Source organism: Doryrhamphus excisus, chromosome 15 (genome assembly GCF_030265055.1).
Source record: "Doryrhamphus excisus isolate RoL2022-K1 chromosome 15, RoL_Dexc_1.0, whole genome shotgun sequence".
Taxonomy (NCBI): domain Eukaryota; kingdom Metazoa; phylum Chordata; class Actinopteri; order Syngnathiformes; family Syngnathidae; genus Doryrhamphus; species Doryrhamphus excisus.
In genome coordinates this window covers 5,023,755-5,095,843 of record NC_080480.1, presented here as the reverse complement: position 1 = coordinate 5,095,843, position 72,089 = coordinate 5,023,755, and the positions used below count along the sequence as shown (strand labels likewise).

General features: G+C 38.5%; 2 protein-coding genes and 1 long non-coding RNA gene across 3 annotated transcripts in view; 1 reads left to right on the top strand and 2 right to left on the bottom strand.

The window, feature by feature from the left end:
* The window catches only part of LOC131103021 (uncharacterized), a 21,119-nt gene extending 20,969 nt beyond the window's left edge, over positions 1 to 150 (top strand). The window contains exon 6 of the long non-coding RNA XR_009119533.1: positions 1 to 150. This exon is cut by the window's left edge and continues 379 nt beyond it. This is a non-coding gene — a long non-coding RNA (uncharacterized LOC131103021).
* Positions 151 to 1,362: 1,212 nt separating this feature from the next.
* LOC131103020 (transcription factor Sox-9-A-like) lies at positions 1,363 to 5,029 on the bottom strand. The gene is made up of 3 exons (XM_058048845.1): positions 4,351 to 5,029; positions 3,965 to 4,212; positions 1,363 to 2,873 (listed from the first exon to the last, which is right to left on the bottom strand). Exons 1-3 carry the CDS (start codon positions 4,779 to 4,781, stop codon positions 2,155 to 2,157), a joined length of 1,398 nt encoding a protein of 465 aa, XP_057904828.1. The 5' UTR covers positions 4,782 to 5,029; the 3' UTR covers positions 1,363 to 2,154.
* A 28,276-nt stretch (positions 5,030 to 33,305) lies between these two features.
* LOC131103019 (uncharacterized) lies at positions 33,306 to 44,990 on the bottom strand. Its single transcript, XM_058048844.1, has 20 exons — positions 44,966 to 44,990; positions 44,205 to 44,343; positions 43,961 to 44,123; positions 43,658 to 43,850; positions 43,370 to 43,441; positions 42,876 to 42,950; positions 42,502 to 42,576; positions 42,033 to 42,107; positions 40,282 to 40,356; positions 39,816 to 39,890; positions 38,497 to 38,602; positions 38,190 to 38,260; positions 36,073 to 38,116; positions 35,829 to 35,915; positions 35,125 to 35,175; positions 34,986 to 35,024; positions 34,826 to 34,876; positions 34,682 to 34,711; positions 34,377 to 34,430; positions 33,306 to 34,228 (listed from the first exon to the last, which is right to left on the bottom strand). Exons 2-20 carry the CDS (start codon positions 44,311 to 44,313, stop codon positions 33,984 to 33,986), a joined length of 3,690 nt encoding a protein of 1,229 aa, XP_057904827.1. The 5' UTR covers positions 44,314 to 44,343; positions 44,966 to 44,990; the 3' UTR covers positions 33,306 to 33,983.
* Positions 44,991 to 72,089: the final 27,099 nt, after the last annotated feature.

Here is a 72,089-nt window from a genome sequence, read left to right as displayed (position 1 = left end):
CTCATTAAAGAAGCAACATGACGACATGGTCATGATAATGCGCTTAGCTCTTGTGTTCTTGTTGTGAGGCGACCTTTTGCTCATCACCGCTAGTTCACATTAAACTATACTAAACTATACTAAATTATAGATTCCAGTGAGCCATATTGATTGAGGTATTTCAAATAATATATATATATATATATATATATATATATATATATATATATATATATATATATATATATATATATGTTTTATTGTAGCTATCTTGCTATTGATAGCTTGTTAGTTAGCAACGTAGCTGCCTTGAGACAAATTGTGCTTCATCTATCTAGCTATATAGTATCTATTGATAACATTTTAGCTAGCTAGTAATGTAGCTGCCTTGCTAAAGCTACCTGAGACAAAGCATTTCTCTGTCTGTCTATAGCTTCTTCGCTAGTTAGTGAAGTAGCTGCTTTGCTAAAGCAAATTGATACAAATCCTTTATGTCTGTCTATAGCTTGTTAGCGAAGTAGCTGCCTTGCTCAAGCTACCTGATACAAATAATTTATGTCTGTCTATAGCTTGTTAGCTACTTAGCAAAGTAGCTGCTTTGCTAAAGCTACCTGATACAAATCTTTTATGTCTGTCTATAGCTTGTTAGCTAGTTAGCAAAGTAGCTGCTTTGCTAAAGCTACCTGATACAAATCTTTAATGTCTGTCTATAGCTTGTTAGCGAAGTAGCTGCTTTGCTAAAGCTCCCTGATTCAAATCATTTATGTTTGACTATAGCTTGTTTGCTAGTTAGCGAAGTAGCTGCTTTGCTAAAACTACCTGATACAAATCATTTATGCCTGTCTATAGCTTGTTAGCGAAGTAGCTGCTTTGCTAAATCTACCTGATACAAATAATTTATGTTTGACTATAGCTTGTTTGCTAGTTAGCGAAGTAGCTGCTTTGCTAAATCTACCTGATACAAATCATTTATGTCTGTCTATAGCTTGTTAGCTTCTCAGCAATGTAGCTGTCTTGCTATACAGGTTTTTCTATTCTAATTTTTAAAAAGGAATTCTACTTTGCAAAAATGTGTTTATTACGAGCAGGCCTCGAACAAATTAACCATAATAAACGAGGGATTTCCCTATAAACAAAACTTTTATAAATGTTGTTGCTATTATGTTTAATCCACACTGAAATATGAAAATAAAAGGCACAAAGCGATGCCAGTTTACAATGTTTTGTTTTTATTGCAAACAATATAATACAAAAGATAAGCTTTTAAGACAATGACGCCATGTTTACCTACAGGAGACTGCAGTATGAGATGACAAAAAAAAAATCTCAACTAATGATAGAGAATATAAAAAAAAGAGACATTTTTCACAAATCCCCCCCCTCCCTCCCCCATAAAAGGCAAACCAGTGCTACACTACGCAGCTTCCGTTTGTAAGAGAGAAAAAAAAGAAAAACTGGAATCATCTGTACACAACTAAATGATAACATTTACAAAACGATAAATAAATCTGTACTGCAGCAATCTATTCCACTGATAAGCGTCATTGCTGAATTGATCTTTGCAAATAGTTAATTTCCAATAAAGTTAATGCTAAAGAATAAATTAAGAGAGGTTAGGGAGGACAGACGCGTGCCAGGGCTCAGACCTGCTGGCTGCTGAGGAGGTCAGGAGGTGACTTCCTGAAGCAGGAAGTGGGACTGCGAGTGGGCGGAGCCTCCTGCTTTGCGGCTCCGCAGGCACCAGTGGCATCGAGGCGGACGGAAGCTAGCGTCGCAAAACACAGTCAAGCACAGTGAGGTGGATTCTAGGGAATCTAGCCTGCGCGGCGCTCTCAGTCCTAACAATTTACAGTAGAAAAAAAACTCTCAGTCACTTCCTGTACAAAAATGGCGACACATAAGGCCACGGAGGGTGCTTTGTTTTTTTTTTTTGTTTGTTTGTTTTTTTTAACTCGGCGTTCCCACTCCTTTACCAACAGATGACACAGCTGAAGAGCAGAACACATACACAGTACATACTAAAATATTTATAACCACTATGTCCTCACAGAGGATTTATGTTGTTTTTCCAAAGTATTATATCTAAAAAAATATAATCACAAAAAGGCACTGTCGGGAGCCAATCCAGAGAGATAACATCTAGGGAAGAGTCAATGTGGCATTGGAGAAGATTCCTCATGGCCGGGAGAGTTGGGTGTAAATCGGCTGCTGCTCCCAGTGCTGAGGACTTTGGGTCTGAGGCACGGATGGGACCCCTGCGGTGTCGGCGATGGGGGTGTACATGGGCCTCTGGCTGGAGCTCATGTAGCTAAAGGTGGAGTAGAGGCCGGAACCCTGTCCGGAAGTGTAGTACGAAGCGCCGCCCTGCTGGTCGGGATAGTCATACTGCGCTCGGGAGATGGGGGGGTAGGAGGAGGCGCTGTAGTGCTGCAAGCTGAAGGAGCCGTAGGCAACGTGCTGGGGGGAGCCTTGCTGCTCGCTGTAGTGACTCGGACTCAGCTGCTCTGTTTTGATCTGAGCGGACCCTCGTTGTTGACTCTCTTGTTGACCCAAGTTGCTCAGCGAGTGCTGCTGTTTGGACAACCAGGCCCCCATGTTGCCACCCTGGCCGACGGAGCCGTAGCCGCCCTGACCGGCTGCGGCGTAGCCCCCTTGGGTGGCGGCGGCGTGACTGTGCGGTGGCAGGTATTGGTCGAATTCGTCCACGTCAAAGCTACCCATGTTGGAAATGACCTCACTGCTCAGCTCGCCGATGTCCACGGCGCCAAAGTCAATGTTGAGTTGGCGGCTGGGGCCCTCCTGAGCGGGGCGGCCCTCGCGCTTCAGGTCGGACTTAGCGGTGGGTAGGTCCGTCTTGGGGGTGGTCGGGGGTGTCGGCGGGCCCTGGGACTGACCTGAAGGGAGGACAAGGATAGTTTGGTCACATGATGCTGTGTTTTCAGTATGGAAAATGTTTACTTGTCAACAGTAATATTCATCATTATTGATTTTTGCTGTCCCTGCCAGCTCTCCCTATCCTTTATCTTGTGTGTGGGGCAGGTGATTTTCAATTGACTTTTTTTTTTTTTATCACAAACCCAAACTTTTCTCCACTTAAGAGACAATTAGTGCACCCTGGATCCATGCTAATAGGATAGAGAACTTATGAACACATAAGTTAATGATAAATGGACATAAATAATCCTGGTAGTGATGTGTTTGGGTGATTCCGCTTCCGTTTCTGACAATCCTGTCTATCCTTTGTCTTCCGAGTTGGGCAGCAAATTTTGACAAACAAAAACCACGAATTTTTATGAAGTTTTTGTTTCCAAACTTCCTAAAACATGCTACAACATTGATATGTACCATACATAAGATTCAATTCCAGCAGTAACACATACTAGAGCTGCAATGATTAATCAATGATTAATTGATTATCTAATTAATCGACAAGTATTAACTATTTTGGTCATAAAGTACTAGTTTTTTGGCTCTAAAAGTGTAAATAACCAATCAAAAAATTGTAATTTAGGGCCGCAACTCATGATTTTCTTGTTGATTAATCTCAAGCTTGTTTCAATCGATTAATCGCTCTGGCCCTAGAGTGACTAAACCAGTATGTGCCAAACACAAACCGTTAATGTGTGACTATCTTGTTTTGCACTAAGATAATAGGTCTGCTTTGATAGTGGACTAAGGAAATGTAAAAAATATTCACATTTGAGAGGATATTTTTCATTAAAAAGTCGAGTTAGGACCCTGATTACTCACCTGGGACTGTCATAATTTTGACATATAATGTACATAAACTAGTATATATGAACTTATTACAATCAACTTGATGGCCAATAAAACTTTTTACACCCATTTTGGGTCACTTTCCTTAGGAAATGTATCAAAATATAATTTTGATTATTAAAAACAAAAGTAGTTCTGCAGGATTACTGTGATTTGGAGAGCTCACGTGCACACTTGAATACATAATTTAATAAAGTTAGTCCTGTACCTGAATGCTCTCCCGGCGAGTGCATCTCGCCCATGCTGGAGGCAGGAGAGTCTGCCTGCTGCAGCGCCTTGAAGATGGCATTAGGAGAGATGTGAGTCTGCTCCCCGTCTTCAGGCTCAATCTGCCCGTTCTTGACGGACTTTCTCCGCCTGGGCTGGTACTTGTAGTCCGGGTGATCTTTCTTGTGCTGCACCCTTAGGCGCTCGGCTTCCTCCACGAAGGGACGCTTCTCGGACTCGTTGAGCAGCCTGGGAACACAAGGAGACACGTTCACATGTGCAATGACGTCAATTTTGGCAGGAAAAATGCAATTCAAGCATATGCATATTCGTTTGATTCCATGCGTAAAACGTGCGTAAAACCAAAAATGACCGCGTTTGACGTACCTCCAAAGTTTCCCCAAAGTTTTGCTGAGCTCGGCGTTGTGCAGGTGCGGGTACTGATCCGCCAGCTTCCGACGTGCAGCCTGAGCCCACACCATGAATGCGTTCATGGGTCTCTTGACGTGCGGTTTGCTCTTGCTAGAACCGTTGACGCGCACCGGCATAGGCACCAGAGTCCAATCGTAGCCTTTGAGCACCTGGGACACGGCGTCGCGGATGCACACCGGGAACTTCTCCTCCTCGTCCCCTTCTTTCTTATAGTCTGCGCCGTGCAGGAGGTGGTTGTCGGAGGGTCTGGTGTTCTCCGTGTCCGAACCGGAGCCGGACGGGCACGGCGAGCCGGCGGAGTCTTCGGACATACTGGGACTGGGCGCGTCGGAGAGACACTTGTCCTGTTCTTCTGTCATCTTCAGGTACGGATCGAGGAGATTCATGCGAAATAAGTTGCAGGACAGCTTGAAAGAAGAAAAAAAAAAGCGGAAAGTCCGAATCCAAGCGCACTGAGCCCAAAGACTGCAGTGACAGCAAAGCCTGCTGTGCGCACTTTGACGTGAAAAATCCTTTTTTTTTTAATGACAAAAAAGTCCAAAAAAAGGCGTAAAGTGTCGATCCTTGGAGGCAAAATGTGATTGTTGCTCCTCAACTTTGCGCAACTGTTTCCCAACTTGACTCACGGAGCGACTCTTGGAGGCTGTGAGACGCTTTTTGGAGACGCTGAATTTATTCTAAGGGCCAGGAAGTGTTTGGGGTGGAGGTGGGAAGGGGGGTTGCTGGTAGGCGGGGACGTAACACGACTCTGCTCCAAAGAACATGAGCAGCTCTGGAAAAGTCTGTTTTTTTCTGATTTTAAATGCAACATCAAATAGCAAAATGGAACGAAAACATAAAAAAAGGCGCAAACAAAAATGACGAGCATAGCGACACTTTTGCACAAATGCATTTGTTTCTTAATTACATTTATTCCTGAATACTTTTCTTATCCATTATCCCAATATTCCCTTGGTTGCTTTAAAAAAAAGTCCAACTCATGCAACAGTTGAAAAGTAAAATGCAAAAGTTCAGAATGTTCGCCATAAAAAGTTAAGAGGAGCCAACGGGCTGCAGTCTCACGTCCACCAATAGGGGGCGACAACAGTCCAGAAACACGGACCCACCCTGCATTGAGAATCACTCAAGTGGGCGTCAACCAACATACAAAAATATCATGCATTTTTTAATATTTGCTTAAAAAGCATTTTTTACCACCATACTATTGAAGTGAGTTCAAATATATTTGTATAATAATGCAACAGAGTGTACTATATATGTGTCTGTGTATACATAGATATACTACAGTACTGTATATACACAATCTCAAACCACACATTCAAATGGACTTATACTATATTATTGTATTAGCCATACTCAATCAGAAGTAAAGTAAACTTAAGTTAGCACTCTTTAAATATAACTTACAAATTGTATATTTTGTACAGTTATTATACTACAGTATTTCAAAACATGGTAAAAACTATATGAATAATGGCAGGATGTCCAATAATTACACAAGATTTCTTGTTGAGAAAAAAATGTCTCATGGGGAGTAGGTCTTGGATAACTAAATTAATTAATTAATCACTCAATTAACCTCAATATATTGCAGTGTGCATACGTGTCTGTTTTGCTCGTCTCTCGCTGTGTTTGTCCCATAGAATAGTGGCATGAACGGAGTGAGCCTTTTTGTCAGTCGTACAGTCTCTTTGTCTCCGTGGGTAGAGACGGGGCCGCTAGTGTACACACAAAATGTAGAAAAGTGCAACGTAGTAGAAATGAAATGAGTAGGATTGTATACCGGCAATCTTGTGTTGTGTGTCGTAGTGTATGTATGTAGTATTTTACACTGGTCACACAGTGTCAGTAATGAGACAATAGCCACCGCAGGAAGTACTGTACATAACAAGAACTTTTAAAAAAAAGAGTGACAAGGAACTTTCTCAATGCTAACATGTTTGAAGCTATATTTTCTTTAAAGGTGACTATAGGAGTATTATTTCATGTCGAGAGGGATTAATAATTTTGGTTATGGTAATGGTTTTATTTAATTTGAACATGCATCAGATTACAATTGAATGCATCACATAATCAGTTCAGTTCCACATGTCCAAAAGGAGTAGGAAGAAGCAAAGCTTATTAAATCCTACCCCTCCATCTGGTACTTTTACAATCAGTAACTGTTACATTTGTTCACTTCCTGCTTTCCATAATACAGTTTAAGGTTTTTTGGGTTGTTTTTTTTAAATAATGTATCTCATACCGAAGTACGAGGTGATATGACCATCCAATGACATAATGTGTACCATAGTAAGTGTCAATATAGTGATATATATAGCACATCATGACTGGTTCAAGACTCTTCATCCTTGTATTTAGCAAACATCAACTGCTTGTATTGTTTCTTGAATTGGCTCATCGTTGTGCATTGTTTGAGTTCCTTACTCAATCCATTCCATAGTTTGATTCCACATACTGAAATGCTATGGCTTTTTAACGTAGTCCTAGCATATAAGTGTTTCAAATGTAGTTCTTCCCTGAGATCATATTTCTCCTCTCTTGTAGAGAAGTATTGGATGACATTTTTAGCTAATTGGTTATTTTTAGCCTTATGCCTTATGTTAATAATAATGTTTTTTTTAAGGTCACAAGAAGGTTTTCTGCTTTTTAACTATGAAAATACCCGTCCTGCTAATGAAGTGGTCGACAATATCAGATATCAAATTCTTTTTCTGTAGTTTTTAGGGTTTTTTTGTGTTGCTATATAAGGTGAAAGATAATATTAATTGTCCAGAATAGCTTTTGAGGAATGCGGAGAAGTGATGCTGCTGTTGTGTCAACACGCAGAAGAGGAAAAGCCACCAGCAGCTCACACGAGCACATCAGAAGGGACGCTGAACTTTTTTGAGCCTTCCCCAAAGATGTGAAGACTTACGTAGAGGGGGGGGGGGGTGGATACTCGGAAAGTTCGTCGTTGGTCTCGCCGCTTACGTGGAAGACGCCCACCGGCCCCGCGGGCCGAGCGGGTCTTGGGAAACTTCTCAGCTTGACTTGGAGCCGTGGTGTGAAAATTTTGAGGCAAACATTGAGGGTAAACTGCCAAATCATGTCTTCCACCTCTCCCAGCGCTCTGAGATTCCATTCAAGACTTTCAATAGCACCGCCCATTCTGTTTTGGAAAACTGGTGTGGAGATGTGCTAATGGGAATGTCGCTTTTACTACGCGACCATTTTAGCATCAGCGAATGAAACGTAGCAATGTTGCAATAGCCAATAAAACAAATTAGGCACTCCGCAAGGCCCTAAAATTCAGCAAATGTATGTCAATTGGGGTGCATGATAATTATGGGGCGGATATCAGGGAATTATGACATCATACCGATAAATCCGATAGCTCAGATAACCGATCAGAGACAGCGCTGCTGTGTTCGAAAAATGCCAAAAAAAGACCTCCATGGCGTCACACCACCTGCTCGGAACGTGTGTCCGAATATAGTGCACTTTGCTGGGCCACAGCCGGTGGCTTCCTCTGCTCTATATTCCGGTTGGTAGTAGTTTGGGGCATAATATTTAATTAGGACAAATCAACAGGTACCATTGGTCAAATCCTAATTTGATCAATTTGAAAAAAAAAGATGGCTCTGATTTTGGATAGTCCATCTCAGGATCTTCCAGCAGATGGACAAAGAAGCAGAACATCTGAGTGGGAGGCGGCGTTGGCAGGCATAGACCACCACGTTCACAACCGACATCACACCTGTCTGACATTTTCCGCCATTTATGCCAAAGCGGTCCAGACATGGCGGAGGACCAAACGAAGATCTGTACCAATCTTCTCCCCCGATGCCACCATCGTCATTTATTCTGCGGAATGGAAAGACAAGAGAAGGGTGCTTGAACAAGTCAGCATGGGTCGTCCGCAAGTGTTTGCCGAACCGGATCAGAGGAGCCTCAGCCACGGGTAGTTGTTGACACATGGCATTTTGCAAAGGGTAAAGTTTAAACGGGGACTTATCAAGGGCTTGACACTTCTGGGAGTTGAAGGCGGAGTGGGGGAGCCGGGGGGGTGTTTAAGAAAGTCTCTCACACTTCCCCGAGATTCCGCAAAACCGTTCTGAACCGCTTTGCAAGTAAGGACCGGGGAGAAAAAATACACACATGGAAGTGGCAGAGAACACTTCTCCACCAGGAACCTTTCCAGAACAAACCCCTATGAAGTAACCACCATATTGACCTGAATAGTTTCACTTTTACAGTCAATCCCTGTTTATCGCGGTTAATCGGATCCAAACTAAACTAGGATTTCTTATTTATTAATGGAATATTTTCATAGTTAGCATAGAAAACCTGTTTACCACCAACATTATTAGAGCCATCTAGACACAGAATAATCCATAATACAGACACATATAAGTTCACATTGGGAGATTTATTTGTTGTTCATTTTCTAACTTCCTGTTCTGTACAGTACTTCCTGCAGTGGCTACTGTCTCATCAATGTAACATTACTGACACCAAGTGACCAGCATAGAATACTACATATCATTCATAATGTCTTTGCATGCATCTCCTGAATGCCTTACAGTATATTTATGCTTTATTTAATTTAGGGTTAGGGTAGGGTTAGTTTTATGAGACTAACCCTAACACAATCAACTCTAGCTTCACTCAACCAACCTTTTTCAAAATATATTAATTATGGGTATGGATTAGGATTAATCCCCGAAATCTAACTTAACTCTAACCAATTTTAATGCTTGAAAATGCTACATTTAGGCCACAAAACAGTAGACAAGGGTAGGGTTAGATTTAGGGGACTAACCTTAAGTGCATATTTAAGCTAGTTGTCCATATTGTTGCCCTGAATGAAGCATGCTCAACCATAAAACTGGTTTAGGGTAGGGTTAGATTTCAAGGGCTAAACCTAGGGTACGGTTAGGTTTAGGGCAGTAACCCTAAGTGCATATTTAAGCAAGTTGTACATATTGTTGCCTTGAATGAAGCATGGTCAACCATAAAACTGGGTTAGGGTAGGGTTAGGTTTAGGGGTCTAACCTTAAGTGCATATTTAAGCTAGTTGTACATATTGTTGCCCTGAATGAAGCATGATCAACCATAAAACTGGGTTAGGGTAGGGCTAAACCTAGGGTAGGGTTAGGTTTAAGGGGACTAACCTTAATCCTAATCTGTTTTTGTGATGGAAAATTATTATTTTGGGACAATTTTCTTAAATATTCTTAGTATTTTGCCGCAAAAGCAATGCGTTATTAATGAACACATCAAATGGTGATAGAGTGAAGCTGAGGTTGGCCGGACGGATGTGTTGGATACGCCACTATTTATCTACTGTGTCTATGTGTTAATAATATGATTGGATTATCATTGTTTTGTCAAACCCTTTTCCGTGCAGTGGGATACATTTTGGTCCTCTGTGTCTCGTTATAATTTAAGCTGCACATGCAGAAGCAACAATATTGTTATTTAGAGCATTTTTATCAACAGGTCAAATGTGATAAGACCAGGAAAGAAATGGAGTCCAGCTGCAGCCAGACAGATGCATTGTGGCCTTCACCATGTGTAGTAATAATTGCTTTCTGTCGCATACTTTTTTTTCTTTTCTTCTTCTTCTCTCCGGTCTCCTCTGGAGATAACGCACTGTAATCTCAAGCTTATCTGTGCCAGGTTTCTAGTAAACTGAAACTCCTTGGCCACTCATTGATAGTGTATCTGCGGGGGCAGGAAATGCACACCCGGCAGTGTGATGATATTCAGCAAAACATGCAGCTTCAGGGAGGACATGGAAACAGAAGCTGCTTACACGGCTTCCAAATTGAACATTGCTGAGTGACTCCTGACTCTTGGCTTCCTTGCCTTCAGGTGCGGTGACCCCCCCGAGCTGCTTTACATGACAATGGGAAGGCAATAAAAGCCCAATGCGGGGATCTCTGCAGGTCACTCGCCTGCGCTCCCCATCGTGGAGCCTGACCTGTAATTATGTTCGAATGACAATGAGTTCAATTGAACAGCACTGACAACATGCTCCCGCGTTACCTGGCTCGAGAAGGTGAATGCGGCCTCCACACAGGTGGCGCTTTTAAAAAAGAATGCAGGTGCTTCACCGGAACAGAACGCTGCAAGACTACAAGGATGTTTGCCTTGCAAAGCCAGTATTCCTATACATGTGCAGCTTTAGATAAACACCTGATAGGACAAAGTCTACAAATAACCATGTATGGCATGAAGGAGTACCGGCTTAGTTTAGGGAAGTCACTTTTCCACTTCAACGTAGCACCACCATCTGGAAATCGAACTCTACTTCAAAATAAGTAAACATTTTGTTTGTACACTGAGGCAGTGATTTTCAACCGATGTGCCGCGGCACACTAGTGTACCTTGAGAAACCGTCAGGTGTGCCGTGAGGAATTATTCAATATCACTTTTTATAATTAACATTTATTAATCGTCTAATTCTAAGAGCTAGACTCTAAATTAGTAACCACGAGGTTAGTGTCCAAAGTGTCCAAATCCCCATTCCCCTCCATGATTTAGGACGTTTTCAGCAAATATGCAGCCTTCCTCCGTCAACGAGTCTTGAAACATTTGAGTGTGAAACGCAGCGCTGACTCAAGCGGCCCGCAGAGCGCTCACAACAACAACACATCAAACAGTACCGTCCGTCCGCCCGGACGGGATGATGTCAGTGTCGCACCTCGGCGCACACAGAAAGACAGCTTTCACACTCGGTTGTATGGAATGGAAAATTCAGCCCCGCCTTCCCTCCCACCTGTCTCAGGTGGAAGGTAGACGGTCGCGGTGTGAAAAGTTAAAAATAAACTGCCATGGGTTTTCCCTCGCTGGTTTCTGCCAGCTGCTTTTGTTTGATCCCCTATTATCAATCGTCAACTCATTTTGGGGCATTTTGCTAAATCAGAACCCGCTGAATCAATGATGATGCAATCTCCATACTTTGAAAATGTGAAATTAAAAAGAGGGAAATTTGAGTCGATATGAATATGAATTGGGTGGCTGACGGTAGGTCTTAAATATGGAAAATACTAATTAAAGTAGGATTTTTTTCTTTATATTATGTAATATTTAATAATTTAACATCACTTAATTATTATTATATTATTGTTACTTATTACCTGTATTATTAAAAATAATACTAAAATTTACTAAATACTAAATTTAGTAAATTTACCAATACTAAAAATTATTAAATTAAATTTATAAATTCAAATTCCTAAAATTAACTTTATTTTATATATATATTATATGATTTACTATAATAATTAAGCGTAATATATCTTAATTTTATTATAAAATTATAATTTTGACATCTAATATTGCGTTGCTTTACAAAAAATATTACAAAGTATATTCTAGTAAAGTAAAGTAATTTCTATTACATACTGTAAATTGTATAACATCATAATATAACATAATGAAGAATTTTAAATATTCATGCGTTCAGGTTTCATTTTGCTTTACTGTTACTGTTATGCTTTACTAATATATATTTGTATTTTTATGCTTTATTTTACTAATATATATTTATATTTTTGGGTCATCAAAAGTAAAATAATTTCAGTGGGAATTGATAAATTTGAGAATTATTATTATTATTATTGCCCTGTGATTTGGTGACCAGTCCAGGGTGTACCTCGCCTCTTGCCCAAAAACAGCTGGGATAGGCTCCAGCATCCCCGCGACCCTCGTGAGGATAAGCGGTAGAAAATGAATGAATGAATGAATGAATGAATATTTATATTTCTGGGTCATCAAAAGTAAAGTAATTTCAGTGGGAATTGATAAATTTGAGAATTATTATTATTATTATTATTATTATTATTATTATTGCCCTGTGATTGGCTGGCGACCAGTCCAGGGTGTACTCCGCCTCTCGCCCGAAGACAGCTGGGATAGGCTCCAGCACCCCCTCCGACCCTTGTGAGGACAAGCAGTAGAAAATGAATGAATGATTATTATTATTATTATTATTACAATTTCACACCACTGGAAGAATAACTACAGCTTTTTTTTTAATCAGTCGATATGATGCCTGTTGAAAACGGTATGCCAAGAGAAACAGAAGCTCCTTGGTGAAGGTAATTAGAAACAAGTGCGTTGTGATAAATGTCTTCTTTTGTTTCACTCTGCTGCCACCTTAGCCTTGCTCCTTTCAGCGAGGCTCGTTTGTTTTCAACGTCCAATGAAAAGAAGCATTCTTTCCACATGGCCGCCACGATGCTACCGCCGCTGACTAAATGAGAGAGTGATGATAAGGCGTAATCACCTCCCAGAGGATTGGCCCCGCGTCACACTTTTTGCCAAATACCCTGAAAATATACTTCCTGTTGCAGCGTTGATAGCTCCTGTTCCAGGGGTAAGAAGCTCATAGCTTGTGTGGCCGAGCAGATCCAGTTCTCTTAACGTGTTTCCACAGGGGGGGGATTTCAGCATGAGACTGCGGCGGTGAGATTAATATGCTCAGAAAGAGCCGGCTTGTGCGGAACAATGGCATAGTTGAAGGGCTTTAAAGCAGTGTCTTGTTACTGCCTCCATTTTGGTGCATTGCAATACACAAAGGCACTGAGCTTTTATATCAAACTAAACACGTTATTAGACTGACAGGAATGGCCGGTGGTTAATTGTTGCTAGGTAGATTTCATAGGGCTCCATTAAAACTGCCCCATAGGCCAACATGTTACCTTGAAAAGAGCAACTCTTATTTATTTTTAATTTTTTACATTTTATTTGGGCAAATATATGAAACATTACAGTGCATTTCTTACATCAATCAAAATATAACTTTCCATTATTTACATTTGTATTCAACTATCTGATCACAAGCCGAAAAGGAGTAGGCTGAAGCAAAAGCTTATAAATGCCTACCCCTTTTTGCAAGATATAAGATATGTTCATGCCACAGTCTTGTTTTCCCCTGTTATTATTATAATTGTAATATTAATATTGTTATCATTATTGTTATAATCTTTATCATTATTACCATTATTATTGTTATTATTATCACCATTATTATTCATTCATTCATTCATTCATTTTCTACCGCTTATCCTCACGAGGGTCGCGGGGGTGCTGGAGCCTATCCCAGCTGTCTATGGGCGAGAGGCGGGGTACACCCTGGACTGGTGGCCAGCCAATCACAGGGCACATATAGACAAACAACCATTCACACTCACATTCATACCTATGGACAATTTGGAGTCGCCAATTAACCTAGCATTCATGTTGTTGGAATAATTTTACTTTATTTTAGTTTTATTGTGTGTGAGATTCATTGTTGTACGCCCCCCCCCCCCCCCCAAGTGCACATTCATTCATTTTCTACCGCTTATCCTCACAAGAATCATGGGTATGCTGGAGCTTATCCCAGCTATCTTCGGGTGAGAGGCGGGGTACACCCTGGACTGGTGGCCAGCCAATCACAGGGCACATATAGACAAACAACCATTCACACTCACATTCATACCTATGGACAATTTGGAGTCGCTAATTAACCTAGCATGTTTTTGGAATGTGGGAGGAAACCGGAGAACCCGGCGAAAACCCATGCATGCACGGGGAGAACATGCAAACACAGAGATGGCCGAGGGTGAAATTGAACCCTGGTCTCCTAGCTGTGAGGTCTGCGCGCTAACCACTAGACCACCCGTTATTATTATCATTGTAATATTATTATTGTTATCATTATCATTATTGTTATAATGTTTATCATTATTACCATTATTATTGTTATTATTATCACCATTATTATAATCATCAATAATATTACCATTTTCATCATTATAGTTGTAACAATTCTTGGATTAATTTACAGTAAACCTTGGATATATCGGACTCGGATATATCGGAAATTCGCTCACAACGGACAGATAAAAAAGAAGCGATTTTTCTGTAATGCATTTCCAATAAAAATTCATTGCATATATCGGATTTTTTATAACGGATTTCGCCTATTTCGGACAAAATCTCCAGTCCCGTTCCAATGCATTTCCATTAAATTTCCCTCGCATATATCGGATGGCCGCATCGTGGCGCTCCGATTTGCCGAATCGTGACAGGCCGCTATACGACGTCATTTGCAGCGTTTGCAGCGTTGTCTGCGCGTCCAGGTACATTGGAAACATAGTCAAGGAAGTGCCTTTTTATAACGGATGAAATCCGATTTACGCATATACCGGATATAAATCCGATACATGCGTAAAACAGACATTTTTCGGTATACGCATATAACGAATTTCGCTTATATCGGACAAAACCAGTGGGAACAATTGAATCCGATATATCCGAGGTTTACTGTATTATTATTATTTTTTTACTTATTTAATTTTACAGACTTCATTGCTTCGTGTAGAGTGCTGTATCATTCCATCTGTTTTTTTCTGAAATCCGCAGTATTTGTGCTTTTATTGTCAATTTATTAGCCCCCGAAGTGTAACATTTACATATCATTTTCTGGATTGCATGTGTCTAATCTTGTGCATTAAAAAAAACAAGAACTTTTCAAAATATGAAAAGCGTGTGAGCTAGCAGTCATGGCTGGCCGCTACTCAACCTTCTATATAAATATATTTTGTCATTTTGCGGTCTGTCCGCCACTCCGCTGTATGATCAGAGGCACCAGACGGCGGAGAGACGTCGGGCCAAGTGGATGCCAAGCATAATAGAGCTCTCGGGGTCGTGTGCGTATCCCCTCGCTGCTTCCTCCACTTCCTCCGCTTGCTCCCGTGCTCAGACTGGCCCGAACCCAGCGGGGAAGCTCCGTCTAAATTGGAGCGACCCAGTAGTGGTGGCCCCCTGAAAACCTCCGGGAGCCCGGCTTTTGCATTCTAACGTTACGCTTGAAGGAAATTGTCCTCCATCATTTCCTGAGATCCAATATTTGAGCTGTTTGCTTTCCATTCTTTGTGTGACTTGGAAGGCTTTTATGTATTAGATTCTGTCTGCTGTGATTTGTTGCGTCCTGGCAAGATGGCGGGCGAAGGCTACATTAGCGAGATGGTGTGCCACTGGATCATTGGCTGCCAGATCAAGATGAAGATAAGGACCTAATACTCTCAGATAATACACTTCTAATATTAGCATACTGGAGAGTTGCAGTACAGCCAGAGAAACCATTTTAATTTAACTCTATTGGGCAACAGGAGTGCAAAGGTGACTATAGGGGTGCTATTTCATGTCTGGCGGGCTCTAAACATGTTAAAAACCATATTTACAAGGTTTTCTGTTATATTTTCTATTATATTTATATTATTATATGTATGATTATTTATATTATTTATTTTGTATTTAAGGACTCGTACTTTTTTCCTGACTTACACACTTGTATTTATAACTGTTTCAACTTTATTTCTTGTACACTTTCCTCTTGTAATTTTCTTTTTTCCATAATATTTTGACTTTAATCTCATTTTAACCACAACCAAAATTTTCTAACAAATTGGCCACTTTATTTGTTCCTCATAATATTATGACTTTTAAAAAGTATTTTTATTCATCTAGTATATGTGACTAAAATTAGTTAATTTTTGTCATAATATTACATACGTTATCCTCCTAAAATTCCGACCTTTTCTTGTTAGATTACAGATTTTTCTCATAATATTTTGACTTTATTTTTTTCGTTTTTGCTGCTGTTTTTTTTTTAAGTTTATATGTTTAGAATTTTTAAAAACAGAGGGCCGGGAATGGCCATGCGGGCCGCACTTTGGACACCCCAGATTTAGACAATAGCATAAAGAACATACCTGGGGGGCAGAATAGGCATAATTAATATAGCCATCCAGCAACTTCACCAAGCTCCCGATCTCTTTCCACATCACTGAGAGCGCCCTCTTTCAGCTACCAATGTTCTTCCTTTTTTCATGGCAGTCAGTATCAATTAACATTTTTTTAAATTATAATTATCATAAATTAATAATTAAAAATAATTAAAAAATAATTAAATTGTATTAAAAAAATAATTAAATTATGAATTAATTTATTAAATTATAAATTAATAATTTAATATTTGTTGATATTTTCATCGCAGGAGCAGCCTAACTATGTAAAAAGTATGACTTATAGTGTGGAATGTTAATATTTTACACTTCTTATATCACAGTGAGTGTATCGTACATATTGTTGTGTCATTTTTTTTCTCAGAAAATGTTGTTTGAATTCCGAATCATGACTTGTGACACAGGAAGATCTTGGTAACAATCAGCCATTGACTTCGCCAGCAGGTTATCAAGGAGCAGTGACCCTCTTATTGCAGCGCTGTGCGCACACTGTAATTACAAATCTAGAGTTACCCTCGCCACCTACACCTCACCCGTGACCTGCAACTGTGACTTCCATGCACCTTGCTATGGTTGAAGTCGACCGCTGATGCCTGTCGTTAATGACGGGGTTCAGATGGTGGACTCCGAGAATGACAAAAAAAATAGGAGAGCAGAATTCTACCTGTGCTGCTTTTCACTTTCAGTGTTAATGAGTTCCACCATGTCTCCTTAGTGTTAAATATTGCAAAAAGTACACAATTTCGTCTCAGCGGTGAAGCAGTTGTGAGCACATTCACTCATGTCTCCAAGCCAAAATTTAAGTGAGCATGAAGGTGGAAATCCGTGTTTTAGGTGCGAGTGGTTGTCCTTGGCAGTGACAGGACAAACACAGGGACCTCCTCAGCGGGCGCCGGCTGATTTTTATCACTTATGGAAAACTGACTCCCGGTTTTCTGAAAAAGGCACCCTGCATAAATATCCGATTCCCATCAACTTTGGCAGCTGATAGAACATGTCTACTCGCAGAAGAAACCAACTTTTAAATACATTTTAATCCATTTTTGATTCACTATATATCCATATAAGGATATATATAAGGCTAAAAACAACAAATGTCATCCAATACTTCTTTATAAGAGAGGAGAAATATGATCTCAGGGAAGAACTAAATTTTAAACACTTGCTAGGACTACGTTAAAAAGCCATAGCATTTCAGTATGTGGAATCAAACTATGGAATGGATTGAGTAAGGAACTCAAACAATGCACAACGATGAGCCAATTCAAGAAACAATACAAGCAGTTGATGTTTGCTAAATACAAGGATGAAGAGTCTTGAACCAGTCATGATGTGCTATATATATCACTATATTGACACTTACTATGGTACACATTATGTCATTGGATGGTCATATCAACTCGTACTTCAGTACGTGACAAAAAATTAAAAAAATAAATACATAAAATTAATAAAATTAAGTTAATATTTTTTTAATTAAATAAAATTAAAATAAATTAAAATTATATTAGTAAAGCAAATGAGAAATTGAGAATGAAAAATGAGAAAATAAAAATAAAAATAAATTAGGAAAGCAGGAAGTGAACAAATGTAACATTTACTGATTGTAAAAATACCAGATGGAGGGGTAGGACTTATTAAGCTTTGCTTCTTCCTACTCCTTTTTAAAAAATTAATAAAATTAAGTTAACATTTTTTAAAATTAAATAAAATTAAAATAAATTAAAATTATATTAGGAAAGCAAATGAGAATAAAAATAAAAATAAATTAGGAAAGCAGGAAGTGAACAAATGTAACAGTTACTGATTGTAAAAATACCAGATGGAGGGGTAGGATTTAATAAGCTTTGCTTCTTCCTACTCCTTTGCATTCAATTGTAATCCGATACATGTTCAAATGAAATAAAACCATTACCATATACTTCCATATAAACGCTTCCAGTATGTGGAATAATATTTTGATGCAAATATCATACATGAAACGGCTGTATCAGGAATGAATCGGAGTAATGAATCTACTTTTAACAAACGAATATATATTCCCGACTATGCTTGCTGAGTGACTTGGATGCATGCAGACTGACCTCCAGTTCACCCGAAACAAGCCCCTCCCCCATCCTTAAAAGTTGACAGTGGAAGTAAAAAAGCCTTCCTCTGGAACCTCACCTCCATTCAGTCGTCTGTGTAACTACAGGATTGAGAGCAATATATGAGCTTTCTTCACCGTTTTACTGCTTTTCCTTTGCTTTTCCGCGGAATACTATAACAGCAAACGTATGCAGCATTTCCAACATGCACTTTTTGGGACGATTATCCACAATGCAATTTCCACCAAAAGAAATAACTGTCTGTACAAGCTGTACACTGACTACTCTAAAAAAATATTCATGTTTTATTACTATTGCAACTTGTTTTTTTACATCACATCCGCTCAGCAGGCATCGTCTTGCGGCGAACCCCAAGCCGTAACGCGTGCTTTCTGGCTTTGCATCCAGATGTAGCTCGACTCCATCGTGCCAAACTCGTGAAATACAAAAAAAAGCTGCAATTACTCATCATTGTGGAGTGGTTGCTGCACATACATGAACGTTCATGGACGTACGCTGCCAGTGATGGCGACATTTGCCAAGAAGTAATTGTTTCCATGTATAGCTCTACGCGACACGACTGCTTTTTATTAGGGTAAATGTTTGCACATCTATTCAAATACACCATAAATCCAAATAACGTTGAATATGTCAAGGAAATAGTCGTTGAGCTGGATTCAACTTGCATTTGGAGCATTTGTGTCAAGTCGGGAGTCCTTGTATTAGGCTCAGGTGGTAGAGTACTCGTTTACCAATCTGACAATTGCTGGTATGGAAGTATTCGGGAGACATGTTGTACTTTGCAATAAGTTACAATATGGGCTTTGTAGTCTTTAAGATACAAAAACAGCAAAAATGGCGGCAATACAGGAAACAGATGAAGGGAGTACTGGACCTACTGGTGATGTTTTGGCTTCTGGACGGGTGTCCAAAGTGTGGCCCACTTGCGACCCTTGCTGTTTTTTTTTCCATTCTAAACATACAATGGGTTTTCTGGCTTCCTGACACATTCTAAAACCATGCATGTTAGCATGTTAGCGGCTCTAAATCATCCATAGGTATGACTGTAAGTGTGAATGGTTGTTGAAAATGGTCGAAAATGAATGAATGAATGAATGAATGAATGAATGAAAATGAGTGAATGAATGAATGAATGAAAATGAATGAATGAATGAATGTGCACTTGGGGGAGGGGGCGTACAACAATGACTCTCGCACACAATAAAACTAAAATAAAGTAAAATTATTCCAACAACAGTGAGTGTGAGTGTGAATGGTTGTTTGTCTATATGTGCCCTGCGATTGGCGGGCGACCAGTCCAGGGTGTACCCCGTCTCTTGCCCAAAGTCAACTGGGATAGGCTCCAGCATACTCCGATAACACTCATGAGGATAAGCGGCAAAGGAAATATACAAGGTCAGGGAAAATGATCTGACACATTTTGTAGGTTAAATAAAAGGCAAATAAAGTAAAGAAACAAAAAAGTGTTTTTATTTTTGAAAAGTACATATAATGCCATTCTGTTTCATTATGTTTTAAAAATTAAATTATATTGAATTATATGAAAAAATTGCATTATATGTACTTTTCATAAATAAAAACACTTTTTTGTTTCTTTACTTTATTTTTCTTTTATTTAACCGACAAATGTGTCACATCATTTTCCCTGACCCTGTAGAAAGAAATGGAAAAAATAGCTACAAATAAACAAATAAAATATTATGAGAGAAGTTGTAGTCTAACAAGAAAACTAATATATTAATATGAGAAAAAAACATTATTTTGAAATATTTAAAAAATCACAAAATTTTAAAATAAGAAACAAAGTTGTAATTTTTAGAAAATTAGGTTGGCTAGGTAGTTGTAATATTTTGGAAATCAATCAAATTATGCATATTTTGATGGAGTGATTGCTCCTGAACAGACTTCTTGGCTACCTGTGCTATTTTGCAGCTGCTGTTGGAGGGGTAGGGGAGGGTGGGAGAGTCGGGGTCGGAGGAGAGTTGGAACCTGATCCGCCCAGATAGAAGGCTGACTCACGCTCGTGATGCTTACCTCCTGCTCTACGGGACCCAACCAGACTGGGGCGGTGGATGTTGCCTCTTTGTGAAATCCTAAATAAACCTGAGTGGGGAAATACAAACAGCTGTCACCCGGGTGTCAAACACTCGCAAGCAATTAGACACTCATGAAAGTGAAGCCATGGAAATGTACGCGTGTTTAATACATTTGAGTGGTGATCGGCTGATTTGGGACAAACAAACATTTGACATGTCCAAGAGGTTCTTTTGAAAAGACGTGACACTCTCACTTAAGTGCTGGACGTGTTAAAGGTGTTTGTTTGCTCTGAGTACACACACAAAGCAGTCAGGGAGCGTGGCCAAATACCTCCGTTTGATATGCTGCATCATATTATGGAGGATTCTACAGTGTTGTCATTATGAGTATTATAAGTAGTGGACGTTTTCTTGTCTTTGTCGCAGCTGTGAACTACTTGTGTTTTGTGAAGGGTCAAAGGTTAATATGATGCTGGAGCCCACACAAAGCACTGTCCTAAATTAGACTTTAATATCAAGTCAGGACTTACCTCAGGGTCTCTAGGGAAGACTTTTAAGAGATGATTTGTCTCCGTTTGCAACATTTAAAAGTTATTACTTTTTTTTATTGTATATTCTTAATGAATTATTTTTCTGTAACTTTCTTTTTTTTTACAAAATTATTTTTTATATTTAATTTAGTTACAATATTAATGTCCTGGAATTTTAATGCATTACAGCGTGTCTGAAAATTACTTGAAATATATTTAAATACTGCTAATTACTGTAATTTTAAAAGTAATTATATTTAGATTTTCAAAATCTTGTATGTTTATAATTATTTGATATGTTTTTTTTTTTTTTATTTAGTTGAAATACAATGTCTCTCAGGCTACATGGCGGACGAGTGGTTAGCACGCAGGCCTCACAGCTAGGATACCCAAGTTCAATTCCACCCTAGGCAATCTCTTTGCATGTTCTCCCCATGCATGCATGGGTTTTTTCCGGGTACTCCGGTTTCCTCCCACGTTCCTAAAACATGCTAGGTTAATTGGTGACTCCAAATTGTCCATAGGTATGAATGTGAGTGTGAATGGTTGTTTGTCTATATGTGCCCTGTGATTGGCTGGCCACCAGTTCGCCTGAAGACCCCCTGCGAGCATAATCGGTAGAGAATGAGAGTAGGATAAGAGTTTTCCTTTCAAAGTATGACATAGCGTACATTAATTCAGTATATGTAGTATGTAGGCATGTAGTATATGCTTCTGCTTATACTATATAGAAGAAAATACAACAATCCAAGACAATCTCATTTATAAAGTGCCTAAGAAAGATTAAGCCATCAGCATGACCTTGCAACTCATGCCTCCCACTCTGTTGGTGGGAGACAAACGGCAGGCATCATCTGCAGCCTCGTCCCGCGAGTTCAGCGGGCACGAAAGAGCAGGCCGCCGAACCCCCTGTGAAAATGTCGTTTTGAACAGGCTTTCCTGTTTCCCACTGAGTGAGGACGCACGGTTGAGTGCAAAGCAAGCAGCGAGATGCGACGTGTTGGGATTACCTCGGGTTCCCAGAGTCAGCCAACTGTGTTGGCTGAGACAGATTGTGTTTTTAGTCGATGCTGACATGTCAGACCTGCCTGGTTGTACCAGACGGGGCAAAAGTAGCCACCACCTGGACTTTTTTTTTTTTTGGTGCTGATTGATTTTGTCAACTTTGCAACCAGGCAGTGGGGAGCGGGCTTCAATGAGTGATGGGAATGAAAGGAACAGATGACGGAGATACTAGACTTTTTGATGGTCAGTCAAAGATTCTGATACAAGATAACTCAAATTCACCTCAACAATGTTGGCTACGGCATCCAGGAAGCATCCGGATTAGATGCCTAAGACATCTGAACTGGCTCCTTTACTCTGGACCGATCTGCAGCCACCTTATTTCGGCTTCCTGTATCTGTGATCTTGTTCTTTCAGTCATGACCCGAACAGATGAGGGAGATACTCGACTTTTTGATGGTCAGTCAAAGATTCTGATTAAATTCACCTCAACAATGTTGGCTACGGTGTTCAGGAAGCACCCGGATTAGATGCCCAAGACACCTCAACTGGCTTCTTTACTCTGGGCCGAGGTGCAGCCACCTTATTTCGGCTTCCTGTATCTGCGATCTTGTTCTTTCAGTCATGACCCGAACAGATGAGGGAGATACTCGACTTTTTGATGGTCAGTCAAAGATTCCGATATAAGATAACTCAAATTCACCTCAACAATGTTGGCTACGGCATCCAGGAAGCACCCGGATTAGATGCCCAAGACACCTCAACTGGCTTCTTTACTCTGGACCGATCTGCAGCCACCTTATTTCGGCTGCCTGTATCTGCGATCTTGTTCTTTCAGTCATGACCCAAACCTCATGACCATAGTTGAGGGCGGAAATATGTTCTACAAAACGTTTTATCCTCCAGCCCAAATATTCTCATCGGCAAAGCAATGACTGAGGTGTATATAAGCTGACCCAATAATATCTTCCCCCTCCCTCCTGGCTGGACCGTCCCACTGCAATGATGTCATCGCGTCTCCGTCGCACCTAACTGAGAAGCTTCAGCAGCATCTCATGCCAACCGCCGTCTGACCAGCTTCCTGTCTGGACATTCTATGCAAGTAACGCTAACACAGCCGGGTGCCAGAGATCAGCAGAGAGGAAAGGGTAGTGAATCTTTGAAGGGGGGGACAGTTCATTTCTCGAGAAAGTGTGATCTCAAGTTTTGGCTTCGATCCAAAGTTTGTATTCCGTCTCCAGTTGTCAAAGTTCTTAATTGGGGAAGTCCGACCACCTACGTCCATTTATTTTATGCGTGTGCATGCAGCCGGTCGGCCGGTGTGTTTATGTAGCTGTAATTGGCGGACAGGTGGGATGGAGGCCTGCTGTTTTGCTTAACCTCTCTCTGTGGTAATTCAGAACTTGGGCTAACTAGACCTTCCTTAACCCCCTGACTTTAGCCCCAATCAACACATGGATATTAGGCACCGTGTAACCTCTGCCTCGGAGTATCAGTGAACCGGTTTGTGGTAAAAACCTGTCAAAATATCCCACTCTCGTTTGTGTTAGGCGACAGCAACAAGACCTCTACAGTAATTTCCAAAAATCTGTCCAAATTGCTTTAGTCTTAAATTAGCTGTAATTGCCCTCTGAGTTGGGTTACTGGGGGTAGCCTCCAATCATGCTGCGGGGAAAGCAGAAAGGCTCCATAGTCATTTCCAGCTGGTTAATGACGACCCAACGGGTGCTTACCAACATCACGGCCTTTGGCAAAGGTTATGGATGGACGAATATTAGCTTGGGGTGAGGTTTATTTAACTAAATGGCTGCGCCACTTATGTGTGGCAGGTCCACGCTCACTGACGATGAATAATGGGACACGGAGCACAATGCTGTCCTGTCTCTTGTGCAAGGGGGAAAAAAAATCTTATCTTGAAAGTGATTCCCCCACTTAGAGATCCTCAATAATTCCACCAATGGTGTCACCATTGTCTTTTTCATACATGACTCACCTGTAACTTGAACTCTCATAGTAGTAATGACAACAGGCTTTCTCAGCATGGGGTCATACTGCGTTAGGGGTCAGAAAGGGCGGGGGACAGACTCGCTCTTTGTGCTGTGCCAGTGAAGTTAAGGGCTAATCAAGGAAAGGGGGGTGGGGGGGTTGGGCGAAAGTGTACACCAGCCCAAATCAGCTCCAGTCGCGCCAGCAGAATTGATCTCAAACTTATTAACTTTGCTCAGGGCTCAAATTGAAACCAGCTCGGTGTGCTCCGGAGGTGCCGAGAGTGAGAAGTGACAGTGTGATTTACGGGGCAAGGTGGGCATGTTCATGCAGATGATGCAGCAGGAGGGGGATGTATACGAGGGAGGGAGGAGCGCTGTTAGGCACTTTGATCAGACGGGAAGACCGATTGCCGACGTTCATGATGATGTCACTTTGCTAGTCGTCTTCTGGAGAGATCGAATGCACCTGCGTGGAACAACCTCATGCCGGACGAACGGCAATGCTAGAATCCTTATGGAGTATAGATTTGTAAGCTTGTGATCATTTTGATCATTTCCCAAAAAAGCACCAACTGCTAATGGTAATGGTAATGATTTCATTTGAACATGCATCAGATTACAATTTAATGCATCACATAATCGGTTCACAGTTCCACATGTCCAAAAGGAGTAGGAAGAAGCAAAGCTTATTAAATCCTACCCCTCCATCTGGTACTTTTACAATCAGTAACTGTTACATTTGTTAACTTCCTCCTTTCCATAATAGAGTTTACTTTTACAATCAGTAACTGTTACATTTGTTCACTTCCTGCTTTCCTAATATAATTTTAATTTATTTTAATTTGATTTAATTATAATTTTTTTTAACTTCTCAATTCTTTTATAATAATTTTTTTTGTCAGGTACCGAAGTACGAGGTGATATGACCATACAATGACATTATGTGGTAATGGTAATGGTTTCATTTAATTTGAACATGCATCAGATTACAATTGAATGCATCCCATAATCAGTTCACAGTTCCACATGTCCAAAAGGAGTAGGAAGAAGCAAAGCTTATTAAATCCTACCCCTCCATCTGGTACTTTTACAATCAATAACTGTTATATTTGTTCACTTCCGGCTTTCCTAATTTATTTTTATTTTATTTTATTTTATTTTATTTTATTTTATTTTATTTTATTTTATTTTATTTTATTTTATTTTATTTTATTTTATTTTATTTTATTTTATTTTATTTTATTTTATTTTATTTTATTTTATTTTATTTCATTTCATTTCATTTCTATGACTTTAATGATTTTGTGGACGCTACCATTTGTTGGAACTTACCAACAGGACAACTGATCATTTTCTATCAATGGAATTAATACTTAGAGCTTAACTCATGATCCTACTTATTTTTCTGTCCTTGCTTCTTTACTTTGAAATTGGTACACAATAAAAGACTCTGCTATTGGACAGAAAATGACAATAAATTCTGTCTTTGTTATGATTATATTCCAATTAGGGCCTGTGTTTCGTTGGAAAAATCCTGCGTGTGTACTCATCCCGCCCCTCTTCCTAGGCTTTGTTAGTCCAGGTTAGTCCAGTCCACATTGACTACCAGTCCTTGTCTCTATGATTTATTTCAGCAACTGTGGTTTAGCAAACACACAATATTGATCTGGGGCTCTCCCCCCCGAATTTCACTATTCTGCTGCTTTTGTTTTGCTGCGGTCTCGGTTGCATGGCTGCTTTAAATCAGCTCCCCCTTGACGTTTGCTTCATGTCTAATTAGCCATGGGTGGGCATGGCCTTTGATTATAGGAAGTGCCTGAGGGGGTGGGGCCGCGAAGACGGCTGAATTTTGACAAAACAGCCATGCTGATCAATCATTTGCTTGACACATTGTTTTGTTCCTAATTTTAGAGTGATCGCTTTCGGGATATGTCCCTCTGGTCGCCTTATTTTGGGGTTGGGATGATGGGATTTCCTCTGACCAGCCTATGTGCCACTTTTCTAGAGCCATGATGCGTGTCTCTAGATCTACTTACATTGTCTTGAGGGTGTGTTGCCATCAGCTCATCAATCTGAAGTGCGATGACTCCATGCCGATTGCTCATCATGGTTAGCGTTATTTCTTCAAAAGACACTTTGGAGCAATTCATCTCAATGAGTACTTGATACTTGACGTGTGCTGTCACATTGCCGTGCTGTGCTTCTTATCATGTCAAATGCAGTTTTATCGCTCGAGGAACGCTGGCCTTCAAGGGTTCCCCCCTTCGCTATCCCAAACACTGGCCAGATGGCCGGAAAGTTTACTCTATTTAAATCGGCTAATTCCGGCTCTTTTCCTCCCATTCCAACCCCCATCAACAAGTTCCCATCTTCTTTTTTTCTGCTTAGAATCTGGGCACAGCTTGGAATATCCGTGCAGGAATAAAACCCGGGATGGCTAACATTAGTATGTTAGCATTTCAGCCATTTTTGCAGATTAAACTTGCCTAGACAGTTCACGTTTTGGTGTTAGTATGTTAACAGTTAGCATGATAACATTAGCATTTTATCCTTTTTCAATGGTGTGAACTCACAGATATTATACTTTTTTGTGTTAGGTGTTAGCATGCTAACATGTTAGCCATTTTCGTAGGTGTAAACTTAGACACTTAGTGCTCTCATGCTGTGAGTTATCATGCTAACAGTTAGCATGATAACATTAGCATTTTATCCTTTTTCAATGGTTTGAACTCACAGATATTGTACTTTTTAGTGTTTGGTGTTAGCATGCTAACATGTTTGCCATTTTCGTAGGTGTAAACTTAGACACTTAGTGCTCTCATGCTGTGAGTTATCATGCTAACAGTTAGCATGATAACATTACCATTTTATCCTTTTTCAATGGTTTGAACTCACAGATATTGTACTTTTTGTGTTTAGTGTTAGCATGTTAACATGTTAGCCATTTTGTAGGTGTAAACTTAGACACTTAGCGCTCTCATGCTATGTGTTAGCATGCTAACATCATGTTAACTTTTTAACATTTTCATAGGTTTAAAGTTACATAGACACTTGGTGATAATCATGTTAGGTGTTAGCATGCTAATGTCAACATGTTAGTATTTTTGAACTCACAGATATACTTTTTTTGTGTTAGATGTTAGCATGTTAACATGTTAGCCATTTTTGTAGGTGTAAACTTAGACACTTAGCGCTCTCATGCCATGTGTTAGCATGCTAACGTGTTAACATTTTAACATTTTCATTGGTTTAAAGTTACATAGACACTTGCCGATAATCATGTTCAGTGTTAGCATGCTAATGTCAACCTGTTAGTATTTTTGAACTCACAGATATACTTTTTTGTGTCAGATGTTAGCATGTTAACATGTTAGCCATTTTCATAGGTGTAAACTTGGACACTTAGTGCTCTCATGCTAACATCATGTTAACATTTTCATAAGTTTACAGTTACATAGACACTTGCCGATAATCATGTTAAGTGTTAGCATGCTAATATCAACATGTTAGTATTTTAGCCATTTTTGTAGCTATAAACTTCCATTAATAAGTGTTGTGATCATGCTAGGTGTTAGCTTTTTTTTTGTCAGGGAAAGGTGAATGAGCTGAAAGCATTTTGGCTACTGTGTCTCTCCCATCTTCCACCTGCTTGTCATCGACTTTAAACTGTGCCACCTGCAGCTCTGACTTGAGTGGACATCTTTCATCTCACCATCCACCTTTTAGAAGAAGGATCCCATACTGACAGAGTAATGTCTCTTATTATAGTGCTCACCTAAATGAGGGTCATGGGTCATCCAACAGGCATGCAGGACATCAGGCTGTCATTAAGGTTAATTGCTGGCTTGTGATCGTCCTTCTCCTCCTCGTCCAGTGCTTCATATTATTTGGATTACAATACACTTGCAGCACAGTCAACCAATGAAGTTGAAGTTTTTGTTGTTTGAAGTTGCATTTTACAAAAGTGTAGAAAAGTAAGTTAACCGCTGAAAAATAACGCAGCGAAATACAGATTATGATGATTACACCATATGCCTGGGAGGCGAGTCTCTTCTCATTACTGACTTTATGGCTCATAATCCCTCGATACAAATTCTGCAACTTGACTCTTGCGTTTACAAATTTTCCCATTCTGGAAGCTTTCACAAAATAACGCTGGAATACCATTTCTGTGTGGATGAAATGATGAAAATACTACGCTCTTAACCCTCCTCTTGTGTTAGGGTCGGCACCGACCCGTTTTACATTTTAATACATAAAAAGAATCACATAACATTTGTTTATTGCATCAAGGCTTTTTGACTTTGTCAGGAAACTCTATTTCAACAAAATAAAACAAAAAAATGTGTACAAAATTTTTAAATGGTCTGGTTGAAATTATGACCACTGTATTGTTATAATAATATGACTATAAAGCAATATTTTGAGCCACAACTGAAATCATAAGTGTACAATTAGCCAACACAATGACAACCAGCTCCTCTTCTCATCATGTAAGCTTCAGGGGATTCTCATTTTGACCGCTTTTCCACTATACATGTGATGTGAATTCACTCATTTGATTGGCTGATTTCACATTTACAATTTGGATCATGGAAAGAATTGTGTACCAAGTACAGTGAACCAAGATCTGGACCTGTTCTGCTTTTTGATTTCACTTTATACTAAAGTTCTGTTGCTGAAAACAATAACTTTTTCTACCTTTTTTGACATTAATATATATGGGTCAAAATTCACCTGAACACCATAGCTGTTTCTTTATTGATTAATCCTAAAATGAGAAAAAAAATAAAACTAATTGATTTAAGAGATATGTTCTATATCCCTCAGTAATAGCCAGGTAACAAAAAACCCTTCAATTTATTAATATGATTCTTTTGAGGTTTAGTTTACCATTTTTGGAAATTGAAATCGAGGGGTATAGTGACAAAAAAAGGCCTACATGCCCACACCAAAAGTATTAAAACCAACATTTTAATGAATGAGGAAGCCTAAGAAGGTAACCAAATTTTATGGTAACTTATTGTTTTTAGTATATTTTATAGCTCATTTAATACATGGGTCAAAATCGACCTGTTAACAGAAGAGATGATATCAGAAAGCTAACACAAGAGGAAGGTTAAAATTGTGTTTTTTTTAACGCTACAGGAGTCTAAGCTGCCATTGACGATACCGGACAGGAAAAGACGCTACATAGCCGTTTTGTCAGTTGGTGATTTATTGGTTCGTTGCTGGTGTGATATTCCGTCACGACATTATCAGTAAACTGGATGAAGTCTGTTGGACTGTGGACAAGAATGCAATTAACTGCAGTGATTGATGCTAGCATGTAATGAGTAAACACACCTTGATAAGAAAGGAATGTCGAATGCTGTTAAAGCGTCGTTATGTAAGACTCACATATATTTATTTCCCATGTGTGAGCATATGGATTTGATATGATAGAAACTACGGGACCCCCTGCTGCTTTGCAAGGTGACCTCGTGTTTTAGTCGTACAATGGCTTGACTGGTCAAAATGGGAAAATGGCATTAAGTGTTGGTTCTCACAGCTCCCCTCCCCCCCCATGCATAGACATGAAGATAGTGTTGCAAATGTGCACCAAAAAAGAGAGGGTGGGACATTGGACGAATACACCCCCACCACTCCCACCCCTCGTGGGTGCCTTGTTCTCCCATTAATTGATCGCTACTTGATCTGGGATGGTGAATCAGGGCTGCTCTCGAGGGCCAGTCACCGGTCTTGGTGATATGTGTGGGAACCGTGCGGAGGCCACCAAGGTGCACCTGCCAAATGGCCGTTTCGGACTATTCCCTCAGCACCCCTGTCTATTGTTTGGGATTTATACTCGGTTTCCTTCTCAGATAGCCACACAGGGCAGGAGTGCTCAAATGCGGACCTGCTAAGACTGAAGGTGTGACAGGAAGAACTTCTCCAATGTGTGCAGCAATGATGTCAGAAAGTACATTTTGCACCCCAAAGCCCACTAAGACATTGTACCATTTGGACTTCATACTAACTTTTGGGGATGAAATTTGCCATTAAGGATTAACATCACATAACATCACAGAAAGAAGGGTACCATAGATGACCACTGTTGCGTAATCCCCCAATAAATAAATAATAATTTATCGTGGTTAATTGGTTCCAGACCCAAATGTGATAAGTGATTTTTTTCACCTATTTTTTCTTTTTTTCTGTTCATGACCTTCTAAATACAATTTTTTAACATTAGAGCCCTCTATGCATGACATAGCAACCCTATAGTCACCCTTACACTTCTATTACCCTCTTTACTTCCTGTTTCTGTACAGTACTTCCTGTGTCTACTTAATGTAACATTATTGACACCTACCGGCCAATGTAGATCATCATCAAAACATTTTCACGAAGTAGAATTTATTTTTTATTTTATTATTTTAAATTTATTATTTATCTGTTAACATTAAAAATAGCTCAGATAACTGATCTTGGGCTACATGGTGGATGAGTGGTTAGCACGCAGGCCTCACAGCTAGGAGAGCCGAGTTCAATTCCACCCTCGGCCATCTCTGTGTGGAGTTTGAATGTTCTCTCCCGTGCATGCGTGGGTTTTTTCCGGGTACTCCGGTTTCCTCCCACATTCCAAAAACATGCTAGGTTAATTGACGACTCCAAATTGTGAATAGGTATGAATGTGAGTGTGAATGGTTGTTTGTCTATATGTGCCCTGTGATTGGCTGGCCACCAGTCCAGGGTGTACCCCGCCTCTCGCCTGAAGACAGCTGGGATAGGCTCCAGCATACTCATGACCCTTGTGAGGATAAGCGGTAGAAAATGAATGAATGAATGAATGTGCACTTGAGGTGGGGGGGGGGACGTACAACAATGAATCTCACACACAATAAAACTAAAATAAAGTAAAATTATTCCAACAACATGCATGCTAGGTTAATTGGCGACTCCAAATTGTCCATAGGTATGAATGTGAGTGTGAATGGTTGTTTGTCTATATGTGCCCTGTGATTGGCTGGCCACCAGTCCCGGGTGTACCCCGACTTTTGCCTGAAGACAGCTGGGATAGGCTCCAGCACCCCTGCGACCCTTGTGAGGATAAGCGGTAGAGAATGAATGAATGAATGAATAACAGATCATTTAAAAAAAAAAGCCAAATTGGGATTAAAGTTGGTTACAGTGAGGTTTAGAAACAATTAGTAATTGATTATTAAATAAATGTAAATGAATCTTTGAAGTTCTTGAGAAGGTCATACAACGACACACCTCCAAGCGACTTGGCTGAGTGCAACACTCATAAAGTATTAATCCATAAACGGATCCGCCTTTGAGGAGAAAACTTGATTTCCCAGTTCATTTGAATTTATAAGAGCCCTGCAAATGGAATATGTACAGTATATACCGACTTTTTTGGAAAAGGGCACTTTTATGGCAACAAAAACAGAATTAGTGGTCTCCACTGCAGGTTTGATGCAAACGCTTGTGGAACCTTTTATGCAACCTGGCGTCCAGGAGACCTATAAAAATATTTTGCTTTCCACCCTTTTTGAGCCTTTTAGCCCGAGCTAAAGGAAAAGTGTTAAAAAAGAAAAAACACACACACACACACACACAAAAAGAGAAGGAGAACTCCACAGGGTCAAATGTCCTGAGTGGGCCATTTGCCAGGTTGGTTCCACAAGCAGGATGCTCACACACAGAGTGGCTCCAGCCTCCCGATGCTGCAGAAACATATGAAAACAGAAAGAAATCCCAGCACGAGTGCGAGCAGCGGCGCTCCGTGAGAATATAAGAGGCCGCTTCTCCAGATCGCCCAAGAAGATTAGCCGTGTGCTGCTGAGGGCCTCGACTAAATCTCCTTCTAATTGGCGAGGGAATTTGATTTGACTCATGCACTGTGAGAGGCCAGCGCTCATTATTGCTCTTCTGTTAATGCATAAACACAAGCCTCAGCAGGTCTCCTCTAAGTGGTGCCTGTGATCAGATAGCAGCCTTTCGCTCCCACAGTGGCGGCGGCGGCGGCGGTAGAGGCTTCCTAGCGCTCTTTTACCGTACATCTCCAATCAACGCACCTCACACATGAATAAGAACCTTTTTGTTGTTGTTTGTGTTGAACTCACAAAACAGTTCTCGGTGTAGAGCAGAGTTCATTTTGTTCAACACAAACAAAATCACTTGAATTTGCTATGAAAATAATAATTATAAATAATTAGGTAACATAATATTTTTTATGGCCAACTGTTTTAATTTGTATTGTTATATAATTATTATAATTCATTCATTCATTTTCTACCGCTTTTCCTCACGAGGGTCGCGGGGGTGCTGGAGCCTATCCCAACTATTATAATTATGATCCAATAATAATTATTATAATTATAAGATAATCATATTTATTTTTTATTTGAAAAATATTGCTGTATATATACATATTTATTTATATATATATATATATATATATATATATATATATATATATATATATATATATATATATATATATATATATATATATATATATATATATAGATAGATATATATATATATAGATATAGATATAGATTTTTTAACCTTGTACTTTTCAACCAGTCCAGAGTGTACTCCGCCTCTCACCCGAAGTCAGCTGGGATAGACTCCAGCATACAAACGCGACCCTTGTGAGGAAAAAGCAGTAGAAAATGAATGAATAATTATAATTATTATAATTATAAGATAATCATATTTATTTTTTATTTGAAAAATATTGCTGTATATATACATATTTATATATATATATGTATATAGATTTTTTAACCTTGCCTTTTTCAACCAGTCCAGAGTGTACCCCACCTCTCACCCAAAGTCAGCTGGGATAGACTCCAGCATACAAACGCGACCCTCGTGAGGATAAGCGGTAGAAAATGAATGAATGAATAATCCAATAATTATTATTCTAAGATAATCATGTTTATTTTTTATCAGAAAAAAAATCAGATTTTCAATTCTAAAAATGCAATTGTATAGGGCTGCTGTAGTAAAAAAAAAAAAAACTTTTTTAAACACATTTAAAACATTTTAAAAACATTTTCAATCATTATGTCACTCTTTTTATGTCAATTTTTATTAAGAATAAAAATAAAGTTGACAAAATAAAAATAATATTGACAGTAGTAGTATTTACAATAATACTAATTATTATTATTATTATTATTATTATTATTATTATTATTATTATTATATAGTTAGTCGTAGTAACATTATTATTATTATTATTATTATTATTATTATTATTATATAGTTCAAATCAAATCAAATCAACTTTATTTGTAGAGCACTTTTCCTGCAAGGAGATGCGACACAAAGTGCTTTCCAGAATTAAAACAATTACCACAATTAAAAAGGAAAACAATGAAGAAAAAAGAAAGCCCCTCCTTCCCACCCTCCATACTAGACCCACACACACACACACACCCACCTATACGGGTTTTTGTGAACTACAAGGACACCTCTCGCCAAACAAGTTTTTTGGTGTATTAGGGTGGCACCCCTTTCCGCTTGTTTCCCAGAGGTGTGGCATATATCAAAAAATTTGGTTTGGGCTGTACTCTGCAAATCTCACTTCAAAAGTCAGAAACACAAAAAGCAACGCAAGTTACAACAACCTGACACTACGACGACTTGTAAGGACAAAGTTAATGAGCTGCTAAACCCCGCCCATGACAAAAAGGAGAATTATAAGAACCAACTTGATTAATAAGGACTGTTGTTATACAACACACAAACACTGACACTAATGTGACTTGGAGGGTCACAGGTGACTTGCTGGAACATGGATTCACACAAACACAAAAATGAAAGTAATGTGCATTAATAGGTCACAACCAGTATATGAGGACAAATAGATGAACACAATACCATTGTGAAATTTAAAGACATACCTGATCTGTGGCATGTGTGTAAGACATCCTCAGTATACAATAGTCATTATCCACCTCGGGTAAAACCTATTAATACATATCTGATAGACAAAGACATTACACCAGGTATAACCAGTTGTTAAAGTTGTTAAAGAACCAACTTTATTTTTTGTGGCTTTGTCGCCACTTAACAGAGCTCAGCTCTTATCTTTTAACACATAAAAACAAAACATCATCTCTCTCTGTACTTATTGGTTCTTCCTCTTCAGTGTTATGCCACGATTTCTAACAAAATCTCTTATATTTTGAAGAGTGCGGTCGGCAAGAACATGATGCTCAGCGGTCTTGCACTGCTGGCACTGAATCATAGTGACGAGTTTACCATTGTTGATGTGATCTTTAAAATGTCTCATCACAGCTGCAACCTCAGCTGGAGACCATGGATGCTTTATTTTCCTCCTGGGATTGTCCACTCCAGCATTTTTGGTAATCGCTATAAAAAAGAAAGTACGTTGTAAACAAGAAACTAAACCCTTGATGAACAATTATTTCCTTTACATTTCTCATGCACCCTCTACATCATGTTCCTTTTCACATTTGAATACAGGTTATTCAATTGTGTCTGTACAGGTGTGATTTACCACTTTGTTCATGACGTTTTTTTTTCCTGCTGGACTTTTTCTTCCCATTATCCTCTAAAAAAACCCAGCAAATAAAACAGTATTAGTGTTTATAGAGTTAAAATTGTGTTGTTATGTAGCTTAATTATAGGTAATAAAGCCAAAACTCCAATAAAAAAATAAATAAAGGTCAAATTGTGTGCAATGACAATTATTCAATCAAATATAATAGAATTTAAAAAAAACAGCACACTGATTTTAGTTTTAAAATGTGGGGATGCTACTAATGCTTCCTAATTGCTTTTAAAAATTATATTTTTAAAGACCTTTAGATGTCCCTTCAAGAGCAGTGTCACCTATGAATGGAATATCAAACAAATGATTAGAATAGACCATAACAGCAGCACCAGCTGACCTGCAAGTAGTGGATCAGAAATGTGCATGCTTGGTGGACTGACACAGGATCATACCATCTGAGGCAGCTGAAGGGTTGTCAACAGGTTGTACAGTTCTCTCCTGTCCTGTAAAATATACATCACAGTTCACTTTAAGTCACCTTTTTACATAATATTTTAACCTGGCAACACAGCACATCTCTTGATGGTTAATCAATTATATCTCTGATCATACCACTAGAAGTCTTTAGAAGGGCAGAGTCATCTCTGAAGTCTGTGGAATATGAAACACCGATTTACGATAACCCTCCACACTTTTTGATTGTACTTACAATGTACGAAACAATGCTTGGTGGACTGACACAGGATCATACCATCTGAGGCAGCTGAAGGGTTGTTGACAGGTAGCACAGCTCTCTCCTGTCCTGTAAAATATACATCACAGTTTAAAATGGGTAATGTACTTCATGCAGGCAAGGTGCACAGATAATATTAAAAAACTATCAGTAGCACATGTCAATATTTGATATGCAAATCGGACAATGCCACTATAATAAGTGCAGATCCTCATTGTTTAATTAAAAAAGTCTTTATTTAGTAGAAGTGCCACTGACAAAAATGTATTAACTGGTTAGCCATTGACTGTGTGTATGTATTAGGTTTTCACATCTTCCATGGACAAAGTACAATCAAGAAGTTCAATGAAATAGGAAACAACTGAGTAAAGAGCAAACGGGAGGCACAGTCTTTGCGCTTCAGATGGTTTAATGCTGGCTACACTTTCATATTGCCCAAACACTATGAAACTATGGAAGATGTTAACATTCATCATGTTTCATTCGTTTTCAGTGTGACTACTGGGCATCAATTTCCAAATAAACCTTTGTGTATATACTCTGCTTCACGAGAGAGCATCATAGAACGCTCTACATGTGGATTTATATAATTTCACATATATTCCATCTTTTCATTCATCTAGCTGAACGTTTGAAGATTCTTGGTCATTTAGATAATAGGAAGTGCTATAGTAGGCAATTTGACTACTGGACATGGGTTGTCTACATTTAGCTACACCTACCCATGTCTGTTTGTGGATCTGAGGGCTGATCCTCTCCGTCAGCTTCACTTTCTTCACTTGCTTCAGAAGCAGTGAAGTCAAGGTTATCTGACAAACAAAAAAGATCAATTACTTTTTAACATTAACTTATTTTTATAATAAAGTCACTAAATTGTAGTCTGTAGACAAGTCATGTTTTGCTAAATATCATCAAGGAATAATTGCCTGTAAAATGTATGAAATGTTAATCTAGTTTAAACAATACCTTCTATCTCAATCTCTTCAAGAGTTTTGCCCTGAAGGTTTGTGATGGACCCCTTCTCCATGGCAAGCAGTAGCTTGGATATTTTGGCCAGCTGTGTTGTCGCCTCTGGAAGCCTGTAGTATTCTCTGTGGACACGAATATCATGGCCGAGGAAGTCCGCAACCTGGTCCAGTTCATGGTTTTTGAGGTTCAGGACCTGGGACAACGTTGCAACATGTTTGCGTAACTGGGTTGACCTCAGGAGTTCTGGGTTCTGAGCACCACACTCATTTGCATACGTCCTTAAACAATCCTGTCCTCTGTATGAAGTTAAACAGTGGGGCCTTCCAAACAAAAAAATGTTCTCCTCTGGAACTCCACATTCCTTCCTTTTTTTCAAGAGGAGTGTCAATGAATCAACCACGTCCGGTGATAGCAACACAGCAACTTTTCGTCCTCTTTTACCCCTAATTTCCACCCGGCTGAAATGTTCACAGAGTTTTTGTTCAAACTTTGTGAGGCCAAGAGCAACATCCTTATGGAGGGGTGTTGTGTCTCTTCCGATGAAGCTGTGTAATTGCATTTTTGCAACTTCACCTCCACGTCTTCGGTTGAATAATATGATCTTTGCCAAAGTTGCTCTGCAAAGTTCACCATACACTTGTGGTGAAGGCATCTTTCCCAGGTTCTCAGATGCCAAATCTGCTGTCTTTTCAAGATGCTGATGAAGACGTTGCACATCTTCAGTAAAAGGCAGGGTGGATGGCTTATTAAAGTGCGCCTCATTCAAGGTGGTCAAAGCAGTATGAGAGACAAGTTCAGACCACTTTGAGGTGTAAAGCTTTTTGAAAGTCTGGGTTGACTTTTTCAGCTCATTGTCTCCTGTCATTAAAGCTCTGCAATGGATGATGTCACTAATCTTTTGCAATGAATGACCCAACTTAAGTGCGAGGCTTGGCGTTTTGTAGCAATGCTTTTCTTCATCAAACCCAGACACCTTCTTGACTGCTTGGATAACTGAATGGAAATTTACAGGTCTTACGGCATCCTCAAGATTATATATGGAAAATTCTTTACACAGTATTAGTAGAAGTCTTCCAACTTCACGAAGCTTCTGCCGAATATATTCATATTTGGTGGGATCTTGACCATGTTTGTTGAAAAATGACTGCGCCAGCTGAAGAATGCAGAAGTCACTTCGCACAGCAGCAGAAATGTCATCATCTTTCATGACAGTTAACAGCTTCCACACACCTTGGGATATCTGTTGAGGTAGGCCTGACTCTGACATTGTGGCCAAGGACAGGATTCTAGTTCTTCCTTGCCCTTTGGTTTCTCCTGGTTTTGAGAGACATTTTTGAAGATGTCGCCACAGATGCCTCCGAAGATACAAAGCATGGCAATACGTACAATGCACATACTGTTTAACGTCTTGCACTTTCTTGGGTTTTCGTTTCATTTTCAGCACTCCAGTCCCACTTGTTAAAACATCTGTATTATGTTTATGATTTCCTTTGTTCCGTAGTATGTTCAGCTGTCTTTGTCGTTCTTTGGAGTGTTTTGGGAATGCTAAAACTTGAGCAACATCCACATTTGTCTTCTCATGGGTTTTCAGGTGACGAGTAATTTTTGACTGTGGTTTGCCACAAATGTAGCAATAATTTATCTTGCTTGCAGAAGAGGATATGCCTGAAGACTGTACATGGTGGTCTTCTCCAGTTTCTTCAGTGGTCTGAAATGTATCTTCAACACTGCCTTTCTGAACTTCAGGCTGAACCCCTCCTGAGGCTTGCTTGGAGTCATCACAAGTTTTCTCAAGCTGCAATGTAGTGTCTGCTTCTCTAACATCAGGTAATGTCACTTCATCTAAGAGGTGTTCTTGGGAAGGTGTGTTTTCCAGATTTTCAGAGGGAAGCTCAGTGCAGACCACTTCAATATCAGGCACTTCTTGAAAAGATTTTGAAGGCCCTAATGAAATATCTCCGGAATTCTCTGAGTCACTGGAAGAGTCAGGTACATATTCCTCATCTGATATCTCTTCACTTGAACTTGCTCCTTCAGTAACCTGATAGTGGGGGGGAAGATCACTGCACTGACCTTTTAAGAATTAATCAATACAATTTCTTAAATACACTTACAAATGGCCGGAATTCAGAGTCAGTCTTCATCCTCTTGACATAGCAGGATTTGTGCCAGAAGCAGGAGCAAACTAAACAGGTAATACAGACAGTGCATTTTACAATGCACTTTTTGCCCTCTGCACTGATTGTCTTTCTAAATCATGTTGTTCATACAAATTATCCTTTTTTCTACAGTCTAGCAGTTGTAGAACTGCAGTCTATTCAGTCAGTTGCAGTAATTGTGGTTTAGTAATAGATACATAGTGTATCTATACATGCACTCGCATTTTAACATGCATTTTCCTCATGAAGACGTAATACCAACCTTTACATCTCACACCAATCCATTTCAAGGCAGAAAAGGGTCCAGTACACAGGGCACATTTTTCCAAGCTCGGTACTACTGTGGAGACCAAGTCATGCTTACAGCCCTGTTGAACCCAACAACAAAAACAGTGACTTTAAAATTGCATCACAAATTTTAAAAGATTCAAATAAGTACAACAATAAGTATTACCACCTGATTGAAGATAAAAATTAATGAAATGTATTCCGTTAGCTCCAATGAATTAAAATGTAAATACAGTTGCATTAATTCTGTGTGTATAGGGCCCAAATATAGTCTTCATAATGTCTATACCTGACTAGGACACATACCGAAAACTGCGTGTGTGTAGCATTTAATGTTAGAACCCATCTCAGTAATATTCTTGTGTGTATAGGGTCCAAATATAGTCTTCATAATGTCTATACCTGACAAGGAGGGACACAAAGAGGACTGTGTATGTGTCACATTTAATGTTAGAAACCCATCTCAATAATATTCCTGTGTATAGGGCCCAAATATAGTCTTCATAATGTCTATACCTGACTAGGACACATACTGAGGACTGTGTGTGTGTAACATTTAATGTTAGAAACCCATCTCAATAATATTCCTGTGTATAGGGTCCAAATATAGTCTTCATAATGTCTATACCTGACTAGGACACATACTGAGGACTGTGTGTGTGTAACATTTAATGTTAGAAACCCATCTCAATAATATTCTTGTGTATAGGGTCCAAATATAGTCTTCATAATGTCTATACCTGACTAGGACACATACTGAGGACTGTGTGTGTGTAACATTTAATGTTAGAAACCCATCTCAATAATATTCCTGTGTATAGGGCCCAAATATAGTCTTCATAATGTCTATACCTGACTAGGACAGACACAAGGAGGACTGTGTGTGTGTAACATTTAATGTTAGAAACCCATCTCAATAATATTCCTGTGTATAGGGTCCAAATATAGTCTTCATAATGTCTATACCTGACTAGGACACATACTGAGGACTGCGTGTGTGTAACATTTAATGTTAGAAACCCATCTCAATAATATTCCTGTGTATAGGGCCCAGATATAGTCTTCATAATGTCTATACCTGACAAGGAGGGACAGAAGGAGGACTGCGTGTGTGTAACATTTAATGTTAGAAACCCATCTCAATTATTAAAAAAGTGTATAGGGTCCAAACATAGTCCTCTTTATGTCTATACCTGACTCGGTCTGTTCAATATTGACATTATCCAGCCAACAGTATTTTGTCCCTGCATAACATCAGACCTAGATTAGCATTCAGAATATAGAGTAAATCACCTGTTTATCATCGGTCAAGCAGTCAGATGTCTTGTTTGCATCAGCAGGTTGTGGATCTGTCTCAGTTTGGTTGTCCTGAAGAATAAGGGATAAGAATCACATTAAATAACCAGGTATGAACAAGAGCAGTTGTATGTAGTGAGTTACCATAAGAGGGATAATGTTCAAAAAAGTTGTTGTACACTCATTCATGTAAGCAGTTTAGTTTGATGTTTCAGATTCAGGAAACTTTATTTATCCCCAAAGGGGCAATTCATTTGTAGCTCACCAGCCATACATCAATCCACAATCACAACAGATTGACAACAACAATAGCAATAATTAAATTAAACAAGTCAGGAATATCAGCCATTGTCGTTAAATAATTCAGACACACACAAATATTTGTCACATGTACAAGTCTGACCTTTACATCCAGCTAATCTGAGAGAAAAACTATACCTAAAATCAGTGGAAATGAATTTACCTGTTCGTTGGTTTCACTCGGGGAAACACACATCTTGGCCTCTTCTGCATGGTAACCATCTGTGGCAGCTGATACCTTGTGACAGAAAAACAAAAGGCTTACATCATTTTAGCACAACAATTAATGTCTACCCCTGACCAGCACAACAATTAATGTCTACCCCTGACCAGCACAACAATTAATGTCAACCCTTGACCAGGGCAGAGAACCGTGTGTGTCGTATTTAAGGTTAGAAACTCATCTCAATAATATTACTATGTATAGGGTCCAAACAGACTCCTCATAACGTCTACACCTGACCAGGACAGACACACTGAGGACTGTGTATGTGTCACATTTAATGTTGGAAACTCATCTCAATAATACTACTCTCTATAGGGTCCAAACATAGAATCCTCTTTATGTCTATACCTGACTAGGACAGACACACTGAGGACTGTGTGTGTGTAACATTTGACAATAGAAACCCATCTCAATAATATTCCTGTGTATAGGGCCCAAATATAGTCTTCATAATGTCTATATCTGACCAGGACAGACAAACCGAGGACTGCGTGTGTGTAACATTTAATGTTAGAACCCATCTCAATAATATTCCTGTGTATAGGGTCCAAACATAGTCTTCATAATGTCTATACCTGACTAGGACAGACACAAGGAGGACTGTGTGTGTGTAACATTTAATGTTAGAAACCCATCTCAATAATATTCCTGTGTATAGGGCCCAAATATAGTCTTCATAATGTCGATACCTGACTAGGACACATACTGAGGACTGCGTGTGTGTAACATTTAATGTTAGAAACCCATCTCAATAATAATCCTGTGTATAGGGTCCAAATATAGTCTTCATAATGTCTATACCTGACTAGGACACATACTGAGGACTGCGTGTGTGTAACATTTAATGTTAGAAACCCATCTCAATAATATTCCTGTGTATAGGGTCCAGATATAGTCTTCATAATGTCTATACCTGACTAGGACACATACTGAGGACTGTGTGTGTGTAACATTTAATGTTAGAAACCCATCTCAATAATATTCCTGTGTATAGGGTCCAAATATAGTCTTCATAATGTCTATACCTGACTAGGACACATACTGAGGACTGTGTGTGTGTAACATTTAATGTTAGAAACCCATCTCAATAATATTCCTGTGTATAGGGTCCAAATATAGTCTTCATTATGTCTATACCTGACTAGGACACATACTGAGGACTGCGTGTGTGTAACATTTAATGTTAGAAACCCATCTCAATAATATTCCTGTGTATAGGGTCCAAATATAGTCCTCATAATGTCTATACCTGACTAGGACACATACTGAGGACTGCGTGTGTGTAACATTTAATGTTAGAAACCCATCTCAATAATATTCCTGTGTATAGGGTCCAAATATAGTCTTCATAATGTCTATACCTGACTAGGACACATACTGAGGACTGCGTGTGTGTAACATTTAATGTTAGAAACCCATCTCAATAATATTCCTGTGTATAGGGCCCAGATATAGTCTTCATAATGTCTATACCTGACAAGGAGGGACAGAAGGAGGACTGCGTGTGTGTAACATTTAATGTTAGAAACCCATCTCAATTATTAAAAAAGTGTATAGGGTCCAAACATAGTCCTCTTTATGTCTATACCTGACTCGGTCTGTTCAATATTGACATTATCCAGCCAACAGTATTTTGTCCCTGCATAACATCAGACCTAGATTAGCATTCAGAATATAGAGTAAATCACCTGTTTATCATCGGTCAAGCAGTCAGATGTCTTGTTTGCATCAGCAGGTTGTGGATCTGTCTCAGTTTGGTTGTCCTGAAGAATAAGGGATAAAAATCACATTAAATAACCAGGTATGAACAAGAGCACCAGTTGTATGTAGTGAGTTACCATAAGAGGGACGATGTTCAAAAAAGTTGTTGTACACTCATTCATGTAAGCAGTTTAGTTTGATGTTTCAGATTCAGAAAACTTTATTTATCCCCAAAGGGGCAATTCATTTGTAGCTCACCAGCCATACATCAATCCACAATCACAACAGATTGACAACAACAATGGCAATAATTAAATTAAACAAGTCGGGAATATCAGCCATTGTCGTTAAATAATTCAGACACACACAAATATTTGTCACATGTACAAGTCTGACCTTTACATCCAGCTAATCTGAGAGAAAAACTATACCTAAAATCAGTGGAAATGAATTTACCTGTTCGTTGGTTTCACTCGGGGAAACACACATCTTGGCCTCTTCTGCATGGTAACCATCTGTGGCAGCTGATACCTTGTGACAGAAAAACAAAAGGCTTACATCATTTTAGCACAACAGACAGTAACTGCTAATATCAGAGTTCAAAACACAATTCTGTATCATATTGATGACTGTAATATGGTGCAGTGGTAACTGTTAGTGTGAACATAGATGATGTGATGTAGACAAATTTAACACTTAGCAGTATCCATAATGAGTCCTCAGTATGTGTAAACAGGATGGACACATCGAGCAAAGTCACATACAGTAAGTACATCCAGCCAACAAAGTTTTATCAACATTGATCAACATTCAGAATATGAGTAAGTCACCTGTTTGTCATCGATCAAGGAGTTAGATGTCATGGTCACAGAAGCATGTTGTGGATCTGCCTCAGTTATGTTCTCCTGAAAAATAAGGTGTGACATCTTATCAAATACTTATTTTGGACAGCATGATCGCAATATGATTCAAGTCATCTGTGAAGGAGTCCGATGACATGGTTGCAACAGCAGGTTGTGGATCTCCTTCAGTTGTGATCTTGTCAAAACACATCTGATTAATGATTTAATTATATATATATATATATATATATATATATTATAATTATAATTCAATAATACATTTTGCATACCTGTTATAGCACACAAGTAGTGAGCAAAGAAAACAAATATATATCTAGGAACAATTGGTCTGACTTCAGTATATTTTTAGTTTAATTAAATGGTTGGATACAACATTCCTAATTCCACAATGTATTGGACTCATCTAATGTCGCCAAGATCTCTCTTTTACTGTAAAATCTTTTACCATCAGCAACATTTACCTTGTCAGTTGCAATTATTTTTCCATGGCTGACCAAATCCCCAGAACAAACCGGCTCCTTCACTGTGGGACACTGAAAATAATACAAGGAAGCAATTACCTGTGTACCTGTGATAACATTGTCAAATGGTTTAGTAGAAGGAATAGAAATACAATAAAAGTATTGATATACCATATTCATTTTGTAATATGACATGGCACACTTGTTTTCTCCTGTGCATAGTAAACTATAAAATTATAGAAGATCCACACAGGAATGTGTTAGTATTTTGTCAAATTCCATCTGTACCTTTAACCTCCATGGCCAGTCAGAGTCTCCGTAATTGTATGTTATCTCTTCACCAGGCTTGATGTCCGTTGTTGCAAATAGACACAAATGAGGCTGCCCATTGACAGTGATCGTCTTCATTTTGCTATTTGGGCTCACATTATCATCGTTTACAAGTCGGCCGAGGGAGTCATCCTCTTGAGCAGCATCAACACTAAAATTACAAAAAATGACTAAATGAATAACTCTGTTATTGTAATTTTTGTTGAATAGTTTTTCTGTGTAAAACGACATACTGCAAGTTATGTGTGACAATATACATACCACAAATTCTTTCCATTATACCGAAATTCAAACATGAACACCTTGAGGGCATCATGGTATATATGTAGCCTGTTTTCATGTTCTTGTTTAGATATGACCTGTCCTCGATATTCGATGAGGAACTCTCCTTTCTCAAAATGCCGCTTGCTGAATACTCCTCGACCTAAAAAATAAAAAAGACAAAGGGTCAAAGTTTTGAGATTAGCACAAGATTTAATTCATGCTAAACCATCTTGTAACTCACCTTTGAATGAATTTATAAAACGGATATCAAATCCATCCTTGTCCTTTCCTAAGGATGCAAAGTATGCAGCCTCTTCTTTTGGTTTTACTTTCACCCTCTGCGGCCTCATTGCCTCGCTTTGTTTCAATAAAGATGATGCCTTTGATCAATAAATAAGAACTTAAGTATGGCAGTTTTACCTGTTACCAAACATTTTACATCTAACTTTTTGTCATAGTGCAATAGTGCAAGTAAAACATTTTAAACACTGTTCCCCCTTAAGTCAAGGATCAAGACAGAAACATCAACTCACTTGCTGTTTCTGTTTAACTAAACTAAACTAGATTAAGACCATCTGAAATTTACATCAGGTGCATGCATTGTCACCTACATTATATTTTAATACATACCACTTACTTTGTGACAAAAGAACAAGCATAGGAAGTCATGTCTTTTAGTTTGTATTAAAAGTGAATTTAGCAGGTTAAAAAACACAAGGCACAATATCTACTTGTGCTGTTAGGTATAATATATTTGTTTCAAAGACTAAATGAAAACTTATATGCTTAATGCTAACATGTGCTTGTGTACCTAACATGTACCTAGCTCTTTAAATAGCTCTTTAAGCTAGGCTAGCATACCATGTCGTGCTAACATAAATTAACCAGTTAGTATGTTAAGATAGTACTAGCTGGTTTACATGCTGTTGACATACAGTGTTCTCCTTACTGGGATTGCAAACTTTATGGACTTGAAACATAGTAGTGTGCTTTCATTCTTACCTCGTGTCTCCAGTGCAGTAGACAATTAAATGGCAGCGTGTTCACGCTGTAGCAGGAAGCCAGGAAGCTTGGGGCTGCAGCTCATTGGCTGATTAGCGGTCACCTCATCGGTGTTGAGAATTTAAATACACACAATTGACAAAATCCTACATTATGAGGACCCTCTACCAGTCAGCCAATCAGGACGAAGTAAATACACAACTTTTCTGTCACAATCCGTAATTGTGGGTACCTTCCGCCCGGCAGCCAATCAGAAGCTTTAAAATTTACACAAGTGTGAATAATTCATCAGGGGTGCAATACCAGGACTTGGCTACAGGGGTGCTAGAGCGATACACAGATTTTACACAAATTCTGGTATATGTGTATTGTGAGGACTTTTGGAGAAAATTTGGTTTTCAGCTTTTTAGACCCATAGAAACACTTCTACGTTGGCAGAATTATGAGGACACCGACCCTGTCCTCATAATTCAAAATGTCCTCACAGTGTTGCGTGTATTCTTGTCAAATGTCCTCATAATTCACAAAAACAAACACATCCACCCACACACACACACACGCAAGCACACAATCACCCACATTAGGGAGAGTTAATTAGGGGGAGTTAATAGTAGTAACATTATTATTATTATTATTATTATTATATAATAACAGTAGTAACAGTAATATAACAGTAATAAAACATTAGTATAATAGTAATATAACAGTAGTATAACATTAGTATAACAATAGTATAACATTATTATTATTATATTATTATATAATAACAGTAGTAACAGTAATATAACAGTAGTATAACATTAGTATAATAGTAATATAACAGTAGTATAACATTAGTATAACATTAGTATAACATTATTATTATTATTATTATATTATTATATTATTATATATTTATAATTATTTTTTTTATAATTATATAATAATAATAATAATGTTATACTACTACTGTCAATATTTTTATTTTGTCAACTTTATTTTTGTTTTTAATAAAAAGTAATTATTAGTTATTATTATTATTAGTTATATTATTAATAATAATATCATGGCACCATTGCAGCTACATATTTGTTTGTGTATCAATATTTATTTCATGCGTGTTTTATTTTATTAGTTAAATGCATGCATTAAATGCGTACAAGCATAATGTATGGAAGTAGTATAATGTACAGTATATTGAGGGAATTAGTGAGGAAAACAATGCCGTAATTTAACACTGTGTTGATTATGTGCGACATAAAACACAGTGGTCATATTTGAAAAGGTGCTGACTTCCTCTCCCCCATGCAGGAGACGCATGAATGTTTCATCTCCTAAAATCTCCCAACTGGATCCTCCGCGCTCTCAGTGTGATTAGGGGCCATTTCAAAGAACAAGAGTTCAGATTTGTTGCTAATTTGACCAAATTGATGCCAATAAGTAGCACGGCCCAGCAGGCGTGTCGCCCCCATGCTGTTGTGTCGCCCACAGGCATAAATACTAAGTAAGAGGTCACAAGAGAAGAAGAAGAAGAAGACGTATGCAGGGCTAGACTACACAGAGACAAGCCACCCAGCCTTGGGCACCGTAATCCAGGATCCATTAAAGTGTGACTGATGCCATTCTTTTTGGGTCTTATGACTGGATATGTGGCCTACGGGGATGGCGCTCTTTTAATGCGGGACGGGGACACAGCCACGGCCACAGCAGGCTCCCAAAACCAGCCTCATCCTGTCTCTCGTACTGGAATGTGCCAATGACATGTCACAAGTATTATTTTACACCGATAATATTTCCAATATGTTATCAGGGTAGCATCATGGAAAACCTGTACGCTATTTCTTCAATGTTTACTTTTTGTTTCTGTGTGGTCGTTTATTTGTATTTTTTTGCTACATTCCTGTTTATTGTTTGGAAGGTGAAAACTATTTATCTTAAAAAGCGTAAACAAAGAGAATTTTCCAGCGCCTGATGCCTGTGGCACGAGCAGCGTATGATTAAATCTAACAGTGGGTGGTATATGCAAGCTTTCATCACTAGCCAATATATCATGGCTGCCCCCCCACACAAACGGCGAAATGGATAAGGCTTCCCGACCACAACGTTGAGGTTATGCAAAGCTTGGCTAGTTAGAATAGACACTTGTGTATACACTTTATTAGGTACACTGGCACAGTCCAATGCAGTGCACTTTCTTGCACAATACTGCTAACTAAAAGGCTGTTTGGACTTTTGGATGTCAGTATTTAGACTGTGTAGGCGTTCCCTTAATGTTGAAATACGGCCTCGACACGTCACTCTTCAAGCGGCTTTACTCTGACATGGTTTTTCAAAAATATGTATATATATTCTTTGCCGTTTATCCTCACCAAGGCCGCGGGTATGCTGGTGACAAAACATGTTCTAAAAATATTATTTAAAAAGGAAATAAAAACTGAAAATATGGAAAAAATCAGTGTTAAGAATAAAATCAAAATCATGGTGAGAAATTCATTCATTCATTCATTCATTTTCTACCGCTTATCCTCATGAGGGTTGTGGGGGGTGCTAGAGCCACAACATGTTCTAAAAATATCATTTAAAAAGGAATTAAAAACAGAAAATATGGAAAAATCAGTGTTAAGAATAAAATCAAAATATTAAAAAATTCATTCATTTTCTACCGCTTATCCTCACGAGAGTCGCGGGGTATGCTGGAGCCACAACATGTTCTAAAAATATCATTTAAAAAGGAAATAAAAACAGAAAATATGGAAAAGTCAGTGTTAGAATAAAGTCAAAATATTAAAAAAGTCATGGAGGGAAATTCATTTATTCATTCATTCATTCATTTTCTACTGCTTATCCTCACGAAGGTCGCAGGGTATGCTGGAGCCACAACATGTTCTAAAAATATCATTTAAAAAGGAATTATATTTCAATATAAAATATATAAATATATTAGAATATTAAAATAAAATAAAAAATATAAATATAAATGTAAAAATAAAAACATGGGAAAATCAGTGTTAAGAATAAAATCAAAATATTAAAACAAATAATGGAGGGAAATGTGTTTTTTTTTAATATTATGAGAAAAAAACTAAACAACAACCAATAAAATATCGGTGGCAAAGTTCATTCATTCATTTTTCACTATGTAAAAAGCTGTGGGACACATATTACTGTCAATTTTATCATAAGTCCCCTAAGGATCGTTGCCGTCCCACATGATGATGCTTGAACTGTGAGATGTACTGTAGTACTTTTGTAGTACTTTTGTTGCTGTTTGACTGCTCTTATGAGTATTTTGCACTGTCAGTTCTGAGCAGGATCACAACTCAGGGATTTGCTTAAGCAGCTATACGGTTTCATCCTTGTAAGCCCTGATAAGGGGGTGCGGGGGGGGGGGGGGGGTCTCACTCTACAAATCCCGTCGACCCCCAGCTGTGTCAAATTCCCCTCACTGATCATTTCAAGCCCCGCAGAAGCCGAAAGACGGCTCTCCATCCTCAGAAACTTCTCTTTAATGGTTAATGTGCCCACCTGCGGTGCCCCCCAGCGTGGGACAATTGTTCAAAAAACGGGTCCAAGTGACTGCGGGCTATGCCCCCTGTTTGAGGTCTTGCACCCCGGTGTTTTTCGGGGCTAGTTGTCTCGAACCCGCATAATGATTGATTGACCGTGCAAGTCATGAAACCGCTACGACCCAAAAAAAATCTAAGAGAGAAGCGGCGTCAGGATCCGTACGTAACTCCAGTAGTCTGATCACATCATTAGGCATTGACCCCTCTGACCCGGGACTCCGGGAGACTGAGCTGTTTCCAAGGGAACCAACCAGAGCACTGATGAGAACCTAAGGGGGAGCCCAGTCTGAGAGCCGGTCTAGATAATGCAAATGAAGAGTCACGCAGTGAAACAAAATGGCTTAATTGTACTTGCTGAGTCACAAAGGCGGGAGGGAGGTTACGCTTCCTCCCATAGATTATTGTAATCCTCCTGTAATCGCTTCTTCTCATGGGAGCCTTTTTTTTTTTTTGCTTGACAGTTGGACAAATTTAACAGGATGTACGGCTCGGCGTCGAAGAAACGATATTACACAGGCGGCAGGTATCCGTTTGTGTCTCCGTGATGCGTTTCCAGTGCTCGCCTGCGCTACAATGGCCGCCACGTCAAGTCTTTTCATTGCTTTCAAAGTGTTCCCCTTCTATTCTCCCTCTGGAGCAACCAAGGCCAGGCGGGTCTTTTCTAGCTTTTGACAGGAAGCTCATGATTTCAAACGTAACGCCTCATGCATAATGAATGAGCTGATGCAGGATGTGAGGGCCGTGCATCCACAGAGCACCTGGGCTAAACAAAGATGCCCTTTTCTGCCACGGGGAATTGGTGCCCTTGGTACCCGCAGTCCCCAGTCGCCCGGCTCGCGCCCAGCTGCGTTGCATTCAAGGCTCAGCACGCGCATTCATCTCGTCAAAGTTGACTCCCGAAAGTGACATAAAGAGCTCTTTATGGCTTTATTAATGACGGCGTTAAAAGCTGAAGAGACAAATGTTGTCGGGGCGAGTTGGTGTGTCTGTGGATGCACATAAGGCACCGCTTTTTAGTTGCAATGGTTCTTTCAATGCTAATCGTAACACTGACTTTCTTGCCAGGAAGTGGAAGCCATGTAGAAATGAGTAGGGAGGTCTGATAATTTTTGGTACTGATAATTATCAGGCCGATATCAGCATAAAAATAAAATATTTGTTGACAAGTTAGATGCTGTAGCGACTTGAGACAGGTGCTAGGTAGAAAGCTACCAAGCTAACCAATTAGCCTCAAATGTATTTCTTAACTTAAGAAGCCATGTACCACTTCCACACGGAATGGGAGGAGAACTTTTTTGCACTCTATTATGTAGGGGATATGGTTTTTTCCATCTTTTCTGTCATTACTGCCACCTAGTGACCAGAATACTACTTACCGCTTGTATTTCAATATTCATTCATTCATTCATTTTCTACCGCTTTTCCTCATGAGGGTCGCGGGGGTGCTGGAGCCTATCCCAGCTGTCTTCGGGTCAGAGGCAGGGTACACCCTGGACTGGTGGCCAGCCAATCACAGGGCACATATAGACAAACAACCATTCACACTCACATTCATACCTATGGACAATTTGGAGTCGCCAATTAACCTAGCATGTTTTTGGAATGTGGGAGGAAACCGGAGTACCCAGAGAAAACCCACGCATGCACGGGGAGAACATGCAAACTCCACACAGAGATGGCCGAGGGTGGGATTGAACCCTGGTCTCGACCGCCGTGCCGCCCGTATTTCAATATGGTTTGACTAATAATAGATCACAGTCCACCACAAAACAACCATAATTTCTTCATACAAAATTGTGATATATTCTGAGGCAGCGATAAAGACAAAAGGCCTGGGTACGCGTATTTAATTTAGTATCATCATCAAACAAGTTGCAGTATTGTGTGTGTGTGTGTGTGTAATAATAATGCCTTGACTATATTGGCCAATACAAAACTAAAGGTCATTTCCTGCCCCTCCCCCACACCTCCCACTTCCCCTAGCATTGGAACACTAGCACAAGTCTTATTCATTCATTCATTCATTTTCTACCGCTTATCCTCACAAGGGTCGCGGGGGTGCTGGAGCCTATCCCAGCTATCTTTGGGGCAAGAGGCGAGGTACACCCTGGACTGGTGGCCAACCAATCACAGGGCACATATAGACAAACAACCATTCACACTCACATTCATACTTCACACTCACATTCATACCTATGGACAATTTGGAGTCACCAATTAACCTAGCATGCATGTTGTTGGAATAATTTTACTTTATTTTAGTTTTATTGTGTGCAAGATTCATTGTCGTATGTCCCCTTCCTCAAGTGCTCATTCATTCATTCATTCTCTACCGCTTATCCTCACGAGGGTCATGGATATGCTGGAGCCTATCCTAGCTGTCTTGGGGAGAGAGGCGGGATACACCCTGGACTGGTGGCCAGCCAATCACAGGGCACATATAGACAAACAACCATTCACACTCACATTCATACCTATGGACAATTTGGAGTCGCTAAATTAACCTAGCATGTTTTTGGAATGTCGGAGGAAACATGCAAACTCCATACAGAGATGGCCGAGGGTGGGATTGAACTTGTGTCTCCTAGCTGTGAGGCCTGCGTGCTAACCACTCACCCACCGTGCAGCCCCAAGTCTTATTTATGTGTTATGTTATATTTTCTGTTTTGTTAAGATGACTATAGGGGTGTTATTACATGTCCAGAGGGCTCTAATAATGTTAAAAACTGTTTGTAGAAGATTGTAAAAAGATTTTCTATGCATTAACTACCAGATTATTCAATTTCGAAGTAAGGAATCTTACTTGGTGGAGATTGGTCTATCACGGTGGGGTCTGAAACCAATTAACTGCGACTGTGAAACGATAAAGACGATATAATTCTTATTTGTCTTGATATGATTATATTTTCTGAAGTCTGTAAAGGAGACTGTGTTGTTATTTGGTTGATGAAAATGAGTCCCGGAGTTGACCCTTGCACATGACAACCTTGTCTGGCTCTCTCTGACACACAATGCCAGCGTGACTGAAAGGATTTAATTAGCACCGTCTGAGTTTTTCATTAGCCTCAACTACGACACATGATAAATGACAAATATATGCATCCCACGGGACAGCAAAAAAGCTCGTATTTGCTACAAACAGTCCAAGTTGTGAACGCGTGAGCGTGTTTTGTGCATACCCGGCCCAGACTTGGCATAGAAAGACCCGCTGGCATTGTTGGCTGGGTTTTGCAGGTCTCAAGCATAGCGAGATTTATGCCGACGGGGGTGTGTTGGAATCCAGGCGCTCTCATCCAGCCCAGCTGCAAAGGGAACAAAACCAAAGGCCCAGCTGCAGATATTAGCATGGGCAGTCTCTCTCTCTCTCTCCCTCTCTCTCTCGTCCTCTCTCTCTCTCTCTCTGGACGTGCCCCCATCCCACGACTGTCACATGCCCACAGGGTCTTTGTGCCTCGCTCTGTTCTTATGCTAATATCTCAGCCCACATGAGGGAAGAAAAAGGAGATGTTAAAAGTTGATTGCAGACAAAATTGAAAGCGGGAACAGCAATAGGAAAGAAAGAGGGGGCGAGGTATAAAAGAATACTTAATTAATTATTGAGTTCCGCCTGGAAAGTCGAGTCAGTGTTGTCCAACAAAAGACCAAACACACACACACACAGATCTCCACGACATAATGCTAACTTGTTGCTTGACTCACACAAGGACTGCTTGTATTTTTATAGTTCATTTCAATCATTAAAATTCCTACTTTAATCCAAAAAAAATCTGATTTAATCTTCAAACAGCTAAAATAATGCATAAGGCTAAAAATAACCAATTTTCTAAAAATGTCATCCAATACTTTTCTATAAGAGAGGAGAAATATGATCTCAGAGAAGAACTACATTCGAAACACTTATATGTTAGGACTACGTTAAAAAGCCATAGCATTTCAGTATGTGGAATCAAACTATGGAATGGATTGAGTAAGGAACTCAAACAATGCACAACGATGAGCCAATTCAAGAAACAATACAAGCAGTTGATGTTTGCTAAATACAAGGATGAAGAGTCTTGAACCAGTCATGATGTGCTATATATATCACTATATTGACACTTACTATGGTACACATTATGTCATTGGATGGTCATATCACCTCGTACTTCGGTACGAGGTACATTATTTAAAAAAAAAACAAAAAAAAACTTAAACTGTATTATGGAAAGCAGGAAGTGAACAAATGTAAGTACCAGATGGAGGGGTAGGATTTAATAAGCTTTGCTTCTTCCTACTCCTTTTGGACATGTGGAACTGTGAACTGATTATGTGATGCATTCAATTGTAATCTGATGCATGTTCAAATGAAATTAAACCATTACCATAAAGTCAATCAATCACACTTTATTTGTAGAGCACTTTACATACATAGAATGTAGCACAAAGTGCTTTACATGTTAAAATAGAAAGACAACAACAACTAAATACAAGGATGAAGAGTCTTGAACCAGTCATGATGTGCTATATATATCACTATATTGACACTTACTATGGTACCCATTACGTCATTGGATGGTCATATCACCTCGTACATCGGTACGGGACAAAAAATTACAAAATTTAAAAATAAAAAAAAAAACCCTTAAACTGTATTATGGAAAGCAGGAAGTGAACAAATGTAACAGTTATTGATTGTAAAAGTACCAGATGGAGGGGTAGGATTTAATAAGATTTGCTTCTTCCTACTCCTTTTGGACATGTGGAACTGTGAACTGATTATGGGATGCATTCAATTGTAATCTGATGCATGTTCAAATGAAATAAAACTATTTCCATTACAAATTGACAATATTCTGAGATGGATTTAATGCCCTGAGAAAGCCCTTCCTGTATTTCTGATTGCTGCTATATGTTTTGTAGGGTAAATTGTTGTTCTTCCTGTTTGTTTCATTAGTCCGTTCCTGCATAAACAAACATATTGTGTCACACTTTGGCTGAATGCTTGGCTCCAGCGTACAGTAGTGGGACTTTTGTGATACAATTGGATTAAGCAATTAGATGTGTCACTCATTGACTGTTTATTGACCTTAGATAGGCCACGTGGATAGGGAGAAATCTTCTGTTCTAAAAGCATACTTTGGCTAAATTCAATCCAGTTCCTAATTGGGGGCTTATTTATCTGTTGGCGTCAGCCTGGGACACTTAAGTCTAGCGGGGCAACTTTTGTCAAAATAAATTTGGCCACGCATGGCTAGTGGAGAGTGACAAGTGTGTATTTAATAAACCCGGATTTGTTTACCAGCTGAGCACTTAGGTCGGTGGACTTCCTGGGGAACAGCGGTCTGAACAACAGTCCAATGCATGTTGAGATGTTACTTTCCATGAGCGTGCATGCAGGAGGGAGACCGGGCTTAACCGTTGCTGGGTGGGTCGTACTGCAGTGCTGCATGGCGTCTACTACTGATGACTATTTATGTTCATGCAGTGTAGTCTTGAAGGGACTTTGTCTTTATTTTGATAATGTCTCTCAAGTCCTTAGTTGATATCTCCCAAGGTCACGGAAAGTACTGATAAGAGAACATACCACACGGGCATTGTACCAAATCAAAACACCAACTTTGTTTTGGAATCATTTTCATCACCACAAATTGTTTTGCTTCATCCTTTATGTTCCTAATAAAGGGTGAGACGGAACCAAATACAGTGGAACCTCGTTTTTTGTCACGACTGGTCATTCATTCATTCATTTTCTACCGCTTATGCTCACAAGGGTCGCGGGGGGTGCTGGACCCTATCCCAACTGTCTTTGGGTGAGAGTCGGTGTTCACCCTGGACTTGTGGCCAGCCAATCACAGGGCACATTATAGACAAACAACCATTCACACTCACATTCATACCTATGGACAATTTGGAGTCACCAATTAACCTAGCATGCATGTTGTTGGAATAATTTTACTTTATTTTAGTTTTATTGTGTGCGAGATTCATTGTTGTACGTCCCCCCCCCCCCCCCCCAAGTGCACGTTCATTCATTTTCTACCGCTTATCCTCACAAGGGTCGTGGGGGGTGCTGGAGCCTATCCCAGCTGTCTTTGGGTGAGAGTCGGGGTACACCCTGGACTGGTGGCCAGCCAATCACAGGGCACATATAGACAAACAACCATTCACACTCACATTCATACCTATGGACAATTTGGAGTCGCCAATTAACCTAGCATGTTTTTGGAATGTGGGAGGAAACCGGAGTACCCGGAGAAAACCCACACATGCACGGGGAGAACATGCAAACTCCACACAGAGATGGCCGAGGGTGGAATTGAACCCTGGTCTACTCGCTGTGAGGTCTGCGCGCTAACCACTCGTCCAAAATACTACTAATAATGTAGTATTCTGGTCACTACCACTGCATGAAGTCAGCCTTGGCATGTCCCATATAAGAGAGTGAAAAAGTTATCCTTCCATTCTGTGTGGAAGTGGTAAGTTTTTGGCTTCTAAAGTTCAGAAAAAGACGTTAGCTCGCTAGCCAGCGGCTATCTTGAGTTCGTGCCGCATAAGAGATGCGCTTAATGTGATGTAAACAAAGTAAATGTGACTATAGGGGTGTTATTCATCTCTACAGGGCTCTATTAGTGTTAAAAACTTATTTAGAAAGTCATAAATTAGTTATTCCGTTTATTAACATTGAATCCTACAAATTAATTGATTATAGTCGGGTCTGGAACCAATTAACCGTTGTAATAATTTTAGTATAATGATGATTGAACATCTATCAAATAACTGAAAGATATGATATCCGTTTTTTTTATTACATTCTACCAATAATGATTTCACTCATACCAAAAACTGAGGTAAGACCAGTCTGCACGCATGTGGAGATTCCAAAGACGCCGTTTTACTTCAGGGGACAAACATGAGGAGATTTACTGCGCTAATCAAAGTCCTATCGGCTGCTGCAAATGGACCGCGGACGACATCATCAGCCCGTCGACAGGTTCAAGTATGCGAGATGAAAATAACATTGTTCCGCCGACCTCCACAGAATACGGAACGTTCAAGAAGAAGATGCATGTGCTTGAATGTTTTTCATTTAGGCAAACATTCCTTTTCTGTATGCATATTTTAGGACTAATAATGGGCACTATTCAACCACAAAACAGCATGATTTATAATATATTTTTATATATGTAGGGTTAACCCTAACCCTAAACCCTAACCCTTTTTGGACTAATAATCAGCGGTATTCAACCACAAAACAGCATAATTTATAATATATTTATATATATGCAGAGTTAACCCTAACCCTCGACCTTAAACCCGAACCCTTTTTGGACTAATAATTGGTGGTATTCAACCACAAAACAGCATGATTTATATTATATTTTTATCTACATAGGGTTAACCCCTAAACCCTAACCCTTTTTGGACTAATAATTGGCGGTATTCAACCACAAAACAGCAGGATTTATAATATATTTTTATATATATATATTGGGTTAACCCTAACCTTAAACCCCAAACCCTAAACCCTAAACCTAACCCTTTTTGGACTAATAATGGGCGCTATTCAACCACAAAACAGCATGATTTATAATATATTTTTATATATATAGGGTTTACCCTTAACCCTAAACCCTAAGCCCTTAACCTTAACCCTAACCCTAACCCTAACCCTAAACCCTTACCCTAAACCCTAAAACCTAACCCTAACCCTTTTTGGACTAATAATTGGTGGTATTAAACCACAAAACAGCAGGATTTATAATATATTTTTATAGATATAGGGGTAACTCTCATCCTAAACCTAACCCTAAATCCTGAACCTTAAACCCTAAACCCTAACCCTAACATTATTGGACTAATAATGGGCGCTATTCAACCACAAAACGACATGATTTATAATATATTTTTATATATATGGGCTTAACCCTTAACCCTAAGCCTAAGCCTGAAACCCTAAGCCTAAGCCCGAAACCCTAACCCTAATTTTAAATAGTCAATAGTCAGAACTTGAATTAGCATTGTCTTTTTAAAAATTGTCTTTAAAAATCTGTTTCCAAAAAAAGTGTCTTGAAAAAGAGGAGTGGTCTCTTATTCGTTTCCTTATATTGCTTCCATGGAGAGCATTTGATTGGCCGTTGGTAAAGTCATGATGCGTTGCATGTCGCGTTTAGGATGAGTTTCCACGGTAGCCTGTACAGCATCAAACACCAGCCCCCGGCCTGGGACACTTTTATCCACCGTGAGCATAGCCGGGTGCTCCATGTTGTCAAATCCGAGGTGGAAGAAAGCTAATTTGGTTACTTGCTGTACGCCATGATGGATGGATTGCGGTTAGTGTGCAGAAACAGCCATGCTTTCACTTTTAATAAACAACTACGGCCCCCGGAGGATGTGCTAGAGTGTTTCCACACAGGCGCCCCTTTGCCTGATGCTTTTTGGAGTGGAAAGTCATCCTAAAGCTGCTACTGTATACGTTCATGTCTGCTGAGCACAATGAGTCTTTAACTTTGAGGTAATACTTAAGTTAAAAATCCAAATAGCCACAAATGACCTCAGCTGGTAACAAATGGAATGCATGTTAGTCCATGTTTTTTACGGGACTGTTGTGTTATGTTGGCAGCAAAGCAAACAGCAGCCAAGGCGTTCCTGGCAGGAACATTTTAGTGGTGTTCAGCGATAGTTAAAAAGCGCTGACTCATACTTTGTCTCTGAGAGAGATGCAAAATGAAGAAGAATGTGCCAAACAGCCAAGGGTGGGGGTGAACTCACCTTACAGTATATAAAATTTGGGTGATTTTTTATTTTTTATTTTAAGGTTCGATTGAAGGCGGCACAGTGGTCGAGTGGTTAGCGCGCAGACCTCAGAGCTAGGAGACTAGGGTTCAATTCCACCCTCGACCATCTCTGTGTGGAGTTTGCATGTTCTCCCCGTGCATCTGTGGGTTTTCTCCCGGTACTCCGGTTTCCTCCCACATTCCAAAAACATGCTAGGTTAATTAACGACTCCAAATTGTCCATAGGTATGAATGTGAGTGTGAATGGTTGTTTGTCTATATGTGCCCTGTGATTGGCTGGCCACCAGTCCAGGGTCTTTCCCGCCTCTCGCCCTGAAGACAGCTGGGATAGGCTCCAGCATACCTATGACCCTTGTGAGGATAAGCGATAGAAAATGAATGAATGTGCACTTAGGAGGGGGGGGGGGGGTGGCGTACAACAATGAATCTCGCACACAATAAAACTAAAATAAAGTAAAATTATTCCAACAACATGCATGCTAGGTTAATTGGCGACTCCAAATTGTCCATAGGTATGAATGTGAGTGTGAATGGTTGTTTGTCTATATGTGCCCTGTGATTGGTTGGCCACCAGTCCAGGGTGTACCTCGCCTCTCACCCCAAGACAGCTGGGATAGGCTCCAGCACCCCCAAATCGTGAGGAAAAGCGGTAGAAAAAGAATGAATGAATGAAGGTTCGATTGATTTTAAGGTTCTTTTAATAGTTTTTAAATGTCTTAGGGGTTGTGGGCCTTCTTATCTTTCTGAATTGCTTTTAAGTTATCCACTTTCCACTTTATTTATATAGCACATTTTATAAACAGAGTTTCCAAAGTGCTGCACAGACTAGTAAAATAAAAAGTAAAAATAAAATACAATAAATAAAGGTAAAAATTGAATTTAATCCAAAACTAAAAGATCAAATAAAATATATATTACAATATTAAAAACAAGAAGCAAAGCAATAAAAGTATAAAAAATAAAACCGATTAAAATAAAAAGAAAGAACTAAAAGACACAGAGGACCATACGTCTCGCTTAAAAGCCAAAAAATAAAAGTGGGTTTTAAGATGAGACTTAAAACTTTAGATGTTGGGGGGCCTTTTTTTTTTTTTACTTGGTCTAAGTCTCATCTTAGGCACTACAAGTTGTAGCCAGCCCTCGGACCTCAGTGACCGCACTGGAGAGTAAATTTGTAAGAGGTCCGAGATGTATTTGGGGGGCCAGCCCATTCAACGCCTTAAAAACAAACAATAAAATCTTAAAATCAATCCTACCAATGCAGGGAGGCCAAGAATTGGGGTGATGTGCTCCCTCTTTTTTGGTTCCTGTTAAAAGTGAAACATCCAGTCATATTTTGTTTGAGTACGTCAGCTGACATGTCAGGGTGTTTTGTTTTTTTTTTTGGCAGGCAGGCAGTTGACCTGTGCTGGGAGCTGAGTTTAATGTAGCGATACATCTGCATGTCGTCAGCATGGAAGAGGAGGATTAAAGCACATTGATGGATATGCTATCCAAAAGGAGACCATACTATCCATCAGCTTAGGTAATATCACCAGAACGGCTTATTTGAGGCTTCAGCTATACAGACTTGACAATTTCTAGCACCGATACCCGGGCCAACTCTTACTCGCTAAAGCGGTCTGATTGGCCCCTCAACAACGATTGTGGCCTTAATGGCCTCACAAAGCCCAGAGCCAGTTTGTTTAAATCAAAGCACCCAAGCATGGAGGCAGAACACTGAAATTGTGGGCCTCCTGAAAGGTGATCTAGTGGCAGAACCGCAGTCCCGAGGGCTCAAGTTTACATAGCATAAATACAAATAATGGAAAAAAAAAAAAATAACAGTGCTCACTGCCAAGAAATTTAACATTTAGGAGCGCTGCTTTTTGTTATGTTAGAAATGTCAGTTTCTGATTATTTGATCAATTAGCTTACGAATCAAAACTCTTAAATATGGAGGTGACTTTCCTCTTTGTCCGTTAGACAATTCAAGCTGACAAGCTTGTCCTGCACGTCTGCAGCGGCGGCCACGTGCTAATCAGCAATGTCTGAGCAAACCGCCGTATGGATTTCATCGCCCGACTGCTGAGAACTTCCATGGCTCGCATGTGGTGTAGAACACCACAGCCGGGCCTGTCAGTTCCCGTTCCAGGCCACGGCGGCCTAAATGGATCCTGATTGGCTATTTGGACAGGGAAGTGTGCAAAAGGTTGACACGGGGAATCGATGCTGCCTCCATGTTTCATACTGTCCGAAGAAATACGGGGCTGGAAAAATCCATGTTAGAGCATCATTATTATCAAACACCATTTATTAGAAAGGACATATTGCAGGGGTGTCCAATATGTGGGCCAGTTGCAGCACATGGCTGTTTTTCTATTGGCTAGTGGCACATTCTAAAAATATAATTTAACAAGAAAAACAACAAAAAAAGAGAACCAAAAAAATTTCCCATTCTAAGGAGAAAAATAGTAAATTTTACAAGAATAAACTGTAATATTATGAGGAACAATAATGTTATTTTAGTAACATAGCGTATAATATTATGAGAAACAAACAAAACAAAATTAAGATATCATAATATTGGCAATGGTAATGGTTTTATTTCATTTGATTATGCATCAGATTACAATTGAATGCATCCCATAATCAGTTCACAGTTCCACATGTCCAAAAGGAGTAGGAAGAAGCAAAGCTTATTAAATCCTACCCCTCCATCTGGTACTTTTACAATCAGTAACTGTTACATTTGTTCACTTCCTGCTTTCCATAATACAGTTTAAGGTTTTTATTTTTGTTTTAATTTTTAAATTTTGTAATTTTTCGTCCCGTACCAAAGTACGAGGTGATATGACCATACAATGACATAATATAATTTAAGTTTTTTATTTTATTTATTTTATATTTATTTTAGTTCTATTTTTTTCTATTTTTAGAAAATAATTTTTATAATTATATATTTTGACAGTAACTGTCAATATTGTGATATATATAGCACATAATAATCATAATATTATGGGGAGAGTGAAGTAGATACTCATGATACAATAATTGTAAAATAATAAATTTTCTAATAATAATACTAATTGACTAATAATACAAATTTTTCACCTAGTATAACTTAGAATATCTACCTTTGACATATTGAGTATGACGGTTTGTCTTATTTGTTGTCTTATTTTAATAATCATTAGACAAGTGATCAACTTACCTCGATGTGTTACAATGTCCCAAAGATGTTTTGCTAGATGGCGGCCATGTTTTTCAACCAATTTTGCTCATATTTTTGTGCTTATCAATCCCCTAAAGGTGTGTTAATTAATAGTAATGGTGTGTAATAGTAATAATAGAAATAGTAATAATGTGTGCTGCATTGTATGTATTATAAGTAGTTCTTGTAGTACAGTATAGGCTTCTCCTTGGCTAGCAAAGCATGTAATTATGAAGCAGACAAAGCCATGTTATATATGTATGATGGGAAAATGACACCGTCACAGCCAGTCAGTTAGCAAGAGCGCAGGTGCAGCATCTTACGTCTGCTCATGTTTACAGGAACAACAATGGTGGCGTTTATTCATACCTGAAAGACGATACCATAGTGCAAATGGAGAGGGGTATGTCGGGCATTTTTGTGGTGAGTGGGTGTGATCTACGGATGCTGACTGGATGACACGTTCATCGGCTTCCAAGTCGGTTTTGGCAAAGTGTTCGGGATTTCAAGTTGGCGGTGCATGAAGGTGGTGGGGGGGGCTTTTAGTTTGAAAAAAAAAAGATGGGTGTTGGCTGTGAGCTGAAACGGGCCAGTGACAACGCTGCCGGAGAAGGTGCGCTATGGAGGGGAAGTGAACAAATAATATTTATTGATGTCAAGTTACATCTGAAGAATTATGTCAATTATTATCTTTTTTGCATTTTTTTACAAAATATATTAATAAATCATGCTGTGTCATGGTTGATTACGACCTATTTAAATGTGTACATATCAGCACATTTTGATGAAACATCTTCAAACATAAAATATGGAGAGAATACTGAAAGTTGTTGGACTAATTGGACTAACCGGAAAATGTACGAAAACGGAGGCTACATTTTTCAATGTTAACCAAAAAATCTGCTAACCAGGACGTACGCTAACCAAGGTTACACTGTACAAACAATAGTGTCGTGGGCTGGAGTCACGCAACTTGCACTTGAGTTACAATTCTGATTACTTTAGACTCGACTTGGATTTTGACATCAATGACTTGTGATTTGCGATCGACTTGACTAGAGACTTGACTTGGAAAACGTCTTTATTACAGGTTCAAAAATACAGATGTTCGATAATATCAGCTGTTGTTGGCCTAAAAAATTGAGATATTGGTTCAAATGGCTAAATGAATTACAATACAAATATGGACAGAATACTGAAAGTCGTTGGAGTAATTGGACTAACAGGAAAATTTATGAAAACTGAGGCTAAATTTTTTGACGTTAACCAAAAAATCTGCTAACCGGGACGTACGCTAATCAAGGTTACACTGTACAAACAATAGTGTCGTGGGCTGGAGTCGCGCGACTTGCACTCGAGTTACAATTCTGATGACTTTAGACTCGACTTGACAAAATCTTGCGACTCGACTTGGATTTTGACATCAATGACTTGTGATTTTCGGCGAGTGTGTTGAATAAATTGTGTGTGCCACCCTGCTGGAGCTTGTGTAGAAATGAAAAACGGTGATGAGTGCTTATGACTTGTAAGGACTGGAAAACTTGGATGTGCCAGTGACTTTGGCTTTGACTTGACTTGACTAGGAAAATGTCTTTATTACAGGTTCAAAAATCGAGATGGAGAGACTACTGAAAGTCATTGGAGTAATTGGACTAACCGGAAAATGTATGAAAACTGAGGCTAAATTTTTTGACGTTAACCAAAAAATCTGCTAACCGGGACGTATGCTAACCAAGGTTACACTGTACAAACAATAGTGTCGTGGGCTGGAGTCACGCAACTTGCACTCGAGTTATAATTCTGATGACTTTAGACTCGACTTGACAAAATCTTGCGACTCGACTTGGATTTTGACATCAATGACTTGTGATTTTTGGCGAATGTGTTGAATAAATTGTGCGTGCCACCCTGCTGGAGCTTGTGCAGTGATGAAAACCGATGATGAGTGCTTCCGACTTTTCAGGACTGGAAAACTTGAATGTGCCAGAGACTTTGGCTTTGACTCGACTTGACTAAAGACTTGACTTGGAAAACGTCTTTATTACAGGTTCAAAAATAGAGATGTTCAAAAATATCGGCTGATGTTGGCCTTAAAAAATGACATATCGGTTCATATGGGTATCGGCTATGGGTAAGACAGCCAATATCGAGCATATTTATTCAAAAGTAAAACCAGTTTCACAATTGCAGCCATACAGTAGCTACGGCATGTAACGACGATAAGATCTTGATCGTGTCGCGCTAATGTTCTTTATGTTGATAAAGTGACGTGCATTCACTCTCATAGCAACCAGGAAGCATATTCATTAATGTGTATATTTACAGTAGGCCAAGCAAAGTGTCCCATGCGGCTCGTTGGAAAGCAGCCACCTACACAAACATTGCCTTTTAATGATGCATGCATCCAACTGTGTTCTTTAGAATAATATTTATTTCATTTCTACATTGTAATGGAACTCAGATGGCTTGTTGGGAGTATGACATCATTTGCTTGGGGGGGAAATGAAAGAATAAGCTTTTTTTTCCAGTGGAGTCATTAGGGCTGTTATAAAAATGAAGTTTGCAATGTCTTTTTAATGTTGACGTTAATGTCAATGCCGTGAAAAAATGGGTGTTCTATAAGCACAGGGGTGTCCAAAGTGGGGTGGCTTTTTGCAGCGTGTGGCTAATTTTTGTATCATTTACCATTTATTTATTTATTTTTATTACATATATATTTTTATAATTTCATGACAAGCCTGTGGCTAATTTTTGTATTATTTACCATTTATTTATTTAGTTATTTTTATAACATATATTTTTTTTATAATTTCATGACAAGAAACCTTTTAATTTTAAGAGGATGAATAAAGTATTTTTGTCACATAAAATTAAACTATCAAAGAAAAGAATAATGGTTTTTTTATCATAATATAATGAAAAACAAACAAAACAATTTAAAAAAAGATTGGAAAAGCTGTAATATTATCTGAATAAAATATTTAAAATTATCAAACATTAATTTAGTATTTTTGTAAAATAAAATTAAAATATCAAAGAAAAAAATACTGTTTTTTTAATCATAGTATAATGAAAAACAAACAAAACGATAAAAAACGATAGGAAAAGCTGTAATATTATATGAATAAAATATTCTAAAATTAATAAAAAAATATTTTAGTATTTTTGTAAAATAAAATTAAAATATCAAAGAAAAAAATAAACGTTTTTTTAATCATAATATAATGAAAAGCAAACAAAACCATTTTAAAAATGATTGGAAAAGCTGTAATATTATCTGAATAAAACATTCTAAAATGATCAAACATTATTTTAGAACAAAATTTTAATATTTTGACAATTTTAGAAAACAAGCACTAATATCCTTTCATTTTTCACTATGTGGCCCCCACGGGAAAAAGACCCCCCTGTTCCAGCACGTCTTCCTCCTTGTCATTAGAAGTACTTGGGTTCCAGTGAAAGATTGTTATCATCCGGTGATCCATCAGAGTGAAGAGAACATCTTCTATAGACAGGAAATGCATGCATTCCTCATGAATGGTCCGAAACATCTCCGCCAGGGGAGGATAAGTGTCTCATTCTAGCCATGGAGGCAGGCGAGGGAAAGTGAAAGCATTGTTTGCGCTGCAATCTGCCTTTTCTTCAACAAAGACAATACCCCTTTGATTGTCGTCTCCCTTCTCCCCCCCGAGATCCAAGTTCAATCCCGACGAATCAATAGGCTGTACCCTCTCCTTGTCAGAGGTCAAACGAGGGGGCGGCTGCTTTTGTGGCGGGAGGGGCGAAATGGGAAGTAAATGTGTTTTAGTGTCAAACAGAACAACCTTTGACCCCAACAATGAAATACGCCTGTGTCTCTAATCCATGCTAATACAGTATCTCAGGAAAGGAAGAACAATCATGCTTCGTTTATGGTGGTTAATTAGTTAATTCTGAATTAACTGTGATCAGGGAATTTCCGCAAAGTAGGAATTCTTAGTTATAAATGAAATATTTTTATAGTTTGAGCATAGAAAACCTGTTTACAACCTTATAAATATGCTTTTTTACATTATTAGAGCCCTCTAGACAACAAATAACACCCCTATAGTCACCTTTACACTCATTTTACCCAAAAAAGTAGACATAATAACAGAAAATTTGACATAATCTAGACACACTTGTCAGTATGTCAAAATTAAAAGTGATCAGGGAATTTCCGCAAAGTAGGATTCCGTACTTATAAATGAAATATTTTTTGTAGTTAGAGCATAGAAAACCTGTTTACAACCTTATAAATATGCTTTTTGACATGATTAGAGCCCTCTAGACATGAAATAACACCCCTATAGTCACCTTTACAAACCTTTTACCCAATAAAGTAGACATAACAGAAAATATGACATAATCTAGACACACCTGTCAGTATATCAAAATTAACTGTGATCAGGGAATTTCCGCAAAGTAGGATTTCTTAGTTATAAATGAACAACCTTATAAATATGCTTTTTGACATTATTAGAGCCCTCTAGACATGAAATAACACCCCTATAGTCACCTTTACAATCCTTTTACCCAATAAAGTAGACATAATAACAGAAAATATGATATAATCTAGACACACCTGTCAGTATGTCAAAATTAAATGATCAGGGAATTTCCGCAAAGTAGGATTTCTTAGTTATAAATGAAATATTTTTTGTAATTAGAGAATAGAAAACCTGTTTACAACCTTATAAATATGCTTTTTGACATTATTAGAGCACCTCTAGACATGAAATAACACCCCTATAGTCACCTTTACACTCATTTTACCCAATAAAGTAGACGTAATAAGAGACAATATGACATAATCTAGACACACCTGTCAGTATGTCAAATACATGCGTGTCAAATACATCGGTCTGTGCGAGCGCTGTCTGCGTCTGTCACTGTCGGCCTTCCGCCCATTCTTCTCTACTTACAGTATGTCTGAAAGGCGAAGGAAGCCACGATATTCGATATGCACGTGTCTGTTCTTTGGTTGTTGTTGAATCAGCCTCAATGTCGCAAATTCATTCATTCAAGGATCATTTTTATACATCTAAGCTATTGAAAAGGACTTATTATTTATTGCAAAGGTTGTACCATTTTTTTGTTTTTTCACCAAACTATATTAGAAAAATATATATAAATTATATATAAATTAAATAATAGTGTTAATGATTTTATCAAGTATAATCTGAATTTTTTATAATTTATTTTTATAATTTATAATAAATTTTATAATCTGAAACAATTTTTTATGATCCAGTTTTATATTTCATGGGCTCAATTTATTTACAGCTGCTGCAGCATGTTGAAAATGGTATAATTAGTTATAAACTATTAAGGGACAAATTCAATAGCATGAAATAAAATAAAGTATGATGTGTATATGCAATATGTCAAAAATATCATGATAAAATAAAATATGAAAATAAAATAATTAATAATATTCAATGTAATGTCTGTTTACATATATAATATAAATAATAATATAATAGTTATACATAATGATGATAAAATAAATAAAAGATCAAATAATGCAGCATGTTGCTAATGTTATTAATAGTTATAAGCTATTAAGGGACAAATTCAATAGCATGAAATAAAACTAAATATGATGTGTATATGCAATATGTCAAATATATCATGATAAAATAAAATATGAAAATAAAATAATTTTTAATATATGTTTACATATATAATGTAAATACTAATATAATAGTAATACATAATGATGATAAAATAAATAAAAAAAGATTTTTTAAAAATACAGCGTATTGATAATGTTATAAATAGTTATAAGATATTAAGGGACAAATTCAATAGCATGAAATAAAATAAAATATGATGTGTATATGCAATATGTCATGATAAAATAAAATATGAAAATAAAATAATTAATAATATTCAATGTAATGTGTGTTTACATATATATTATAAATAATAATATAATAGTAATACATAATGATGATAAAATAAAATAAAAATTAAATAAAGAATGATTTTAATTCATAAATTTTTGTATTTTTTTCTATTTATAATAAAAAAAAATTAAAAACGCCACGTTAGCTAGTGGTATAAATGAAACAAATTTGTATGTACATATAAATAAGTACAGTCATTCCACATCATGTGTAATTAAGTACTTGACGTTGTTATGAATATGGATAAGTTGGAGGTAATTTCCCTGATGGTCAAAGCTGACATGTGATGCAAAGCTTTCCGAGAAGGCTTTCTGCATTCTTGACTTAATTACAGTGTCTGCGTAAAGCTTGCACGAAGCGGAAACGTGATGACTGATCTTTGGTTGAGTTCCCCATTTTCAAACCTGATGCGCCACTCGAGTCGTTGACCGGCTCAAATGTTCTTCTTACAAAAGACAAGGTTGGCATTTTTACTGAGGATGCTCGTTTTTAGGATCTTTTCCACTGATCGATGCAGCATGAATGCGGTCATGTGCAGTACTTGCAAATTTTTATTATTAGTTTTTTTTTTTTAGCAAATAAAAATTCCTGATGATGAACACATGGAGCTACTTACTTGATGCGCTGCAAATCGGGCTCGTCGTGTTTGAAGTCTAATCCGTCAAACCACACTTGGGTAAACGTTGGGGATTGTGGAGGAATGGCCCATTGCACTGTCCCTCGGAAAAGGGAAATGTAAAACGCATGAAAGTGCCTGCAGCCTGTAATTATTGTATAAGCGCTGCGGTGCGGCTGAGGAGAGATGCGTAGTAAAACGCTGAAGGCGACTGCAGTTACCGTATGAGATCCTTGTCGTATTAATTACAGAATTCTTTCTAGGTACGAATATATTCACACTTTTTTCAGGTACCTTGTGGATTTTTTTAACCCTTAGATGCATAAGTGGGTCAAAAGTGACCCGGTCAGGTTGTTTTCTTGAAATATCTTCGTAATGAAAAAACTTTTTCATTTCATATTCCAGGTATTCCTCAAAAAAAACTGTTTTTGATATCATGCCATTCACATTTTTAACTTACCTTTTATACATTTTAAGAAATTTTTGTGTTTGTGTTAAAAGCCCAACCTTCCATAAGTGGGTCAAAACTGACCCGGTCAGGTTGTTTTCTTGAAATATCTTCGTAATGAAATTTTTTCATCATTTCATATTCCAGGTATTCCTAAAAAAAACATGTTTTTGATATCATATCACATTTTTAACTTACCTTTTATACATTTTAAGAAATTTTTGTTTTAGCGTTACTACCCCAAACTTCCATAAGTGGGTCAAAAATGACCCGGTCAGGTTGTTTTCTTGAAATAGCTTCATAATGAATTTTTTTTTCATTTCATATTCCAGGTATTCCTCAAAAAAACTGTTTTTGATATCATGCCATTCACATTTTTAACTTACCTTTTATACATTTTAAGAAATTTTTGTGTTTGTGTTAAAAGCCCAACCTTCCATAAGTGGGTCAAAACTGACCCGGTCAGGTTGTTTTCTTGAAATATCTTCGTAATGAAATTTTTTCATCATTTCATATTCCAGGTATTCCTAAAAAAAAACATGTTTTTGCTATCATATCACATTTTTAACTTACCTTTTATACATTTTAAGAAATTTTTGTTTTAGCGTTACTACCCCAAACTTCCATAAGTGGATCAAAAATGACCCGGTCAGGTTGTTTTCTTGAAATATCTTCATAATTAAACATTTTTATTTCATATTCCAGGTATTCCTCAAAAAACATATTTTTGATATCATGCCATTTACATTTTTAACTTAACTTTATGCAACACACAATCGATCCTCACATTTTCTATTGTTGTACGGGGTCATTTTCTTTTTTAAAGATGGAAAAAAGTGAAAAATTAAGATGTTTCTAACATGAAATCATTCTTGTATGGTCCTAAATATAATACTAAATATCATACAAGTGATTATTCCTAACCAAAATGGCAAAATTGTCATAAAAACGCATTGATTCTAGTCATTTTTGACCCACTTATGGAAGAGTGTGGGGTATTTGTATTGAGTTGTGGACTCCTATAGAGCAGCTACATACAATAACCAGCATACAAAGCTTTATAGTTCTTCCAGAATCTGCACCTATTCAGCTGTACTTTTTTGGATTTTGTGCTTTCCGCGAACACGGTCTGTTTTAATTTATTCCACCCACGGCCCGCCTCTAGGCACGCCCACTCCGCTGGTTTCAACAACTTCCGGTTGGTGCCGCTAACTTTGTAGCAGTTGGTATATATTAAACGATATAGGAGTTGATAATAAACGGTGATTTATCTTTTAAAAAAGTCCAATTTTAACGGACACAAATCCGATCCGAAAGTAGAGACTGGAGAGTCCGAAGGTTCTCAAGAACAGAGGTTACTTCAAGACGTCTTTAGCATTGAGAGGCGTTATATACGCTATTTATATACGCTATATTTCAATGCATGACAGCTGTGTCATATAGGCGTATATAGGTATGCTATTACTACCAATTTTGCTTTTTTTCTCAGTTTAGTATATTATTTTCCAAATTTTTTTTCTTTGTTTGTTACCTTCGAAAATGTCTTTTAATAATTTTTAAAATATTTTTGTAATTATGACTTTATTCCCATGATGTTTTGATTTTTTTCTTGAATAAAATTGTATTAATATTTCCACTTTATTCTACTAAAATGACTTTTCCTCATAATGTTATTACATTAATTTTGTAAAAATCATGGTTTTTTGGGGGGGCAAGATATTTAATATAATTTAATATATAAATATAATTTAATAATTTTAATATAATTTATTAGATATAATTTGTTTCTTTTAATATTTAGATTTTATTCTTGTGAAAGCACTGCTGATTTTCTTGTTAAATTATATATTTACAATGTGTTTCAGGCCAATAAAAACACAGCCAGGGGCTGCACATGGCCCCTGGGCCGCACTTTGGACTTGCACTTTATTCCCACACCCCCCACACTTGCCTTTTTCTGCCACTTTTTGTTCCATCCCTGAGTAGAATCCTTCCTATAGTAAAGATAATTACCCTAAAATCTCATGAAATCAAGAATATTGCAGGCAAAAAAAATGACGAAATTATCATTTTTGAGAAGAGAGCCAAAAGTCGATGCTGAACGAGTTAAAGATTAGCGGTCTCAGTCCTGCGTCTTCCAGCCAGTGGCTGACTTTCCCCAGATTGAGTCACTGAGCAGAAGCAGTGAACCTTGATCCGACTTGCCCCAGTTAGGAATGCAGGCAGGGGCGGCGGAGACAAAAAGTTGTGTGAAGTTTATGTGAAAGCGTTGGCTTTATCACGAGCGGCGTTGCTTTCACCTGCTCTTAAAAACAAAAAAAAACCATAACAAATGCAAAATGTGCACGGTGAGGTCAAGACGAGGGACGCATCCTGCTTGCTAATCTTCAGCATTTTATGGGCCTGCCTGGGAAAGTCCAATGACAATAATTCAGCGCTATTGATTAGTAGCTTGTTTCATTGACTTCTATAAATCATCCAACAGGTGGAGCCACTACAATCTGGCCAATAGACGAAAGGAACGCACCGCACCACGTGTTACGTCATTGCCGTGAGCTCGCCCCCACAGCCGACCTGCTTTTTTTAAGGTCAGTACTCGTTTTGCAAATCTTCCTGATCTTTCCGCAGGACGCTTTTTTGCACATCTTTACAAATAAACCACATTTTACTATAGTCCCTTGAGTAGCTCCCATGCATGTTATCACATGCTGCAATTTGCAGACACTCCCTAAGGTGCTTGTTGTGCTCTTGTTAAGAGGTAGTTTAGCAATATTGTTCGATATATTAATGAATTGATGTTTTACACCCCCATTACCATACTGAGTGTTTGTTTTTTTTTTGTTTGTTTTGGGGGGGGGAAACTTCCTGTATATGGGGTCTAAGGATTTATACATTGGAGGCCTCTGGTTTATGGTCTAGCTAATTAGTCAATTATTCATTCATTCATTCATTTTCTACCGCTTATCCTCACGAGGGTCGTCAGCCAATCACAGGGCACATATAGACAAACAACCATTCACACTCACATTCATACCTATGGACAATTTGGAGTCGCCAATTAACCTAGCATGCATGTTGTTGGAATAATTTTACTTTATTTTAGTTTTATTGTGTGCGAGATTTATTATTGTACGCCCCCCCCCCGTGCACATTCATTCATTCATTCATTCATTTTCTCCTAGCTGTGAGGCCTGCGTGTTAACCACTCGTACGCCGTGCAGCCCATGATCAGTTATCTGAGCTTTTTTAAATTTTAATTAATTTAAAAATAATTTAAAAAAATAATTTTTAACACATTTAAAAGAAATTCTACTTTGTGAAAATGTTACGATGATGTGTAGTGTTCTACATTGGCCAGTGGGTGTCAGTAATGTTACATTAAGGAGACGCAGGAAGTATTGTACAGAAACCGGAAGTAAAGAAGTGTAAAGTTGACTATAGGGTTGCTATGTCATGCATAGAGGGCTCTAATTATGTTTTAAAAAAGTGTACAGAGAGAAACAGGAAGTAAAGAAGTGTAAAGTTGACTATAGGGGTGCTATGTCATGCATAGACAGCTCTAATTATGTTTTAAAAAAGTGTACAGAGAGAAACAGGAAGTAAAGAAGTGTAAAGTTGACTATAGGGTTGCTATGTCATGCCTAGATGGCTCTAATTATGGTTAAAAAAAGTGTATGTAGAAGGTCATTAACAGAAAAAAAGAAAAAATAAGAAAAAAAATCACGTTTGCATGTTTTTGGAATGTGGGAGGAAACCGGAGTACCCGGAGAAAACCCAGAGATCGAACTCGGGTCTCCTTGCTGTGAGGCTAACCACTCAATCCACCGTGCAGTCCAATTAGTCAATTAATGGGAACAAAAAACTAATGCTTTTCTTATTGCTGACAACAGCAAAAAAAAAAAATCAGGTGTGACTTTATTAGCTTCAAATTTTCCAGGAAATGCCGAGAGAGACCAGCATATCCATATTGCGTAAGAGGTTGAATGTATTCCCGGTGAACGGACAGCAGCATCCGATGTATATAAGTTAACGTTTTCTGCAACTCGTCATCCATGGTTCCCATCCGTGTGTGATAATAAAAGTCGTTTAGAGAAAAACAGAGCACCATCTGGTTGGAGTTGTGTCATGTATACGTGCAAATAAGAGAAAACAACCTTCTCATGCTCCGTTTTTAAAGGTGCGGTGCAAATTTGTGTTCAGATCGCTCGTCTATTGTGATTTAGATCTTTTGGGAACGTTTGCCCGCAAAGTCAACAAAAAATGCAGGGAGCCGTTTTAATATGGTGCTGTGCCTTCTGCTAATGTTGATTTAAGTCACAATGACATGCAAATGTGATAAATTCACCTTTTTTTTTTTTTGATCGGTGCTTTAATGTTTTGTCCTTGATACAGTTGGGCTGTAATATTCCATACAAGGGCATCAAAGAGACCTCATAAAACAGGCCTTATATTCATTGATTTTCCATCATCAGCATACTTTTTCCTGTTCATTAAATCAGGAGTGGGGTTTGTTTATTCAAAAGGACCACGCAGCTCGGCTAATCGCTGCGAGCCATGAGGCTGAGGCGTGGTCGGTCTAGACCCAAACCCGTGTGAAAGGTCTTTTCAGTGGAGCCAC

Excerpts from the sequence above, each read along its gene's own strand:
- LOC131103020 (XM_058048845.1), bottom strand. The coding sequence starts at position 4,781 with ATGAATCTCCTCGATCCGTACCTGAAGATGACAGAAGAACAGGACAAG. Across the intron at positions 4,213-4,350 it reads ACTTTGGGGAAACTTTGGAG|GCTGCTCAACGAGTCCGAGA; the intron begins GTACGTCAAACG and ends TTGTGTTCCCAG. Across the intron at positions 2,874-3,964 it reads CTCGCCGGGAGAGCATTCAG|GTCAGTCCCAGGGCCCGCCG; the intron begins GTACAGGACTAA and ends TCCTCCCTTCAG.
- LOC131103019 (XM_058048844.1), bottom strand. The coding sequence starts at position 44,313 with ATGAGGCCGCAGAGGGTGAAAGTAAAACCAAAAGAAGAGGCTGCATAC. Across the intron at positions 38,603-39,815 it reads GCTTGACCGATGATAAACAG|GGCTGTAAGCATGACTTGGT; the intron begins GTGATTTACTCT and ends TGGGTTCAACAG. Across the intron at positions 38,117-38,189 it reads ACTCTGAATTCCGGCCATTT|GTTACTGAAGGAGCAAGTTC; the intron begins GTAAGTGTATTT and ends CCCCACTATCAG.